Source organism: Loxodonta africana, chromosome 3 (genome assembly GCF_030014295.1).
Source record: "Loxodonta africana isolate mLoxAfr1 chromosome 3, mLoxAfr1.hap2, whole genome shotgun sequence".
Lineage (NCBI taxonomy): Eukaryota > Metazoa > Chordata > Mammalia > Proboscidea > Elephantidae > Loxodonta > Loxodonta africana.
In genome coordinates, this window is record NC_087344.1 from 63,413,069 (window position 1) to 63,476,059 (window position 62,991).

At 40.4% G+C, this 62,991-nt stretch overlaps 2 protein-coding genes across 3 annotated transcripts; one reads left to right on the forward strand and one right to left on the reverse strand.

The window, feature by feature from the left end:
- Positions 1–770: 770 nt before the first annotated feature.
- Positions 771–32,841, reverse strand: DNAJC8 (DnaJ heat shock protein family (Hsp40) member C8). Its single transcript, XM_003415432.4, has 9 exons — positions 32,717–32,841; positions 29,527–29,628; positions 19,404–19,460; positions 10,771–10,837; positions 10,080–10,174; positions 8,386–8,457; positions 3,809–3,900; positions 2,831–2,906; positions 771–1,602 (listed from the first exon to the last, which is right to left on the reverse strand). Exons 1-9 carry the CDS (start codon positions 32,792–32,794, stop codon positions 1,480–1,482), a joined length of 762 nt encoding a protein of 253 aa, XP_003415480.1. The 5' UTR covers positions 32,795–32,841; the 3' UTR covers positions 771–1,479.
- A 5,380-nt stretch (positions 32,842–38,221) lies between these two features.
- On the forward strand, positions 38,222–54,222 carry ATP5IF1 (ATP synthase inhibitory factor subunit 1). 2 transcript variants are annotated; one of them, XM_064281573.1, is made up of 3 exons: positions 38,222–38,378; positions 38,472–38,563; positions 43,192–54,222. In XM_064281573.1, the coding sequence occupies exons 1-3, from the start codon at positions 38,292–38,294 to the stop codon at positions 43,268–43,270; spliced, it is 258 nt and encodes an 85-aa protein (XP_064137643.1). In that variant the 5' UTR covers positions 38,222–38,291; the 3' UTR covers positions 43,271–54,222. The 2 variants fall into 2 exon arrangements, with proteins under 2 accessions (XP_064137643.1, XP_003415481.1); XM_003415433.4 differs by lacking the exon at positions 43,192–54,222 and adding an exon at positions 40,134–40,394 and having other exon boundaries at positions 38,231–38,378.
- Positions 54,223–62,991: the final 8,769 nt, after the last annotated feature.

Consider the following 62,991-nt stretch of genomic DNA (forward strand, 5'->3'; position numbering starts at 1 on the left):
ATGCTTCTTAGATCAATCAAGTTTATGGAAACAAATGGGCAACACCTGCCCAAAAGCAAAGACGAGAAGAAAAGACAGGAAAACTGGACAAACGGAAACAGGTAACCTGGAGTGGAAAAGGGGAGAGTGCTGACACATTGCAGGGATTGCAACCAATGTCATGAAACAAACTGTGTATGTTTTTGAATGAGAAACTAATTTACTCTCTAAACTTTCACCTAAAGCACAATTTTAAAAAAAAAGGCTATAAGACAACCAAATTTTTGTCCCCTCCCATAGAGAAGCAAATCAAAGTTGAAGTATTTCTTGGTACTACAAGATAGACACTGCAAAAACCAAATGTCTGCTTTCAAGTCACCTGGTTCCTCGTATCTTCATATTTTTGTTGTCATCTATTTCTCACCTTATGCTCCTCTCAAGGGTTTATCTTGTCCCTCAAACAAAGCAGGCCATTTGAGCATATACTGTGAGCTGGGCACTTTACATACATTATTTCATTTAATCCTCACAATGATCACTAACCTCACTTGACACAGAAATAATAGTATATTAGCAACAGCCACTGGGCACTATACCTTATACGCACCATCGCTAATCCTCCCTAAAGGATGTCATCCGAATTTACATTCCAGTTTTGCAGATGAAAAAACTAAGGCTTAGCTAATATGTGGTAGGGAGGCAGGTCTGCCCAAACCCCAAAGCATTCTGGGGTTGGGCCAAGTGAGACAAGAGACCCACCCTTGGAATAAAGCCTGAGGAAGAGTACATCAATGGTTTGGGTGTAAAAATTTATTACACATACAGAATTTTACTACTAACGAATACAGACAGGCTAGGACATGACAGTACTGGAGAGAGTCAGCTAGCTCTTTGGAAAGTGAGTAGGTTTGGGTGGCTTGGAGCCTCATGCCAAGTTGACTGGGCAGTCAGATGAGAAGGGCACATGCCAAACACTATGGGGCAGCAGGGCACTGAGTGACTGCTCTGCCTGCCCGCACTGCCTTCCCTGTCCAATTTGGGGCTTCAAAGGATGCCACACCCAGAAACAAGCTACTGAAGGAAAAGAGCTTCCTAAAATGGTCTAGGCTTGTCTCGGAAGTCACCGCAACACCATTTTAGGCAACATGTTTAATTGGATGATTTCCATAAACTATACACGGAGTTTCTAACCATCACAATTCAGTGAAGTACAAAACATTAAGTTACAGCCTGTGGGAACAGAAGGAGCACCAATGGTGGCACCTTCCAATCCTGGTTGCTCTGGGGGTAGGGAGTGGGGAAGGTCTTTTTTTAAAACCGAGCTCCTCATTTCAATGTACAAAAGAATTACTCTGATTGATATTAAATTGTACTGAAACAAAATGGACTAAAAAGCAAATACTACTCTATGTTCAGGTACGGGTGGAAGGAAAGAATGAGTCCTTCAAAGCAGGAGAGGAGGCAGTTGGAGGAAGGTTCTGTGGCTGTGACCTCAGGTGGTCACTCACGCTGCTCCATTTTTACTTTTGGTGGTCTCAGGAAGGTTCGATTTTTCTTCTCTTTCTTCCCCTTTGTATTTGCTTGGAAATTTCGCCAACTATCCACACGACCATCTCGACTTTCCTAAGCACAAAGGGAATTTGAAGTGAGGAAGCTAGTTAATAAGAGGAAGGGCCTGCTCTGCCATCCCACCTACCCTCCTGCAGACCAGCACCGTCCTCTGGAACGGTCCAAGAGCAGAACCAACCAAAAACCAAACTGTTGCCGTCAAGTCCATTTTGACCGATAGCAACACTGTAGGACACAGAACTGCCCCACAGGGTTTCCAAGGAGCAGTTGGTGGGCTCCAACTAACAACCTTTTAATTAGCAGCTGAACTGTTAACCAGTGTGCCACCAGAGCTCCAAGAGAAGAACACAGCAGAACTTTCTCCCACTTCTACAGACCCAGGGAAGTGTCACATCACCCCTAGAAGGCAGGATGAGCTCCAGGTTGGAAGAAGAGGGGGGTAAATAAGTAACATTCACCGTAACAATCAGATCACCATTCTGGGGAGACCTCTGGACTAGATGTTTAGCATGCTATTTCTAATCCTCACAAAGACCTGACTAAGGTGTATCCTGCCACCCACATTTCACAAATGATGACACTGAGGCTCAGAGAGGTTAAATTGTCTTCTCAAGGCCATACCACTAAGCACCAGTACAGGCACTTTCCACTACACTTTCCTCCCATCCCGTAAAACCTGGATGGATGCCTAGCCAGCTGTGCTAGGAGTTTCACTACCATCTTCTTCCTCATCAAGGGGTCTGCTCATTGTCTCTTTTTACATATGAAGTGGGATAGAAACAAAGTCATCAACTCTGGTTAGTCAACCACTACCCTGAGTCCTAAAATCTACAGAAGATAAATGCTGCTAGAAGTCAGGGTATCAGCAGAGCACCTGAAGGAATAACCAGGGTCTTAAAGAGGAGTCAAGTTCAAAAGCTGTAAGTCTTTCTGTGAGGTGAACACTGGGATCACAAGAACCTCAGTTTCTACTACCTGGCCTCTAAGGAGGGCCCTACTCTACATTTACTCCTAATGTACAGACCATTTTCCTTGGGCCCAGGTGGCAGCTCTGCCTACCACAATCTCTAAAAAACCATTCAAAGATCCTCAGTGCCCTTGCCCAAGGCCACAGAGCTTGAGGGTAGCTGATCCAGGACCCAGACTCATTCTCCAAATTTTCCACTCTTCCCCACATATCTCATTTCCCTGTCTGTGGAGATGCCTCCAAGGACTAAGTTTTTCTGCTGGGATGTTTTTTTTAATTCTGGAATAAGAACCCCTGGCCACCTTGAAAACTTACCTCAAAGTTTTTCTGCCATTCCCTTTCTCGCTTGGCTTTTTCTTGAGCTTCAATCTCTTCTTCCCTTTGCCGCTTCCTAGGAGGAAAACCAGACCATAATCTATTTACGATATTTATAGGCTGTGTTAGCCATACAAGTTAAGGATCTTCCTACAGAAGCAAGCAAATAAAGTAATAGACTCCTTATAGGATGCTATACACATGGCTGTCTGGAAAGAGCTCAAAGCACTTTCATGAGTATCTTGTTCTAAAACATGCAGATGAAACTGTGGACAGGGGTCTGAGGCCGGATATAAATATGTTATACAGATAGATAGATATAGTAATCAAAGCCCAGCCAACAATACCTGAGCTTTTGGGCTCAGTGAGTGACAAAGCTATGTCAAAAACCCCAGGCCACCTTACTTCAGTTATCAAGCAGAATGACCATTACAATGACAGAGGTTCTTACTCAAGAAGTTCTCTGGCCAAAACCCTTTCCAAGACAAGGACATTTCACACAATAACCTCAACTAGCAAAATTTAGTTACTACCAAACACCAATTAACAATACAAAATACATAAGCCAAATTAACAAGATTTCTGATGAGAAAGGGTATCACACTTTAGAATAACCAACATTTTTTAAGTAACTATAGTGTATAATATTACCTACTCACTATAGCAGCCATTAGTCACACAAAAGATTCTGGCCTCAATACCAATGGCCTTAATAACTCTGCCTATTTTATTCTAGGAAATCAAGAGGAAAACATACAGCATTCTTAATTATAAACTTCCTAAGGAAAGGTCTAGTCAATATTTCCCAAAAGTTAAAGCAATAATTTCTTACCTTGGTAATTCAAAAGCCTGACTGTTTCAGGTAACAATTTTAGATGGTTTTCTTGATTGATGCACTACACCTCTTTCATTAGGAAAATCCCCTGGAGACCAATCTAGGTGTTTAGATAAGGTTTACATGAATATACTGATACGTACCTTTCATGCATCTCTTTGGCTTCTCTTTCTTTCCTTTTAATTTCCAGCTCAGCGAAGAGTTTCATGGTCTGTTTGTATACTGCCTGTTTGAACTACAAGAAAATGAAGAACAAAAGAAAAGTAAAAATTTTACCAGCAACTTGAATCAAGTACTTTTAAATACAGCCAGAGTCAAAAGCAGATTAGAACCCAGCAAAGAACAAAGATTCTTCAGAAAGACCCACTTTATGAGTTGACTTTCTCTTGGGAGATAAATAACACATCCATCTATGAGATCTTTCTACTTTTACCATGCAGATAATACACAGAATTTTGTTCTGACAAAAAGCATCCAATAAGAAAGAAGTTCTATATCCTTATTACCACCTGAGTTTTAGAAGGTCCTTTCCTCAAAAGAGCTTTTAAAAAATAAATTTCATTGGTTCTTTTTACTCAGCTAGGTACTAGAGATACAAAGTTGCTATCAAACAGTCCAGTCTTGGGAGTCTACTAACTGTGTGGACCTACCACTTGCTCCCCTCCCGCCATTATCAGTTCTCCCTTATTTTAAGGCACATGGACACCCACCATAAAGCCTATTTTTCTCACGTTTTCTTGTAGTTAGGTGTGGCCATGTAACTTAAGTTTTAGCCAATGGAACGTAAGGAAAAATGATGTATACAACTTTCTGGAATGTTCTCAGAGGGAGCTGGTTTATCCCTTCTACCCTCCTTCCTCTGATCTGCAGTTTGGCACATGGTGAGGTGATAAGATATCCTGGACTACAAGGATGGAGGCAACATCCTCTTGGCAGAGCCACAGAAAAGAGGAGACTGAGTCTTTGGATGAGACATGGTACGGCACCACCATATCAGCCCAGGGCCACCTTCTCAAAGACTGTTATACGGGACAGAAAACAAATGTCTGATTCAAACCACCACCATTTTGGATCTCAGTTTTATGAAGCTGAACTTATACTCTAACTGATAGAAACAGATAGTAAAACATTAGGTTGAAAAGAGAAAGGCAAAGAGCCTTTTAAAAATTATGTAATAGTCTTAGAAAGGTAGGAACAGAGGTAATTATTAAGAATTTATTTGGATTACAGAAAAAGTAAAGAAGTAAACATAAGTGACCCAACCCCAACACACAAAGTTAATAAAACCACAGCCCCCTCCCCCATCAGTTTTAACCACTTACTAAGAAGAGATCTTAAGAACGGAGCTTATGTTCTTACCCCAGCTTTAAAACTTTTCCCCCTCAAATATAAAGTACAAACAAATGCAGAAAATAATCCACCATGCAGATATAACTGGGCCTGTCTCCTAAAATCAGGGACACTGGAGTAAAGAGTGATGTATGGAGAAAAGGGAAATAAAGGAGTCTCAAAGGTTCTGTCACTGGCAATACTCAATATGGGTGAAGTCTGCACAACGTTACCAAGGCAAATGAAGACACTAAGAAGTACACAAGAATAAGGGAGAGTTTTGGTAAATGCTGTAACATATACAATTTTGCAACAACAGTAATAACAACCAAAAAATATGAGTGTGGTTACACAGGCAGGTATGTATACACGGATGCACGTATATATACATATGTATATACGTGGACAGGAAGGCATATCTGAGTACATGCACGCGCATGTATAGGTCTATCTGTAGGCATGTGTATATGTATATGCATGTTTGAGTGTACTGCATATATATTCATATATAGGATAAAGCACATAGGGAGCACAGTTATGGAGTCTTCCTAGACATATCAAAACACTTCACGGGACTGGTTTACCGGATTAAAAGGCTGAGGACCATAGTCTCATGGGACGATTCAGCCAACTGGCATAACATAGTTCATAAAGACAATGTTCTACAACCTAGTCTGGTGAGTAGCATTTGGGGTCTTAAAAGCTTCCAAGCAGCCATCTAAGATGTAACTGTTGGTCACTACTCAGCTGAAGCAAAAGAGAAAGGACACCAAAGACTCAAAGAAGATGGCTACCACCAATGACTGCCCTGACAGGGAACACAATGGAGAGCCCCTGATGGAGCAGGAAAAAAGTGGGTTGCAGAACTCAAATTCTGGTAAAAAGACCAGACTCAATGGTCTGACTGAGACTGCAGGGACCCCAGAGAACATGGCCCCCAGACTCTCTGTTAGCTCATAACTAAAACCATTCCCTAAGCCAACTCTTCAAAGATTAGACTGGACTATAAGACATAAAATGATACTGGTAAAGAGTGTGCCTCTTAGCTCAAGTAGACACATAAGACTATGTGGGCAGCTCCTGTCGGGAGGCAAGATGAGAGGCAGAAGGGTACAGGAGCTGGATGAACAGACACAGGAAATATAGGGTGGAGAGGAGGAATGTGCTGTCACATTGTGGGGAGAGCAACTAAGGGCACATACAATGTATGTATAAGTTTTTGTATGAGAAACTGACTTGAACTGTAAACTTTCAATTAAAGCACAATTAAAAAAAAAAGAAAAAAGACATAAAGAAGAAACTAGTCCACAGGACTAACAGCCCACCTGAACCATGGCCTCTTCTAGCCTGAGACCAGAAGAACTAGATAGTGCCCAGCTACCACTACTAACCATTCTGACCAGGGGCACAATAGAAGGTCCCAGATAGAATGGGAGAAAAATATAGAACAAAATTCAAATTCCTAAAAAGGCCAGACTTACTGGACCAACAGAGGCTAGAGCAACCCCCAAGACTATTGCTCTAAGATACCCTCTGAACTTGGAACTGAAGACACTCCCAGAGGTCACCTTTCAGCCAAATAACAGACTGGCTTATAAACCAAACAATATCACCCATGAGTAACATGCTCCCTTAAACAATCAATTATATAAGACTAAACGGTCAACATTTACCCAAAAGCAGAGATGAGAAGGCAAGGATGGAAAGGGAAGCTAGATCAATGGAAACAAAACAAACAGAATGGAAATAATGAGAATGCTAACACATTGTGAAAATTGTAACCAATGTCACAAAACAATACCTATAAAAATTGTTAAATAGGAACCTAATTTGCTGTGTAAACTTTCACTAAAACACAAACACACACATACACACACAAAACGTTTCTGTCACTTCTCTTCAATGCAGTTCCCTTTCAGGCACTGCTCAGTGAAAGCAATGCTGACAAACCCCAGTCCCTAATAAGGACAAACACCAAAGGGGTGAAGGTATCTGTAAAGAATATTTGACTATCTCTACAAGCTTCAGGCTCTCCTGAATGGATGGTTACAAGAGATCTTTAATTTTTATGCTTTTTCAAAATTTTTTATCATTAACATGTGTTCCTGTATAATCAGGAAAAAAAAAAAAAAAAGAGCCAAAAAAAGTAGGATAATTATCAACTTGGGAGAACCAAGGAGTATTTGTGAGAGTCTTCAGAAAAGACTAAAGAGGGCAATTAAATGGAAGGGAAATAGGACTGAGGAAATACTAAAACATTACAACAGAGTAAATCTCAAAAGAAGTGGCTAGGGAGGAAGACCCAAGCATTTTCAAACAGTGTGACCACATAAAAGATGGGACCACTCAGTGTTCACAAAATCACTGAACCAAGAAGTTGCAAGAAGGAAGTTTCCCTAGAAGACAGCCTGTCCTGTATAAATCCTAAAAAACAGGATAAGTACCTGGGATAAGTTACATATGATCTAGACTGTGACATGGTTAAGATGACTTTAAATTTTTCAGGTGAGGCAATTAAATATTTATATTTAAGTAGAGGAAACCTGGTGGTGTAGTGGTTAAGTACTATGGCTGCTAACTAAGAGCTCGGCAGTTCGAATCCACCAGGTGCTCCTTGGAAACTCTATGGGGCAGTTCTACTCTGTCCTATAGGGTCGCTAGGAGTCAGAATCAACTCAATGGCAGTGGGTTTGGTTTTTGGTATTTAAGTAGAATCTCACTTAACCAATCTCCATAAATAACTCACTAGATTAACCAATCCTCTCCCCTTCTCTGGAAAACATTAACTGGAGCACAAAGAATGTTGTGGCTAATTGACAGCTGTCTGTTTACCAAGAGTCAGTTGTGGTTGTTCCCAAAGCTGTTTATGCCATTTCTAATTATTATTGTAGTTTGTAATTTAAATATCACAGAAACTAATAAATGTGGTTACAAAAACTTGTTTATTTGAAAACTAAGTTGAATGCTTTTGCAAGATTCAAGAAACATGAGCCCCTAAAAATTGTTGGATTAGGTACAAGCGAAATACCTGGAAAAGACTGGAAAAAGAAACATAACTATCTATAATTTTGTCCTTAGTCTGCTTTACAAGCACCTAAATTTTCAATATACTTGAAAAGAAATTAAAAATAGAAATTATAGATAACGCTTTGTATGTGTGATTTACAGAATAAAATCAACAGGGAACTCCCATCAGTAGACCTGCACTCAAAGAAAAGGCCACAGCCTACAGCAAAAAAAGGATAAATAATTATACATTAAAAAATGTTTTATATTAAAATAAAATGTTGGGGGCACATACCTATCATGCCTTAGGCGTCTCTCTGTTTAACCCACCCATCAGGAAACTCAATCACACCAGATCAGGGGGCTTTTCTCATATTGAACTCACCAGCTCAGGGTCATCCTCCTCCACATTTGTAGATTTCCCTTCCTTCTTTAATTGCTTTTTTCGCTCTTTCACCTAAAAAAAAAATTTTTTCATCAAAACATCAGCACTCACACTTTGAGAATATACATCCAGCTCTACACATACAATATATACACTTCTCTGAAGACATATTAGACATTTAACAAAAAGTTGACATTAAAAAAAAAACATGAGCCCCTCATCTCCCACCCTAAAAACACCAATGTAATCAAGAAAAACTAGGAACCATGGGTCCTTTCTCTAACCTCATCTAAAAGCCAATCTACCAAGAAGGTGAAAGGAGATCAGCTAGGGTTTATCCCCAACTCCTCAGATCCTATGCCAGATCCAAAGAGCCTTTGGTACACTGAATGCATTAACCATTTACCTTCTGCAACTTGGGGTTATGAGTTTATAGCAAAGTCAATATATTCTGTCAAGTTTTAGAAGAAGCTACAGAAAATCTGTGGCATTAAGTTTAAGTTGTATTTTTTTGTTTGCTTTTAGCATTTCTACAACTGTATTCTTGACAATTTTAACTGTGAAACCCCCTTAAACTAATAATTTTCGTATCACATTACTAATGTTTCTACCACTTTGGCCACCACTGAGATTGAAAAAAAAAAAGATTAAATATACCTATTCACACAAGAATGACACTACTCCATTAAAGAGCCATTCATTCTATCACACCAGCAAAAAGCCAACAGGTGCCTTCCAACCTCAGAAAGGCCCTACTGCCACCTTGTGGTCAGGATGTCTAAAGATGGCTCTGTTACAGGCAAAATACAAAAGGGTATTTGTATCACAATGATCTGAAGAGAAACTGTCAGGACTTTTCTGATTTCTATGGGAAATGAACCTACAGGTGCCATCATTTCCAACGCACAACCAGCAAGACATTATTGTGGCCCTTGTCTCCTCTTTTTTACCCATTTTCCTCATCTAAACTAGACTCATCATTATTGGTTATAAAACTGTTTCAGATTCTAAAGCTCTTCAAAGGTCACATCCATACTCACTTCCAACAGGTTTATTTATAGCATTGACTCTGAAATAGCTCTTACGAATGGCCTCAAGATTCTCGCCCCAATAAGTTAAAAATTAAAGGCCTTTCTTACCTCCAGCAAGCCACCTTAACATTTCCCATCACACAGGAGACTTAGGTAATGCCTCCAAGAGCAAAAAGTAGTATCAGGTAACTGAATTTCTTTTGCAATTTCTAATGTCCTTCCCAGCCCTGATAATTAACATTTTTTTAAATATTACTCATATCCCCTTGCCAGCCTTCCTCAAGCCCATATTCCAACCTCTTCATGGCGACAAGGATAAAAATCAAGGGTCAAATGGCACAGTGCTGCTCCACTCTTCCACTCTCAGAATAGGGTAACACGGCAACATGTAACAAGAGGGCAAGAAAAGCCCTCTCTCCAAATCACAGGGCCCGGAGGGAAAGAAGTGGGAGCAATGTCCTACCCGTTCCTCTCCCTGAGCTCTCAGAGTGAATTATGCTGTAGGCATACACTAATCTTGACCACCATAGCAAAGTGGTGGAGACCACGTAAGTGGCCACCAGTTAAGCCAGTAGGCACTGCTATGCTAACATTTACCCTCCTACAAGTTGCCCAAAAATTGCTGGTACGTCCTGTAAACACAGCAGCACTATAAATACTTACAGTGTGTTCCACGTATTCTTTTCCTGCCTGAATTACATCCAGGGCCCTCTTCTTTTGTTCCTGATCCAGTAGCAACTTGTAAGCTTTGTCCACAGCTAATGCAAAACATTGAAATTAACTGTTTCTGCAAATACCCTCTGAAAGTCTAAACTATACTCAAAAAAACCCAAAACCAAACCCACTGCTGTTGAGTCGATTCCGACTCACAGCAACCCTAAAGGACAGAGTAGAACTGAACTATACTCAGATAGTGCAAATGGGCTTGAGCCGTCTAAAAGCATTCCCTACTTGGTTATTTACTGTTGTTTAACGAATTTAAAAACATACGACTATAGCAATGAATTCCTTAAGAGCCTTGGAGAAAATTAAATCTACACACAAGACTAAACATACCACCCCTGGATTTAACTCAGTGATAAAATATTTCCAGTATGTTTTATGTTAAAAAGAAAAAAACGATCCAATGCAATAACAGTCTTTGTTGACATACAGAAGTTTTACAGAGCAAAGTTAACATCTACTTCTTAAACAACAACATTCTGCTTTGGAATGACAACTGTTCTACTGAAAACCACAGCTTCTTTATGTCCAGAAGTCAAAACTAGAACATTCCTTTCTTGATCCAGCCAAGGGACAGTCAGCCTCTAGCATGAAGAACACATTACTCAGAAGCAGGTAAATGTACAAATACCTTCAAAAGCCTTTTGTGCTCTGTCAGCATCATCTTGATTTTTATCAGGATGCACCAATATCGATAACTACAATAAGAAAGAAGTTAGGTTTGTCAGTAAGAGGAACATTTAGTAACACTTGACTTACATTGTGTCTATTTACGACCAAGTACTCTGGGCAAAAAAGACTGTCTTAACTAGAAGAATTTTTTTTAAAAATTAGTAAATCTTATGCACAAAAATACTGGATTTTAACAAAATTCAAGCTCCAAAAGGTAAATGTAAAATTGGACAACATTGAGGGTTTCAATCACAAAGCTAAGAACAAACAGAAGCCTAACATTAAGAAGATGTTCTGACAATTTGGCAGAGGAAGGGTTGAGAAGCACTGCTTTCCTACTGGTCTTTATTCTAAGCACTAAAGGGTATAAAGCAGGTGTGAGACATCATTTCTTTCCTAGAAGAACTTCTAAAATAAAGCAGTGGTTCTGGCTGTTCTCCAACCCCGTAAAGCTTTTCAAAAACACAGAGGTCACGCAATGATAAAGAGGAATGATGAATCCACAGAACATCTAACAACGTGGACGAACCTGAAGGATATTATGTTGAGTGAAATAAGTCAATCACAAAAGGACAAATATTGTAGAAGACCACTATTATAAAAAGTCAAGAAAAGGTTGAGACCCAGAAAGAAACAATCTTTGATGATTATCAGGGAGGGGAAGGCTGGGAAGGGAAAATCACTGACTAGATGGTAAACAAGTGTTAACTCTGGTGAAGATAAAGGCAATACACCATATGGGGGAAGTCAGCATAACTTGACCAAGAAAGACACTTAGAGGAAGAGGAGGAGGAAAAAAAAAAAAAAAAAAGCAATCACAGTAAATACTATATAACACAACAACAGTAAAAAAAAAAAAACAATAACTTAGAATCAGATACATAGGCAGATACATATGCTGAACAGGGGACGCAGGGCATATGGGGTATACCCATATACATACACGGGTTAGACTGTGGATGTTTTCACATACATATTTGTATGTACAGCATGTATATTCATATATATGTAAGAACACACAGGGGGCGCAGTCATAGAAACTTCCTAGACACATCCAAACGCCTTGAGGGACTGAGTTACTGAGGCTGAGGACTGGGAACCATGGTCTCAGGGGGTATCTAGGTCAGTTGGCATAACACGGTTCAAAAACAAAATTTTCTACATCCTACTTTGATGAGTAGTGCCTGGTGTCCTAAAGCTTGCAAGTGGCCATCTAAGATACATCTATTGGTCTCATTCCATTCGGAGCAAAGGAGAATGAAGAAAACCAAAGACACAGGAAAATATTAGTCTGAAGGACTAACAGGTCACAAGAACCATCACCTCCACCAGTCTGAGCCAGAAGATTTAGATTGTGCCCGGCTACCACCACCAATCGCTATGACTGGGATCACAATAGAGGGTCCTGGACAGAGCAGGAGAAAAATGTAGAACAAAATTCATTTCACAAAAAAGACCAGACTTACTGGTCTGACAGAGACTAGAAGAACCCCTGAGACCAGGGCCCCCAGACACTGTTTTAACTCAGAACTGAAGCCACTCCCCAAGTACACCTTTCAGCCAAGGATTAACCAGTTGCCTTTGAGTTGATTCTTACTCATAGCAACCCAAAGATTAGGCAGGCCTATAAAACAAACAGTTAACACATGTGAGGAACGTGCTTCGTAGATCAATCAAGTGTATGAGACCAAATGGGCAACACCTGTCCAAAAGCAAAGGTGAAAAGGGACAGGAAAACTGGAAACAGAGAACCCAGGGTGGAAAAGGGGAGAGTGCTGACACATTGTGGGGATTGCATCCAACATCAAGAAACAATTTGTGTACATATTTCTGAATGAGAACCTCATCTGCTCTGTAAATTTTCACCTAAAGCACAATAAAAAACACAGGTCCACTTTCCACCCTTTGACCAACTGAATCAGCCTCTGGCATCTGTACTTTTTAAAACTCTACTAGACTGGGTATCGGATGATAGTAAGAGATTACTGTTAATTTTTGTTAGGTGATAGAAATCAGTATGCAAGAAAACATCTTTTGAGGGGATACATGCTGAAGCATTGTTGGTGTTATGGGCCACTGAGTCTATTCCAACTCACAGTGACCCTACAGGACAGAACAGAACTGCCACATAGGGTTTCCTAGGCTGTAATTTTTATTTTTTATTGTTGCTTTAAGTGCAAGTTTACAATTCAAGTCAGTTTCTCATACAAAAACTTAAACACATATTCTTATGTGACCCTACTTGCTCCACCTATAATGTGACAGCACACTCAACCTCTCTACTCTGTATTTCCCATGTCCATTCAACCAGCTCCTGTCCCCCTCTGCCTTCTCATCTCGCCTCTGGACAGCAGCCGCCCGCTGAGTCTCATGTGTCTACTTGAGCTAAGAAGCACACTCCTCACAAGTATCATTTTATGTCTTATAATCCAGTCTAATCTTGGTCTGAAGAGTTGGCTTCAAGGATGGTTTTAGTTCTAGGCTAACAGGGAGTCCAGGGACCATTCCTCTGCAGTCCCTCCAGTCTCAGTCAGACCATTAAGTCTGGTTTGTTTACTAGAATTTGAGTTCTGCACCCCACTTTTCTCCTGTTCCATTAGGGACTCTCTACTGCGTTCCCTGTCAGGGTGGTCATTGGTGGTAGCTGGACACCATCTAGTTCTTTTGGTCTCAGGCTAATAGAGTCTCTGGTTTATGTGGCCCTTTATGTCTGTTGGACTCATATTTTCTTTGTGTCTTTGGTGTTCTTCACTCTTCTTTGCTCCAGGTGGGTTGGGACCAATTGATGCATCTTAGATGGCTGCTTGCTAGCTTTTAAAACCCCAGACACCACTCACCAAAAGTGGGATGCAGAACATTTTTTCAACACGCTTTCTTATGCTAACTGACATAGATGTCCCCTGAAACCATGGCCCTGACTCCCACCCCTGCTACTCTGTCCCTCAAAGTGTCTGGTTGTATTCAGGAAGCTTCTTAGCTTTTGGTTTAGTCCAGTTGTGCTGACTTTCCCTGTATTCTGTGCTGTCTTTCTCTTCACCTAAAATTATTCTTGTCTACTATCTAGCTAGTGAATACCTCTCTCCCTTCCTCCCCACCCTCGTAACCATCAAAGAATGTTTTCTTCTGTGTTTAAACCTTTTCTTGAGTTCTTGTAACAGTGGTCTCATACAATATTTTACCTTTTGCAACTGACTAATTTCATTCAGCATAATGCCTTCCAGATTCATCCATGTTACGTTTCACGGATTCATCATTGTTCTTTATTGTTGCGTAGTATTCCACTGTGTGAATATACCATAATTTATCCTTTCACCCGTCAATGGGCACCTAGGTTGTTTCCAACTTTATGCTATTGTGAACACTGCTGCAATGAACATGGCTGTGCATTTATCTATTCATGTGTGGGCTCTTATTTCTCTAGGATATATTCCAATGAGTGCGACTGCTGAATCCTATGGTACTTCTATTTCTAGCTTTTTAAGGAAGCGCCAAATTGATTTCCAAAGTAGTTGTACCATTTTACATTCCCACCAGCAGTGTATAAGTGTTCCCATTCTCTCCACAACCTCTCCAACATTTACTATTTTGTGTTTTTTGGATTAATGGTGGCCTTGTTGAGGTGAGATGGTATCTCATTTTAGTTTTGATTTGTTATTCTCTAAGGGCTAATGATCATGAGCATTTCCTCACGTATCTTTTAGCAGCCTGAATGTCTTCTTTGGTGAAGTGCCTGTTCATATCCTTTACCCATTTTTTTAATTGGGTTGTCTTTTTGTTGTTGGAGTTTTGCAGTATCTTGTAGATTTAGAGATTAGATGTTGATCGGATCTGTCATAGTCAAAATTTTTTTTCCCATCTACAGGTTGTCTTTTTATTCTTTTGGTGAAGTCTTTTTTTTTAATTGTACTTTAGATGAAGGTTTACAGGGCAAACTAGCTTCTTATTAAACAATTAATACACATATCGTTTTGTGACACTGGTTGCCAACCCCATAACATGTCAACACTCTTCCCTTCTGGACCTTGGGTTCCCCATTACCTGCTTTCCTGTCCCCTTCTGCCTTCTTGTCCTTGTCCCTGAGCTGGTGTGCCCAATTAATCTTTTTTTAAAATATATGTATATTTTTAATTTTTATTACACTTTAAGCGAAAGTGTACAAATCAAGTCAGACGCTCACACAAAAATTTATAAACACCTTGCTATATATTCCTAATTGCTCTCCCCCTAATGAGACAGCATACTCCTTCCCTCCACTATCTTCGTGTCCATCCGGCCAGCTTCTGACCCTCTCTACCCTCTCACCTCCCCTTCAGACAGGAGATGCCAACATAGTCTCATGCGTCTACTTGATCCAAGAGGCTCATTCTGGTGAAGTCTTTTGATGAGTCTAAGTGTTTAATTTTTAGGAGCTCCCAGTTATCTAGTTTCTCTTCTGGTGTTTGTGCATTGTTAGCAATGTTTTGTATAGTGTTTATGCCATGTATTAGGGCTCCTGGAGTTGTCCCTATTTTTTCTTCCATGATCTTTATCATTTTATATATTTAGGTCTTTGATCCATTTTGAGTTAGTTTTTGTGCATGGTGTGATGTATGGGTCTTGTTTCATTTTTTTTTTCAGATGGATATCCTGTTACGCCAGCACCATTTATTAAGGAGACTGTCTTTTCTCCAATTAATGGACTTTGGGCCTTTGTCAAATATCAGCTGCTCATAAGTCGATGAATTTAAGTCTGGATTCTCAATTCTGTTCCACTGGTCTGTGTATCTGTTGTTGTACAGTACCAGACTGTCTTGACTACTGTGGCGGTATGATAGGTTCTAAAATCAGGTAGTATGAGGCCTCTCACTTTGTTCTTCCTCTTCAGTAATGCTTTACTTATTCGGGGCCTCTTCCCTTTCTATGTGAAGTTGGTGATTTGTTTCTCCATCTTATTAAAAAATGCCATTGGAATTTGGATTGGGATGGCATTGTATCTATAGATCACTTTGGGTAGAATTGACATTTTCACAATGCTGAGTCTTCCTAATCATGAGTAAGGTGTGTTTTTCCACTTATGTAGGTTTCTTTTGGTTTCTTGCAACAGTGTCTTGTAGTTTTCTTTGTACAGGTCCTTTACATCTCTGGTTAGATTTATTCCTAAGTATTTTATTTTCTTGGGGGTTACTGTAAATGGTACTGATTTGGTGATTTCCTCTTGGATGTTCTCTCTGTTGGTTTAGAGAAATCCAACTGATTTTTTTTATGTTTATCTTGTATCGTGATACTCTGCTGAACTTCTACTATTTCCAGTAGTTTTCTTGTGGATTCTTTAGGGTTTTCTATAAATATAGAGATACTTTTACCTTCTTCCTTACCAATCTGGACCCCTTTGTTTCTTTTTCTAGCCTAATTGCTCTGGCTAGGACCTCTAGCACAATGTTGAATAAGGTGGTGATAAAGGGCATCCCCTTTCTGATTCCCATTCTCAAGAGGAACGCCTTCAGACTCTCTCCATTTAGGATGATGTTGGCTGTTGGCTTTGTATAAATACCCTTTATTATGTTGAGGAATTTCCCCTCTATTTCTATTTTGCTGAGTTTTCATCATGAATGGGTGTTGGACTTTGTCAAATGCTTTTTCTGCATGAATTGATAACATAGTGTGGTTCCTGCCTTTTATTTGTGATGGATTACATTGATTGTTGTCCTAATGTTGAACCATCCCTACATACCTGGTATGAATCCCTCTTGGTCGTGAATTATTTTTTGATATGTTGTTGAATTCTATTGGCTAGAATTTCTTGAGAATTTTTGTGTCTAACTTCATGAGAGATATCTGCCTGCAATTTTCTTTTTTTGTGGTATCTTTACCTGGTTTTGGTATCAGGGTTATGCTGGCTTCATAGAATGAGTTTGGGAGTATTCCATCCTTTTTCTATGCTCTGAAATACCTTTAGTAGCAGTGGTGTTAACTCTTCTTTGAAAGTTTGGTAGAATTCTCCAGTGAAGCTGTCAGGGCCAGGGCTTTTTTTTTTGTTAGAAGTTTTAAAATTACCCTTCAATCTCTTCTTTTGTTATAGGTTTATTTAGTTGTTCTACCTCTGTTTGTGTTAGTTTAGGTATGTAGTGTGTTTCTAAAAGCTTGTCTGTTTCCTTTAGGTTTTAAAATTTGTTAAGAGTAGAACTTTTAACAGTGTTCTGCTATGATTCTTTTAATTTCATTTGGGTCTGTTGTAATATCACCCATCTCATTTCTTATTCAGCTGATTTGCTTCTTCTCTTGTTTTTGTCTGTTTGGCCAATGGTTTACTGATTTTGTTCTTCTTTTTTAAGTAGCAGCTTTTGGTCTTGTTAACTCTTTCAATTGTTTTTCTATTCTCTATTTCATTTAATTCTGCTCTAATTTTTATTTTTTGCTTTCTTCTAGTGCCCAAGGCTTTCTTTTGCTGTTCTCTATTTGAGTTGTAAGCTTAATTCTTTGATTTTGGCCCTTCCTTCTTTTTCGATGTGTGCATTTACTGTTATACATTGACCTCTGAGCATTGCTTTTGCTATGTCCCAAAAGTTCTGGTAGGATGTGTTTTCATTTTCATTCGATTCTCTGAATTTCTTCATTCCTTCTTTAACTACTTCTATAACCCAGTATTTTTTGAGCAAGACCTAGGCTGTAATCTTTACAGGATCAGATCACCAGGTCTCTCTCCCACTGAGCTGCTGGGAGGTTCAAACCATCAACCTTTTGGTTAGGAGCTGAGTGCTTAACCACTGCACCACCAGGGCCCCTTCATGCTAAAGCACTTAGGGGCAAAGTATCACAGAGACCATAATTTATAATAATGTAGCCAATAATATATAGTTAATGAAGCAAACCGTTGCATACAGGTAGTGGATAATACAAGTGTTTATTTTTCTATCCTTTCTTTTTTTAAATATAACTAAAATTTTTCATAATAAAAAAGTTAAAAAAAAAAAACCGTTTCACAGGTGATTCTTTCTTCCCCACAGTCAGGGTTAGGAACCACTGATTTACTGTCGTTGGTAGACAGAAAGCAACAAATTGGAACAGAGGGAACAGTGTTAGCATATGACAGCTCAGGTGGGAACCTAATGATAGGGTCAGCATTACTGGAGCCAGAATCCTGGGTTCCAATTCCAACTTCAACTACTTACTAACTGCAAGACCTTGAGCAACTCACTTATCCTATCTCTGCCTCAGTTTTCTTCTCTATAAATGGGACAATAATACATCTCCTTGGGGTGCTATAAGGATTAAATGAGATAATGCAAGGGAAGAACTTAGCCCAGTGTCTGACAATGACAAATAGATAGCATAAATTGAGGATATACTATGTGCCAAGATCTAAGTGCTTTATGCATAGGACCTCATGTAATCCTTTTAACAACCCCATGGAGTAAGCACCGTTATTATGTGTATTTTACAGATGAGGAAACAAGCACAAAAAAGTTGAAGGTAACTTACCCAAGCTCACACTGCTTATAAGTGGTGTAGCCAAGGTTTAGTTCCAAGGCCCACACTCTTAACTATTAGGCTATATTAACGACTCAATAAGAACCCTTACTGAGTTCTTCATGTAGCTACATAAAAAGCTGTTTTGACTACAGACTTGAATCTTGTCTATTAAACTGGGAAAGACTGCTAATGCATTATATAAGGAAAGTTGAAATTCTTAAAAAATGAAAAAAGCTGCACATAAGTGCAGAGCAGAACTCAGGGAGGAAAAAGGCTATAAAGTTATATAATGGGAAATAACTGAGTAGGCAAAGATAAAAAACATGTTAGCTTAATAGTAGGTCAGAAGATGAAAATGAGTCAGCAATGTGGGGGCAATTACTGTATTGAAAAAGCAAGTATAACACTGGATATTAACAAGTATGTCATTCAGGAGCTGAGAATTATATTCAGCACTGGTCAGGCCCTATTAAAATACGAAGTACAAAAGAGATACACAGAAATTGGGGAGGGTGAAAAAAATGCAATTTGCAAAAACAGACTACAGGGAGTTTGACTATTCAACTCACAGAAGAAAAGGCTAGTGGTTAGTTAGGTATCAAAACTGGAAGGATTTTTAAAACTTGTGATTCAAGTCATTAAACATTAGAATACATAAGAATCAAAGTTTGTGGATCTCCTTTCCTGGAAAACTTTCAAAAAGACACTCTGTATTAAACCAGATATCTCATGGATAATCATTTAAGTTAGCAAAAGATAAAATTATTGAGGGATGGGGTGATAAAGGTAAAAAACTGTCATGAATCCTTTGACATGTTCTCTCCTGGAAGCCAGGGGATTTGATAAGTATGACTCCTGCAAGCTCTACTATTCTACCCTGTACTTTTCCCTCTTACTTGAGGGGCTGGAGAGATTCTATGCGGATATAAAATTCATTCTGTTCACAAGTAAGCTACGGTCATTAAGTTATTTAAGATCTTAAATCACTGTGAGTTTTTATTAAAGAACAGTTATCTAAGCTTTAAGTTACCAAAAAAAAAAAAAAAAGTTAAATTTTGGCCCAAAAGTATCAAGTCCTAGAAGAATCATGTGCTTAATATATTTCAAAAAACTCAACTCTATTACAGAGAATTAATACTATACCTGCCGAAACCTCTTTTTTATCTCTTCATCTGTCACTTCAGGATCTATCTGAAGAACCTGAAAGAATCAAAATCAAAACTGTAAAAGATATAAAAAGAGCTTATAAATTTAAGAGGTGTCCAATAATTCATACATATTATAATCAGCATCTAGAACAGTACCCAGTGTTCTAGAACACTGACTGGCAAGCAGTTCTAAAAATTACTCAAAAAAAAAAATGAATAAGCAATCCATAACTGGTGAACTGGAAATATTAGCTATATTATTTTAGGGTTTCCAATTAATATAATGCTTATTTTCACTCCAAAAGAAAAATAATCATTTTCTTACACCTTCCAAACCATTTCTCCTTCATTAATTAAGCGAAGTTTCCCCCACTTACCTTTGCAAATATGAAGAAAGCACAGCAACTTAACAGAGGAAAAAAAAATTAGGCTGGCTACCTGATTTTCATCTCAATCCAGAAACGCCCACTAAACTTCACCTCACATCTATAATTTACTTGGTCTAATAGTACTCAACCCAAAGTGAACACCATAATCACCTGGGGAAACCTGAGAACAATTCCTCACTCTAAGAAAGCCTGATTCCAACTCCGTAAAGCTAGGACAGATCACATGGCAGGAACATTTGTATTTTTTTTTTTTTTTTTTTGAGCAATTCTGTTTTAAACAAATAAATTTAATGATTCTCCTTCAACAATGGATATCTTGGTATTGACATTCCTCAGCACAGATTCTATCCCCATCACCACAAATACATTCATTCACTAAACAATTATATAGTAGCTACTACCTGCTGAACACACTGTTACATACTAGAAATGCAAAGTTAAATAAGGGAAACCTATTATTAAAAATTAACGCATGATAAGTGCTTTTTTAGGAAGAGAATTATAAGAAATAACAATTAAGCAGATGATACCATATGCAGTCAAATGATTCAACATACATATCTATTATTTATTTGGTATTCAAGACAGAGTAAAGCACTGAAAGGGTAAAGGGTGAAGGATTTATTGGAATTACAGAAGAGCAGGCCCCACTTCAGTCCCACACAAACAGAATCAACATTCTGAGTTGTATGCACATTAGAGTTTGAGAAGCACTAGTAAGGAATGATGACAGAGATTAAAAATAAGTGCATTCTAAAGGTAGTAGAACTGAGGATCAGTTATTACGGGGAGTAAAGAGAAAAAAAATTAAAGATAAGTCTGGCAATAAAAAGTACATACCAGAAAAATAAAAAATTGATAAGCTTTACCTCCAAGCTTAATCAGATGCTTATAGGGTCCTGGAAAAACCTGGTAAGAAGTACTGTCAAGATTTATAGCAAGATTTCAAAATACTCAAACAGCCCACCTAGAGCAGTAATTGGTAGGCAGTGAAGGAGAACCACTGCTGCATTCCACAGACTTTTAGAGATTATGATGGGAGCAGAATGGGTATTCTCAAATGCTAGACATACAATCAGGAGTGAGGGAGGAGGAGGAACAATCACTTTAAAACAAAGAATTTTCAAGAGTCAGTGTACCTCTTCATACCTCCTCCCAAGGGAGAAAAGAATTGAGAAACAGTCACTCAAGAGCAAGAGGGAAACCATGTAAGATTTACAGATGAGAAACTCTAAGAGGGCAGTAAGTTTATGTTAATGGGGGAAGAACAAATCAGAAAAAGAAGGTGAATGGCTGTACCACTGGAAAAATGTGATCAGTCACTGAATTGCACAGGAAGGAAATGGTTGAATTGGTGTATGTTTTGCTGTTGTATATTCTCAATAATAACAACAAAATTAAAAAAAAAAAAAGATTTACAGGTGAGAGGAGGTAAATATATACATATACAAATATTCATAGAGCAACTGGTTCTGGGGAAAAGGAATCTATTGAACCAAACCAAAGTCCAACAAACTCCAAAACCAAAAAACCCATTGCCATCCAGTCAATTCCAACTCATATCGACCCAACAGGACACTGCAGAACTGCCCCACAAGACTTTCAAGGAGCAGCCATAGCTCTTAACCACTGTGCCTCCAGGGCTCCAACAGACTCCAAAGGTGTCCAACAACAACAACATTCTTCTCTGAAAGAAACCAAGCTCCTTGGTGAAATAGCTGATGACAGCCTGAGTCAGGAAACTGCCTATTATTCAAAGAATGATGAAGACATGTCAGAAAGACACAGGAACTAGCCTGAACGGTTATCTACTGGCCAAATGTGAGACAATGTCTGCATCAAAATAACTAATAATGAAATATAACCTACTGAATAAAATGTTTCCTTTACATGCCATTGAGTCTGCTACAATTCACAGTGACTCAACGAAGAACAGAACAAACCACTTGCCCGGTCATGTGCCATCCTCAAAATCATTGCTATGTATAAGATCACTGTTGCAGCCACTGTGAAATCCATCTCCTTGAGGGTCTTCCTCTGTGTCCCTGACCCACTGCTTTACCAAGCATTATGTCCTCTGCAGGTACTGCTCCCTCCTGATAACATGCCCAAAGTATTTGAGAGGAAGTTTCACCATTCTCCCTTCTAAGTAGCATTCTGGTTGTACTTCTTCCAAGGTAGATTTGTTCGTTCTTCTGGGAGTCCATGTTATGTTCAATATTCTTTGCCAAAACCATAATTCAAAGGCATCAATTCTTCTTCGGTCTTCCTTATTCATTGTCCAGCTTTCACATGCATATGAGGCGATGGAAAAGACCATGACTTGGATCAGGCACATCTTAGCCCTTAAGTGACATCTTTGCTTTTTAACACTTTAAACAGGTCTTTTGCAATAGATTTGCCCAATGCACTATATCCTTTGATTTCCTGACTACTGCTTCCATGGGTGTTGATTGTGGATCTAAGTAAAATTAAATCCTTAACAACTTCAATCTTTTATCCCTTTATCATGATGTTGTTTGTCCAGTTGTGAGGATTTTTCTTTATCTTATGTTCAGGTGTAGTCTCTGATCTTCATCAGTAAGTGCTTCAAGTTCTCCTCACTTTCAGCAAGTAAAGTTGTGTCATCTGCATACTGCAGGTGGTTAATGAATCTTCCTCCAATCCTGATGCTGCACTCTTCTTCATATAGTCTGGCTTCTTGGATTATTTCCTCAGCACAAAGACTGAATAAGTATAGTGAAAGGATACAACCCCAACACACACATTTCCTGATTTTAAACCACACAGTATCCCCTTGTTCTGTTCAAATGACTGCCTCTTGGTCTATGTACAAGTTCCTCATGAGTTCGATTAAGTGTTTTGAAATTCCCATTCTTCAAACTGTTATCCATAATTTATTATGATCCACACAGTGTAATGCCTTTGCATAGTGAATAAAACACAGGTGAACATCTTTCTGGTATTCTCTGCTTTCAGACAAGACCCATCTGATGTCAGCAATGATATCCCTCATTCCATGTCCTCTTCTGAATCTGGCTTAAATTTCAGGCAGTTACCAGAAGATGCACTGCTGCAACCACTTTTGAATTATCTTCAGCAAAATTTTACCTGTGTGTGATACTAATGTTTGTTGTTGCATAATTTCCACATTGTTATATCAGCTTTCGTTGCAATGGGTACAAATATGGATCTCCTCCTGTTGGTTGGCAAGGTAGCTGTCTTCCAAATTTCTTGGCACAGACAAGTGAGCACTTCCAGCACTGCATCCAGTTGCTGAAACATCTCAACTGGTACTCCATCAATTCCTGGAACCTTGTTTTTCACCAACATCTTCAGTGCAGCTTGGGCTTCTTGCTTCAGTACCACCGGTTCTTGATCATATGCTAACCCCTGAAATTGTCAACCTTTTCTTTTCTGTACAGTGACTCTGTATTTCTTCCATCTTCTTTTGATGCTTCCTGGGTCACTCAGTATTTTGCCCACAAAATCCTTCAAAATTGCAACTCGAGGCTTGAATTTTTTTCTTCAGTTCTTTCAGTTTGAGAAACGCCGAGCATGTTCTTCCCTTTTCATTTTCTAACTCTAAGTCTTTCACATTTCATTATAATACCTTACTTTGTCTTCTTAAGCCACCCTTTGAAATCGTCTGCTCAGCTTTTATTTCATCATTTCTTCCATTTGCTTTACCTGCTCTATGTTCAAGAGCAAGTAACAGAGTCTCTTCTGACATTCATTTTGGTCTTTTCTTTCTTTCCTGTCTTTTTAATGACCTTTTGCTTTCTTCAAGGAGCCCTCTGGTGCAGTGGATAAAGCCCTTGGCTGCTAACCGCAAGATCAGCTGTTTGAATCCACCAGTGGCTCCACGGGAGAAAGATGTAGCAGGCTTCTTCCATAAAGATTTACAGCCTTAGAAACTCCATGGGGCAGTTCTACTGTATCCTATATGGCTGCTATGAGTCGGAATTAACTCAACGGGGCAATGGGCTTGGGGGGTGGGCTTGCTTCCTTCATGCATGATGTCCTTGATGCCATCTCACAACTTGTCTGGTCTTTGGTTATTAGTGTTCAATGTGTCAAATGTATTCTTGAGACTGTCTCTAAATTCAGGCGAGATATACTCAAGGTTCTATTTTTGCTCTCATGGATTTGTTTTTTTTTTTCAGCTTCAACTTGAACTTGCATATGAGCAACTGATGGTCTGTTTCACAGACAGCCCCTGGCCTTGTTCCGACTGATGACGGTGAGCTTCTCCATCATCTCTTTCCGCAGATGTCGTCAATTTGATTTCTGAGTATTCCATCCGGCAAGGTCCACGTGTATAATCACCAATTATGTTGATGAAAAAGGTATCTGCAATGAGTAAGTCGTTGGACTTCCAAAATTCTACCATGCAATCTCCAACATCGTTTCTATCACCAAGGCTCTATCTTCCAACTACCGATACTTCGTTTCCAACTTTTACATTCCAATCTTTAATAATTATCAATGCATCTTCGCTGCATGTTTGATCAATTTCAGACTGCACAAGTTGGTAAAAATCTTCAATTTCTTCATCTTTGTCCTTAGTGGTTGGTGCATAAATTTGAATAATAATTGTATTAACTGGTCTTCTTATTGTTGCTGTTGTTGTTGTAGGGTACTGTCGAGTCAGCTCTGACTTATAGTGACACTATGTACAACAGAACATAACGCTGCCTGGTCCTGTCCCATCCTCATGATGGTTGTTATGCTTGAGCCCACTATCGCAGGCACTTGTGTCAATGTATCTTGAGGATCTTCCTTTTTCATGACCCTCTACACTACCAAGCACGTTGTCCTTCTCCAGGGACTGATCCCTCCTGATAACATGTCCAAAGTATGTGAGACAAAGACTCCCCATTCTCACTTCTAAGGAGTACTCTGGCTGCACTTCTTTCAAGACACATCTGTTCATTCTTTCGGCAGTCCATGGTATATTCAATATTGTTTGCCAACACCATAACTCAAAGGCGTCAACTGTTCTTCAGTCTTTCCTATTAAACGTCCAGCTTTTGCATCCATATGAGGTGACTGGAAACACCAAAGCTTGGGTCAAGGGTACCTTTGTCTTTAAAGTGACACCTTTGCTTTTTAACACTTTAAAGGTGTCTTTTACAACGGATTGGCCCAATCTACTGTTGTTTGATTTCCCAATTGCTGCTTCCATGGGCATCCATTGTTGATCCAAAACCATGAAATCCTTGACAACTTCAATCATTTCTCCATTTATAATGGTGCTTTTTAGTCCAGTAGTGAATATTTTTGTTTTCTTTATGTTGAGGTGTAATTTCTACCGAATGTGGTCTTCAAGTCCTCTTTACTTTCAGCAAGCGAGGTTGTATCATCTCCATATCGCGGGTTAATGAGTCTTTCTCCAATCCTTTCTCCAATCTCCAATCCAACCCTAATGCCATATTCTTCTTCATGTAGTCCAGGTTCTCAGATTATTTGCTCAAGATACAGATTGAATAGGTGTGGTGAAAGGATACAACCCTGACGCACACCTTTCCTGACTTTAAACCATGCAATATCCCCTTGTTCTGTTCAAATGACTGCCTCCTGGTCTAAGTACAGGTTCCTCATGAGCACAATTAAATGTTCTGGAATTCCTACTCTTCACAATGTTATCCATAATTTGGTATGACCCATGAAGTCAAAGCCTTTGCACAGTCAGTAAAACACAGGTCAACATCCTCCTGTTATTCTCCGCCTTCAGTCAAGATCCATCTGACATCAGCAATGTCCTCTTCTGAACCTGGCTTGAATTTCTGGCAGTTCTCTGTCGATGTACTGCTGCAACTGTTTTTGAATAAATTTCAGCAAAATTTTACTTGTATGTGTGATATTAATGATATTGTTGATAATTTCCACATTCAGTTGGATCACCTTTCTTTGGAAAAGGCAAAAATATGGATCTCTTCCAGTCAGTTGGCCAGGTAGCTAATTCCAAACTTCTTGGCATAGACGAATGAGTATTTCCAGCACTGCATTCATTTGTCAAAACATCTTAATTGTATTTCATCAATTCCTGGAGCCTTGTTTTTCACCAGCGTCTCAGTGCAGCTTAGACTTCTTCCTTCAGTACCACTGATTCTTGATCATATGTTACTTCCTGAAATGACTGAACACTGACCAATTCTTTTTGGTACAGTGACTCTGTATTCCCTCCATCTTCTTTCAATGTTTCCTGCATTATTTTGCCTACAGAATCCTTCAAAATTGCAACTCAGGCCTTGAATTTTTTCTTCAGTACTTTCAGCTTGAGAAATACTGAGCATATTCTTCCCTTCTGGTGTTCTAACTCCAGCTCTTCACACGTCATTGTAATACTTTACTCTGTCTTCTTGAACTGCCCTTTGAAATCTGCTGTTCAGCTCCTTTACTTCATGATTTCTCCCGTTTCACTTCAGCTACCGGACACTGAAGAGCAAGTTTCAGATTCTCTTTTGACATCAATTTTGGTGTTATCTTGCTTTCTTCATGTACATTGTCCTTGATATTACTCCACAACTCGTCTGGTCTTCAGGGATTAGTGTTCAATGCATCAAATCTATTCTTGTGATGGTCTTTAAATTCAGATGGGATATACTTACGGTCGTACTTTGGCTCCCATGGACTTGTTCTAATTTTCTCCAGCTTCAGCTTGAACTTGCATACGAGCAAAGTTGGTGTGTCCCACAGTCTGCCCCGGCCTTGTTCTGACTGATGATATTGAGCTTTTCCATTGTCTGTTTCCACAGACATAGTCTATTTGATTCCTACGTATTCCATCCAGCAAAGACCACATGTAGAGTCACTGTTTATGTTGTTGAAAAGAAGCATTTGCAATGAAGAAGTCATTCACCTTGAAAATTCAATCACGCAATCTCTGGCATCGTTTCTATGACCAAGGCCGTATTTTCCAACTACTGTTCCTTCTTGTTTCCAACTTTTGCATTACAATTACTAATAATTACCAATGCATCCTGATTGCACGTTCAATTTCAGACTGCAGAAGCTGGTAAAAATCTCCAATTTCTTCATTTTTGGCCTTAGTGGTCAGTGTATAAATTTGAATAATGTTCATATTAACTGGTCTTCTTTGTAGGCACATGGATATAACCCTATCACGGACAGTGTTGTGCTTCAGGATAGATCTTGAAATGTTCTTTTTGATGATGAATGCAATACCATTCCTCTTCAATTTGTCATTCCTGGCATAGTAGACCCCACACACCTGTCAGTTTGTCATACTGTAGGGGTTTACATGTTGCTGTGATGCTTAAAGCTATGTCACCGGTATTCAAATACCAGCAGGGTCACCCACGGTGTAGAGTTTTCAGCGGAGCTTCCACGCTAAGACAGACTAGGAAGAATGACCCAGGGGTCTACTTCTTAAAAGAACTAGCCAGTGAAAACCTTATGAATAGCAGCAAAACATTGTCTGATATAGTACCAGAAGATGAGCCCCTCAGGCTGGAAGGCACTCAAGTACGACTGAGGAAAAGATGCCTCCTGAAAGTAGAGTCGACCTTAATAATGTAGACGGAGTCAAGTTTTCAAGACCTTCATTTGCTGATGGGGCACAACTCAAAAAGAGAAGAAACAGCTGCAAATACCCATTAATAATTGGAACATGGGATGTACGAAGTATGAATCTAGGAAAATTGGAAATCATCAAAAATGAAATGGAACACAAAGATTGACATCCTAGGCATTAGTGAGCTGAAATGGACTGGTACTGACCATTTTGAATTATATGGTCTTCCTTGTAGGAATATGGATATTATCCTATCACTGACAGCATTGTACTTCAGGATAAATCTTGAAATGTTCTTTTTGACGATAACTGCAACACCGTTTCTCTTCAATTTGTCATTCCTGGCATGGCAGACCATTTGACTATCTGATTCACAATGGCCAATACCAGTCCATTTCAGCTCAGTAATGCCTAGGATGTCGATCTTTATGTGTTCCATTTCCTTTTTGATGACCTTCAATATTCCTAGACTCATACTTCGTACTTCCCATGTTCTGATTACTAATGGGTGTTTGCGGCTGTTTCTTCTCATTTTGAGTTGTGCCCCACTGGCGAATAAAGGTTCTGAAAGTTTTAGTTCATCCACATCATTAGGGTCGGCTCTACGTTGAGGAGGCATCTCTTCCCCAGTCGTATTTTGAGCGCCTTTCAACTTGAGGGGCTCATCTTCCGGCACGACATCAGACAATGTTCTGCTGCTATTCATAAGGTTTTCACTGGCCAATTTTTTTCAGAAGTATATTGTCAGGTCCTTCTTCCTAGTCTGTCTTAGTGTGGAAGTTCTGCTGAAACCTGTCTACCATGGGTGATCCCGCTGGCATTTGAAATACTCGTGGCATAGCTTCCAGCAACACAGCAATGTGCAAGCCACCACAGTACAAAAAAGTGACAGGTGAGTGGTGGATTAAATAAAACAGGAAATCACATATTAATACCGACAAATAATTGAGGAATTTGAAAGTCTAATTAGGAACTTATGAATTATAAAAGGGGAGAGGTAGCTTTATAGAGAAATCTAGCAGACATCTCTATGTGATCAACATCATCAGTAATAATATAAATCAAAATCATGTACTACCTTATACACTGCAAAAAGAAGAATGCAGCATCACTTCTGTGATCTTCCTGCCAACAATGCATAAACTGAATCTAATATCAGGAAGCATTCAGACAAAGCCAGAATGTTGAGACATGTACTGAAAATAACTAATTTGTAATCTTCAGAGTGTTAAGGTCATGAAAGTCAAGAAAAGATCAAGAAACTGTTCCAAACTGAAGGAGACTAAAGACACGTAACTAAATGCAACAGGAGATTCTGGACTGGATGCTTTTGGTAGAAAGACATCATGGTGACAATCAGCAAACTTTGAATGGGTTCTCTGAATTACACAGTAACAATGTATCAAGGTTTGGTTCCTGGTTTTGATGGTTATATTGTGGTTCTGTAGGTGAATGTTGTTTGTAGTAAAAACATACTGAAGTATTTCAGGGTGATGGGTCATCATGTTCACAACTTACTCCCAAAGAGTTCAGGAGAAAAGAAGTCTTCATATTGCACTTGCAACTTTTCTATAAATCTAAGTTGTTTCAAAATGAAAAAATTATTGAAAAATTAGCCTTCAAAAAACAGAAACAAAAGTAAAAGCTTTTACAAGTGGTTTAAACCAAACACCCTAAATTTATCAGGGGCTAGCCACATCTTCAAGGAGCCCTGGTGGGGCAGTGGTTAAGTGCTTGGCTGCTAACTGAAAGGTTAGCAGTTCAAACCCACCAGCAGCTCTGAGGGAGAAGGATGTGGCTGACCTCTTCCGTAAAGATTACCGCCTTAGAAACACTATGGCGCAGTTCTACTCTGTCCTATATCAACTCGGTGGCAACAGGTTTGGTTTTGGTTTAGCTAACTTTTCACATGAAAATAAATCCATGTATATTTGGGTTGCTAAAAGACAGAGAACACATGACAGAGCAAAAGCTATCTCATCTTTTTAGCATACTGTCTCTCTCAAGTTCTGCTCACAATAAAACCACCCACATTCAAAGCCAACCTCCATACTCTATAGATTCCATCGCTTTACTCTACCACTTTCCTCAGTTTCAACTATGATACAAATTAGATGTCTGATGTAAGTCTGCCTGCAGACATTCAGAGCTCCCCATTACAGAGGCCACAGCAACATCAGTCGACTAACCTCAAATGGGTTCAAATTGAAGTAGGAGGAGCCAGGACGGGTCAATCTCTCAATCTGATTTTTGGATGTTAGAACCGAATCTCTCTTCTCTATTTGTTTCACCTAAAATAAAGGGAATAAAAATTTCATTAGTAAAATCTGAATTATCTATTTTAACACATTATTCATTCACATGTTCAGCAAACGTTTATTTCTGTGTTTACAATGTGCAAGATATTTTGCTAACCACTTTGGAGAATAATTACGACAGCTACTATTTATTAAATTTCAGTGATGTAAAAACTGTACATGTACCTATTCTTCTCAATAATCCTCTAAGGTAGCTGTTACTATTATTCCCATTTTGCAGATAAGAAAACAGGGTTAAAGAGGTTGAGCGACTTGCTCCCAATTACCCAACTTGTGAGCCAGAATTTTAACCTAAGCAGTCTGATTCCCGAGCAGGCATCAAAAGGATTCAAATATAAATAACTCACAGCCCTCCAGTTTCCAATCTAATGATGGAAGATGTACTTGTATGTGGTTATACTTAATTTACAACATTTTGTTTTAAGGAAAATATAATTACACTAAACTATGTTCTAAAGAGCAACATATAAAAAATGCCATGGGAGGGAGCAATGAACTCTGCCTACCTAATAACTTTACGAGAATTGGAAAAATCCCTGACCTGAAGACAATGCTAAGGAGAACAAACACCAGGTAGTTCCAAGAAAACATCCTTGGTGCCACTGTCAGAGTTGAATGCTACTTGAAACGAATCTCTGGTATACATACCATCTTTATTCCTATGGCCAAAACGAGGTTGGAAAGAAATTTAGTAACATAAAAAGTAAGCCATTCCTTCTCAGCATCTTCATTCTTTCTAAAATAGCAGAACCACTCCCCCTGGGTTTATTTTTCCTCATAGCACTTATCACTACCTTACACTATATTGTATATCTGGACAGAGAGCTCCAAGGGAATTTGGAAGCAACTATGACATAAAAGGACAGAGAGCTCCAAGGGAATTTGGAAGCAACTATGACATAAAAAAGAGAGAAAAAGGTGCCTCAGCCAAGCATTACTATTGCTTTACTATTTATCCTCCTCTACAGAATACAAGCTCTGTGAAGCCAAGCATTTTTCTCTGTTGTTTACTACCATATCCCCGGCACCCAAACAGGACCTAGTATATGCCAGGTATGCAATAAACATTGGTTGAATGATAATCAAAGTGTCCTCCCTTAGGTACTTTCTTCCATCCAATTTACAAAAAAAACCCCAAAACCAAACGCAGTGCCAGATTCGATTCCAACTCATAGTGGCCCTACAGGACAGAGGAGAACTGCCCCATAGGAACCAAAGCTATAATCTTTACAGAAGCAGACTGCTACATCTTTATCCCAAGGAGCAGCTGATGGGTTCAAACTGGAGACATTTCAGTTAGCGGCAGAGCATTTAACTGATGCATCATCAGGGTTCCCTTCACACAAACCAGGGTTGCAATTTTTTATTTTATTTTATTTGGCTTAACTAAGATGGTAAGTGAAACAAGTGCCCTATAATTGCCGAGTAGTCACTGTAGTCGTCGTCTAGTCACTGTCGTTCTTGTCGTTAAGCGTTAAGCGCTGTGAGTAGGTTTGACCTCATGGTGACCCACACACAACAAAAGGAAAACACTGCCTAGACCTGTGCCATCCTCGCAATGGTTGCTATGTTTGAGCCCATTGTTACAACCATGTGCCAATCCATCTCGATGAGGGTCTTCCTCTTTTTCCCTGATCCTCTGCTTTCTTAAGCATGATGTCCTTCGACTGGTCCCTCCTGATAATATGTCCAAAATACATGAGACAAAGTCTCATCATCCTCCCTTCTAGGACCATTCTGGCTGTACTTCTTGCACGACAGATTTGTTCACTCTTCTGGCAATCCGTGACATTCTCTGCCAACATCGTAATTCAAAGGCATCGACTCTTCTTTGGTCTTTCTTATTCACTGGGCAGCTTTCACATGCATATAAGGCAACTGAAAATACCACGGCTTAGGTCAGGAGCACCTTAGTCCTCAAAGTTACAGCTTTGCTTTTTTAACATTTAAAGAAGTCTTTTGGGTCACTTGAGACTAATAAACTTTGATACCAAAGCATTAACACTTTCAGGTGAATTAAATATTTTAAAAAAGACTGTAGAGAATGTGTTACTTCTCATTTTAAAATCTAGTAAACCTTTGAAGAACCCACTAAAAGCTAGAAATAAAGATGAATGTGACGTGGTTGTAACTTTCAGTAGCTCACAGCTGATGGCAAGCAACTCCATTACTAAAATTCATTCCAACTTAAAACAGGTCTCATCTTCAGGCCTGTTTCAACTCTGAGAAAGGTGTTTACACTTCATATTTTATGAAGCTTTTTTTTTTTATCATTAACTCCATCAATCATCGCAAAAGCTCCTGTTTTAATATGAATTCTCTCGTTTTACAGATGTGGGAACTGGGGACCTGAAAATTAATGCCTTGAAAGAACTAAATCTTAGTCAAGTTAACTGCCTAGGGTCTTCTGACTCCAAATGGCATGGTTTTCTTTTATTCATTCATTCACTCAACAAATACTTACTGTGCATCTACTATGTACTAGGAGCCGGGGATGCGATAATAAACGTGACTAAGACCAAACTTACTCCTGTCTTCACATGATACCAAGCTGTTATCTGTTTTAAGACCCCAAACTAAAAACTTCGCCACCCTAAACCTCAGGTTCGTCATCTGAAAAAGGGAGATAAAGCCTACCTGGCACGATGCACAGTGCCCGGCATTCGTGAACGGTAGGAATAACCACTAATACAATTCATGCCAGAAGACTGAGAGAAAAAATCACTTGTGTTTAGAATAAAAATGGGGCCAAGACAGCTAAGTCACCCCCAGGAAGGCCCAGGCTCTGCCGCCCCCGACTTCGCGTACTTGGGGTGCTCGGAGCGCGCCCAGGTGCTTCGCCGGCCCCTCCTCACGTCAGCCCCCGGCCCCTCTTCCGTTGCTCCGGGATCCCCTAGCAGCGAAGAGGGGAAAAATACACCTCGGTCGCCTGCCGCCGCGAAGGCCGGGCAGGAGGAGCCGCCCAACGGTCCAGGCCAGGCGGCCCACTGCTTTCGCCCGCGGCGAGAGTAAGCCCGGGCGAAGTCGACGCGATGCCACTATTCCTCTGCCCGGAACTCACCTCACTATAGAAGGTCATAAACGCTTCCTCCGTGCCGCCTCCGCCGCCCGAAGTCCCGCTCTCGCCTGAAGCCGCCATTTTCCCTGCCCAGCCGCTGCCTCACGTGGTTCCCACAGGTCTGACCCTCTAGCTCCGCCCCGCTCTGAAGCGACCCTTAAAGGGCTCGCACCCCAGCCGAGCGCCGCTAACCTCGTTTTGGGGTTTTTTTGTTTGTTCGTTTGTTTTTGTTTTTGAGGTGAAATTAAAAAAATAAAATAACCATTTTAAATTAAAGAATTCGGTGGACTTTAGTACATGCAACCCTCACTCCCAAAGGAGACAGTGTAACCGTTTCTCTGCCTTCTCTCCAGCCCCTGGCCACTGCCAATATGTTTTCTGTCTCTATGGATTTGCCTATTCTGGTTATTTGTTTTTTGTTTTGTCTTTTATTTACTTTCTCTCTTCACATTTTTTTTTTATAACTTATTGTGATAAAATTTGCCATTTTAACTACTTTTAAGTGTACAGTTCCGAATTCAGTGGCATTAGTGACATTCACAATATTGTGTAATCGTCACCACTCTCTACTTTCAAAACTTTTTTCTTTTCAGTTTTTTTGACATTGATTACATTAATCATAGCATTGGTGGCTCAGTGGTACAATTCTCACCTTCCGTAAAGGTGTTGTTCCTGGCCAACGCACCTCATGTGTGTGCAGCCACCACCTGTCCCTTCCTGGAGCCTTGTGTGTTGCTATGATGACGAACAAGTTTCGGCGGAGCTTCCAGACTAAGAGGGACTAGGAGGAAAGGCCTGGTGATCTACTCCTGAAAATCAGTCGATGAAAACCCTATGGATCACAATGGTCTAATCTGCAACCAATCAAGGGAATGGTGCAGGACAAGGCAGCATTTCCTTCTACTGTGCACAGCATCCCCATGAGTGGGGAGGGAACCACTAGAAAGCAACTAACAGCAGCAAGAACACATTCAACATGATGTGCAGCTATCACCATAACACTGCCAAATTTTCCATCGCTATTAACAGCCACCCAATGCTTCCTAAATAATGATTCTTCATTCACCCACCTCCCGCTCCTGGTAACCACCAATGAACTTTAGCCTCTATACATTTGCCTTTCCTTTTCTGGATATTTCATTTAAATGGATCATGTATTATGTGACCTTTTGTGTCTGGCTGCTTTCACTTAGCATAGTGTTTTCGAGATTCATCCAAGTTATAGAATGTATTAGTACTTCGTTACTTTTTATTGATGAGTAATATTCCATTATGTGCATATACCCCAATTTGTTTATCCATTCATCCATTCACGGACATATGGGTTGTTTCTAACTTTTGGCTCTTGTGAAATAGTGCTGCGATGAACATGCACGTACATGTGTTTGTTTGAGTCCCTGTTTTCAATTCTTTTGATAATTCCACCTAGGAATGGAATCGCTGAGTCATGTGGTACGTCTATGTTTAACTTTTTGAGGAACACCAAAACTGTTTTCCACAGTGCCCAAATCATTTTACATTTCTACCAACAATGAATGAGTGTTCTGATTTATTCATACCCTCAACAACACATGTTATTTTTCATTGTTGTTGTTATTTAATGTCCTAGAGCCTAGGTGGACTTGTATAGCTCAGCAAGATCCTCCACTGGACACCCAGCCTAGGACATGATCAAGAAACAACAGTATCATGGGAGGGGGAGGAAGGGAAAATTACCAGTTAGATAGAAGACACACGTTAATACTGGTGAAGGGAAAGGCAATACATAATATGGGGGGGGGGGGATGTCAGCACAGCATGACAAAGGCAAGAGAGGACACTGAGAGGAATGCAAGAATAAAGGGCAACTACGGTAACTACTATTGTTGTTATTGTTGGTAGGTGCCGTCGAGTTGGTTCCGACTCATAGCGACCCCACGCACACCAGAACGAAACACTGTCCGGTCCTGCACCATCCTTACAATCGTTGTTATGCCTGAGCTCATTGTTGCAGCCACTGTGTCAATCCACCTCGTTGAGGGTCTTCCTCTTTTCCGCTGACCCTGTACTCTGCCAAGCACGATGTCCTTCTCCAGGGTCTGATCCCTCCTGACAACATGTCCAAAGTATGTAAGATGCAGTCTCGCCATCCTTGCCTCTAAGGAGCATTCTGGCTGGACTTCTTCTAAGACAGATTTGTTCGTTCCTTTGGCAGTCCATGGTATATTCAATATTCTTCGCCAACACCACAATTCAAAGGCGTCAATTCTTCTTCGGTCTCCCTTATTCATTGTCCAGCTTTCACATACATATGAAGCGATTGAAAATACCATGACTTGGGTCAGGTGCACCTTAGTCTTCAAGGTGACATCTTTGCTCTTCAATACTTTAAAGAGGTCCTTTGCAGAAGTTTTACCCAATGCAATGTGTCTTTTGATTTCCTGACTGGTGCTTCCATGGCTGTTGATTGTGGATCCAAGGAAAATGAAATCCTTCACAACTTCAATCTTTTCTCCATTTATCATGATGTTGCTCATTGGTCCAGTTGTGCGGATTTTTGTTTTCTTTATGTTGAGGTGTAATCCATACTGAAGGCTGTGGTCTTTGATCTTCATTAGTAAGTGCTTCAAGTCCTCTTCACTTTCAGCAAGCAAGGTTGTGTCATCTGCATAACGCAGGTTGAGTAACTACTATAGCTTAGACAATCTTGCAACAATAGTACTCCCACTGCTGTCGAGTTGATTCCAAATCACAGCAATGCCATAGGGTTTCCAAGGCTGTAAATCTCTACAGAAGCAGAATGCTACATCTTTCTCCCACAGAGCCACTGGTGGTTTTGAACCACCAACCTTTCAGTTGGCAGTCGATTGCTTTAACCAGTGTGCCACCAAGGCTTCTTAACAATGGTATTAACAAGCAATAATTTATGAATGGATAAATAGGTAGATAGATATGCCAAGAGATGTGGGAGGACAAAAGGGAGCACACCCACTGACAGATATAGGTTTGGTGGTGGATATTTCCACATACGTGACAGTAAGTGTGGCTCATATAGAGCACACAACGGGTATTATATTCAGGGAAACCTCTTAGACATAACCAAACACCTCGCAGGATAAAGTTCCTAGGCTAGAAGACATAGGACCATAGACTCAGGGGACATCTACATTATTCGGCACAGTATAGTTCATAAAGACAATGTTCTGCATCCTACTTGGTGAGTAACGTCTGGGGTCTTAAAAGCTTGCTAGCAGCCATCTAAGATATAGCTATTGGTCTTCTCCCATTTGGAGCAACGGAGAGTGAAGAAATCCAAGCACCCAAGGGAGCAATAAGTCCAAAGGACTATTGGATGACATGAGCCACAGCCCCAAGACCAGAGGAATTAGATAGTGCCCAGCTACAACTACCAACTGCTCTCACTGGGATTACAACCAAGTGTGAGAAAATCGTAGAATAAAAAATCAAATTCACAAAAAGAACCAGGCTTGCTGATCTGATGGACACTGGAGGAATCCCTGAGACTATGTTCCTAAGACACCCTTCCGACCAGGAACTGAAGCCATTCCCAGAGACCACCTCCCAGACAAGCAATAGACAAGCGCATAAAATAAACAATAACATCCCTGAGAGAATGTACTCCCTAAAACAAGCAATTATACAAGATCAAAAGGGCAGTATCTGCCCAAAAGCAAAGATGGGAAGGCAGGAAAAACCAAAACCAAAACCAAACCCACTGCCGTCGAGTCAATTCGGACTCATAGCGACCCTATAGGACAGAGTAGAACTGCCCCATAGAGTTTCCAAGGAGCACCTGGTGGATTCAAACTGCCAACCTTTTGATTAGTAGCTGTAGCACTTAACCACTATGCCACCAGAGTTTCTGAGAAGGCAGGAAGGGGTAGAAAATCAGGATGAAAGGAAATGTGGAATCCAGGGTGGAAATGGGGAGAGTGCTGACACATTGTGGGGAGTGAAACCAAGATCATTAAACACTATGTACAAACTATCGAATGGGAAATCAATTTGTTCTGGAAACTTTCACCTAATGCACAATTTTTAAAAAAAGCAAGGAGAAAGAGAGAAAGAAACAGCAGTATCTAAGAACTAGAAACAGATTCTGAAAATGGAATGGTACTTAAGGATTATCTAGAAACACACCAAACTATTATCACTAGGTAGTGGGCTTACAAGTGGTTACTGTATTACTTCCATTCTTCTGCTTTTATGTTCCTCCATGTTTTCTTAAAGGAGTATTTGAAAATATGCTTCACAGGCATTTCCTCCCATTTAAGTCATACAAACCAGCATTGGTATTTTTCCATGATGATCAATAAAACCAGTTCTGCTATTATTTCACAGAAAGCAAAGACAGTATTTTTATAATCATGACCAAACCCTTTCACCTAAAGGAGAAGAAACTGGGTCCAGAGAGAAAAAATGACTTGGGAAAGGGCTATAAACTTCATGAAAGTAGAGACTACAATTACCTTGTTCACATTTGTTGGTTGGATGAAGGAGGGTCAAGGCGAAACCTTCCTTAGACTCCTATGTACGCTCTTTCCACTTAATGGCACCACATTGTCAAAAGCCCGGTTATCAAGTCCATTCAACAACATATTAATACATTCCACAAATACTAACTCGGTGCCTACTTGAACTAGGCCCTGATAAGTACAGAACGCAAAAAGTGTAAAGAGAGAGATTAACAGTGAGAAAAAAACAGAGATATGATAGAATTACTAGGAATGGTGGTGCAGTGGTTAAGCGCTTAGCTGCTAACCTAAACGTAGTTGTAGCTGGGCACTAGCTGCTCTGCGCAGAAAGATGTGGCAGTCTGCTTCCTGAAAGATTACAGCCTTAGTAACCCCGTGGGGCAATTCTACTCTTCCTATAGACTCGCTATGAGTCGGAATCCACCCAATGGCAAAGGGTTTGGGTTTTTTTTTTTTGGTTACTAGGGATGGGAGCTCCTTCAGGTAAGGTGGACAGGCAAAGCTTTTCTGAGGTGACGTTTAAGCAACAAAATAGCATCAACACTTCTTATGAGATGAACGTGATGTGTGTGTGTCTGTGTGCGCGCGCGCCCGCGCGTGCATGCGTGTGCCCTTTCCAGCCCTAATCATCTAGATCTGGTCATCCTAGGCATCAGCATCCTGGACGTAGCTCTCCAAACCCTATGGATGCTAGTAGGCCAGGAAAGAGAAGGCTTACCCATCTTATTGATGTTAGTAGGCCAGGCAGGTGTCTTTTAAGTTTTTAATAATGATAACTTTAGGAATGGAATCGTGAAGTTCTGATTAATCCAAGAGCCAAAATTGGCTTCTGACCCTCTCCCCGCTTTCCATCCTCCCCCATGTTTATTATTCCGGCCTTCGATCCGCAGAGCCCTTAGTAAGGGTTGGCTAAGAATAGGCCCGCCTCTCGTTCGAGATTCGCTGCTAATTCCAGAAACCCCGCCTCCTCCCTCTCACGATTCGCTATCCTTATGCTTATCCCGCCTCTCCACCGAAAACATTGGCTGCTCGGCCATCTGCGGCGTTAGCGTCTGCAGAGCCGCCGCAGTGCCAGGGTCGAGCGAGGGGCAGCACTAGCAGCGATGGCAACCACTGCGTTGGCGGCGCGGGTGCGGCTCTGCGCGTTGGGAGTGAGGACCGTGCAAGCCCAAGGCTTTAGCTCGGACCAGGTGCGCCGACGGCAGTGTCCGCTGCCCCAGCCCTGAGCGCGGCCCCCGTCTCCCTCTCGGCATCTTCACCATTGCCTCTGTCTCTCCACACAGCCGCACGATCTCGACAGGGGCGCAGGCGCGATCCGGGAGGCCGGTGGGGCCTTTGCAAAGAGAGAGGCGGCTGAAGAGGAGCGATATTTCCGGTGAGGCCCACGGGGTTCCAAGTCCAGCCCTAGACCTCCCAGGGCCTTTCAATTCGTCTTAAACTTTCAGCTGCCTCACCCACCCCTCCCTGGTGCCCTGGGGCGTCCCAGTCCCCAACGGAACTACCGGTCCCCTGAACCCATTACACCCCAGCACCTGAGGTCTCGATCGTTGCCACCTATAGGGCGCCCCCAGCCCCTACTGTACAGTCGCAGGGCCCCCAACCCAAGTCATTTCCACCGGCAGGCCTCCAGAACTCCACCCACGGCAGAACTCCCCCTGTATCCTTTGCCATCTCCAGCCGTGGAGTTCTCACTGAGTTTTATGAAGCGCCCTCCAGATTTATTCGCAGTGTCCAGTTCTGACCGTCCAATACTTGCTGACCCTTTAAGCCTGATTCCCATGTCCCTTGCCCACCTATCACTCTCTCCACTTTCTCCGCACACGCTTTAGCTTTGCAAGCCCCGTGTGGATTCCGGCTCCTTAGACTCTCTCAACCCTCTCTAGACCCCCACGCCTCTCCAACTCGACCAGACACTGTGGGTCATAGGGGCTGCGGGCACCTGCACATAGTTGGACTCCACCCTCTTCTGGAGCTCTTTGTGTAGCCCTGCCCAAACTACACTCTAGGCTGTAGATTTCCCTCTTCCGTTTAGGAGTAGGAAGTGGGCTGGGTCTATCCCTCTCCCAACCCCATGTTATCTTTAACTGACATCCATGCTGGGGAGGAGCACGGAACTAATCATGCTGCTACCTGTCCTTTGGCCTGTCCGCTTCTGCCCTCTCTTGCTCAGTGTTAAGAATTATCACCATGGCGCCTGCCATACCAGCAGGCTAACATACTGCCCTTGTTATTATTAGATGCCCTTGAGTCGACCCCTGGTGTCTTTATAACAGAAGGAAACATTTCCGGACCTGCGCGGTCTCCATGATCTTTTATATGTTTGAGCCCATTGTTGCATACTGCCCTTAGAGATCGTTTACTTGGGCCTCTATATTAATTTTTACACTTAAGGAAAACTAAAGCCTGAAAGTGACCCAACCAACATTGAGACCTAGATTGGACTGTCCAGGACTGCCCATGTAAGAGACCCCTAGGCTTCTTTTTTCTTTCTTTTTGGCCTTTACAATGTGCCATGCATTTCTCAAGACAAAGAGAGCCCTAAATGAAATTGGTATACATGGATAGTTGTCCTTTAACCATATTCCTTTGCCTGCCCACTCCTCCCCTCCCCTCCTTCTCCTTTTTTTTCCAGAAAGGGACTGTTTCACTGATAAGGTATTGGGGACTTACATTACATCTCTCTGGAGTTTTCTACTCTAAAGAAGAATTTGAAAGAAATAGCTTTCTAATGGTGGGATTTCAGGCATTAGCACCAAGAAAGTGGAATCATTTTGGTCATTCCCTTAAGACGGAGTATTCTTCCGCTAGTGGGGAGGGGGAAGAGGAGGATGACCAGACAGATTCCCAGGGACTCATTTTTTTTGCCATAGTTATTTTGGGTTATGCTCAGAGATCTCTTGGGGATAAAGGATTGGGATTAAACCCAGAGGCGCTGTGTTTTATAGAGCACAGGCTAAAGAACAACTGGCAGCCTTGAAGAAATACCATGAAGAAGAGATTACTCATACTAAGAAGGAGATAGAGCGTCTGCAGAACGAAATTGAGCGGCACAAGCAGAAGATAAAGAAACTAAAACATGATGATTAAGTGCACACTGTTTCCCAGAGAACGGCTACATAATCATCATCCACGTCTAGTGGACACAGTTCTGCTTTAATATTGGTCTGTGTGCTGCCAACAAATTATAATAAATTGTCATCAGTGAACTGTGTTTGATGCCTCTGACTATCTGGAGAACTGTAGGAGGACAGTCACTGCTGGGCTGCTAAAATGAGTGGACAGGGTCCCTGCAGCAGGGAGCTCACAGACAATTAAAGGACTGGTAAACAACTGTCAGTACGTATATGGGGGAGGGGGGGCGGTGGTGACACAACCTTGCCCCTGCCCAATCCATCCCGAGGTGTTTAAAGAAAGCTTGAAGGATAAACCCGAATACAAGGCATAGAGGTCAGGAACTGCCTGGAGGATAGAGAGAGACGATTGCTTAAAAAGATGCAATTCAAGGCACCATTTTTACAATTATAAAATTATTTAGAGAACTCTTCATATGATCTTATGAATTATTAGGTGACCATGTTATTATAATTTTGCAGGTTGAAAGAACTGAAATTAGAAATAATGTATTGCCTACGGTCACTCAGTATGTTGAAGCTGAGCCTTGTATCCAAGTTTTCTGACTCCTAATCCAAGTCTGTTAATAACAGGGAATACAAATTATTTTTTATGTACGTCTAGGCTGTTTTTTTTTTTTTTTTTTTTCCAGGAGCAGATTGCCAGGTCTTTTCTCCCACGGAACTACTGGTGGGTTCAGACCGCCAACCTTTGGGTTAGCAGCCTAGTACTTAACCATTGCACCACCAGGGCTCCTAGCTATTTGTTTCAAGACCCTGTATCACAAAGTTCTTTAGGTCTATTGAGTGATAAAAGCTTGGAGAAAACATCCACCCTGCCCATATACTCAAGACAATAAATGGCTGTTTACAAAACACAAGTGTTCCCCTGAAACAAGACACTTTGAATTACAGTGCTGCTGATGGAAGGTTTATATAGCTCCTGAGGTGTTTTTTGAGGTGTATGTGCTAGGATTCAAGTGACCAGGGACAGAATGACCTCAAAGATGAAGGCCAAGAAATGATCCTTTTTTTTTTTTTTTTTAACAACAGTACAAAATTTTTAAAGTTTAAAAATTAGTTTAGGGATAAGTTGTAGCATATCTTCCATTTTGCATTTTTGTAACCCGCCTCCCCTCCAAAAAAAAGACATACAAAATCCCCTAAGTTTAGTGGAGCGTAACAGATGTCACTGAATTGTATATGTAAAAATGGTTGAAAAGACAAATGTTTTATAGATTTCATCATAATGTTTTTTTAATTCCTTAAGTTTGTAGATAATAGTGTTTTTGTGACTTCTTATAATCGACACTTGTCTTATTAGGAGTGATGTTCCTGAGGTAATTCCGCAATAGGGATGTAAAATCTAGTCTTCTACTTTATTTTAAATAAAAATCAGTCTAATGATGATTGAATAAAGCAAGCAAAAAGTTGAAACTATAGTTAAAGTGAAGAGGAAGAATTATAAGCTTGAGTTCTTAAAAGGATTAAATGCATAATTTTTGGACCAGCCTAATTAAACAGTGAAACCCTGGTGGTGTAGTAGTTAGGTGCCACGGCTGCTAACCGGCAGTTCGAATCCACCAGCCCCTCCTTGGAAGCCCTATGGGGCAGTTCTACTCTGTCCTCCTCTAGGTCACTATGAGTCGAAATTGACTGTATGGCAACAGGTTTGGTTTAATTTAAGAATAACTGAGTTTGTGAAAATGGTAGTTCATGGTCTTTTGCTACAACATACCTGTGATTACATTTTCTATCATGCTGCAATAAAAGCAAGATATTGAGTAATATCAAAGTACATGTTAAAATCCTAACATCATTTATGTCATGCGAACCAGTGACCATCAGACCAATAGCCCAAGTCATAAGATTCACCTAGCACCCAGAAGCACCCCAGGTGGTCCTTAGAAATAGGCGAATTTGGAAAATACTACAGCAGTGATTGTCAAAGTCTACAAGCCAGCAGCATCAGCATCACCTGAGAACTTTAACAATGATTAAAAAAAAAAAAATAGTTGCCATAGAGTCAGTTCCAACTCATGGCAACCCCATGTGTGTCAGAGTAGAACTGTGCTCCACAGGGTTTTCAGTGGCTGATTGTTTGGACATAGATCACCAGGCCATTCTTCCAGGGCCTCTCTGGGTGGCTTCGAACCTTCCACCTTTTGGTTAGCAGCTGAGTTTATTAATGGTTGCATTACCCAGGGACTCCAGGAACTTGATAGAAATACAGATTTTCAGGGCCCAGGGCAGACCAGCTGAAACCAGGGTTGGGACCCAGCCATCTGTTTTAACAAGCCCTCCAGGTGAAACTACAGGTAGCTTCTCATAGAATTTGTTGGCATTCTTGGGCATACGAAAAGACAAAATCAGTTCCCATCAAGTCGATTCTGACTCATGGAGACCCGAAGTGAGCAGAGTAGAATTGCACTCCATACAGTTTTCAAGGCTGTGACCTTTTGGAAGCAAATCACCAGGCCTTTCTTCCACGGCACCTCTGAGTGGGTTTAAAGTGTTAACCTTTCAGTTAGAAGTCCAGCACCTAACCATTCACACCACCCAGGGGCTACTTTCTTGGGCATAGAATATTTTTATAAAGGCAGATTATTGAGTATAATCAGAATAACTTTATACATGTTTAATATAGTTCTTAATATGAATCCTATTTTAGGATTTAAAATAAAAATATGTTAAGAAATTGTTGATGTACAAAACACATATTAACATTTTAGAGCATAATACTCCACAGAATACAGTTTAGGACATGCTACACGGGTTTATTGTATTACTTAAAATCCTTTCTGTTTACAAGTAATAGAAACCAGCAATGGCTGGTTTAAGAGGGGGGAGAAAAAGAGTAATTTATTGAAAGAATAAATTTATTGTCTCACAGAAACTCAAGACTTGAACAAACAAAACTCAGGAAAGACTCTGTGAACTGCAGGAGCAGATCTATCAAAGCTGCTTCCTAACCATCTATCTCAGAATCATCAAAACCAAGAAAAACCCAAACCCATTGCCATCGAGTGGATTCCGACTCAAAGCGACCCTATAGGACAGAGTAGACCTGCCCCATGGAGTTTCCAAGGAGCGACTGGTATATTCGAACTGCCAACATTTTGGTTAGCAGCCGTAGTAGCTCTTAACCGCCATGCCACCAGGGTTTCTGAGAATCGTCAGGGTGCTTTATTTATTTAGATTTTTATGGAGTTTTATACAATAAAATTATTTAACAATTTCACAACCATCTACATTTATGGAGCACTTTTTTGTTGTTGTTCATATAATTTCATCATATTTCTGAATCAGGTCCACACCATTAGTTTAATTTTATAGCCAAGTAACTGAAGCCGGGAATTGATAAGTAACTTTCCCAGGGTCATGCAACCAGGTTTGTGCTGAGCAAGGACTTTACTTCGGGACTCCTGCCCCCACATCTTGAGTTGCAGTTCCAGGATAGTGGTTGAGTTGGCCCTTAGTTCCCTCCTCAATGTGGGATAGGTAGGGGGACATGCCTGGACATCTGAGGATGTGTGCTAAAGGAGAAGTCTCCTGGCAGTAAATCTAGAAGTGCCAGTGGTTGGCATTGGTGTTAGCATTTCATCTGTGACATGAATCCCTGTCAGCATGTCAGTGCATGCCTATGTGATGAAAACACACTACTGTAATAGAACCTACTTTAAGATTTCACAACAGTAGGTCTATGGCTGCAGTTGTTAATCCAGGCTGCACATTGAAATACCTGGGGAGCTTTAAAAACAAACCAATACTGCAAGACCAATTAAATCCAAAGCTCTGAGATTGGGGCCTGGACATGAGTATTTTAAAAAAGCTCCCCCAGTTTTTCCAAAATACAGAAAAGAGTTGAGAACCACTGGCATAAAAGATCCTCCCAGGTCTGCTGCATATGGTTGGGCATGTTGTTCGCTGCAGAAGACACCTGACTGAAGGGACCAGTAAGGACTGAAATTCAGACCATACTCTGTTCACCAACACGTGTGCCCTAGTTTGAAAGTAACTTCTGTCCTCAACAAGAGTCACCTTTTGTATAATTCCCACAAAAGGGTCAGTAGACCACTCCCCTATTCTTGGATATGCAGTGCTGCATGTCCTATGTATTCCATTTTCAGCTGGTTTTTTGTGCATTCATTAAAAAGTATACTTTATATCTATCATATGTTGGGCACTTGGTATACACTGGGGATACAACTATAAAACAATCAAAGCTCTTATGGAGCCCATAGTCTATTGGGGAAAAGAAGTGATTAAATAGGGAGTTAAATAATAATGGGGGTAGGAGTAGAATTCTGGAGAAGGATATGGGACAGGCACTCCACTCAGACCTGGGGTTCAGAGGGACCTCGTGGTGGATAATGGCGGCCAGGTAAAAGGAAAGGGGTGGTATTTAAAGCTGAGTGACAATATTTGAAGAAACCTGAAATTAAGAGATGTGAGTTATCAGGGAATCTACCATAGTTCAGTCTGTCCTTCTGGAACATGGAGGGAATGATAGGTGTGTGGCGGGAGGGTTGTTGATACTGTGCAAGTTCTACCAATTTCCAAGGGCTAGGTTAGTCACCTGCAAGCTTAATCACTGTGCCTCACTCCTCAGTCATTCCTTCTTTCCATCCTCTCTTCTTCCTTCCCTGCCCTCTTCTTTTCAGGACAGTCCTTTATTAGAGGAGAAGATACCTAAACAACTTAGGCTTTTAGCTACCCCAACCTGCCCCATCTCCTTCTGTCCTACGTATCCTCTAATCTACTTTCCTTCTGTCATGGATTGAATTGTGTCCCCCCAAAACGTGTCAAATTGGCTAGGTCATGATTCCCAGTATTGTGTGTTTATCTACCATTTTGTTTGTTATCTGAAGTGATTTTCCTATGTGTTGTAAATCCTACCCTTATGATGTTAATGAGGCAGGATTAGAGGCAGTTATGTTAATGAGGCAGGACTCAATCTACAAGATTAGGTTGTATCTAAAATCAATCTCTTTTGAGATATAAAAAAGAAAAGTAAGCAGAGAGACAGGGGACCTCATACCGCCACAAAGCAAGAGCCGGGAGAATAGCACATACTTTGGACCCAGGGTCCCTGTGCTAAAAAGCTCCTTGACCAGGGAAAGATTGATGATAAGGACCTTCCTCCAGAGTCAACAGAGAAAGAAAGCCTTCCCCTGGAGCTAATGCCCCAGATTTGGACTTGTAGCCTACTAGACTGTGAGAGAATAAATTTCTCTTTGTTAAAGCCATCCACTGTGGTATTTTTGTTATAACACCACTAGATGACTAAGACACTGTCTCTATCAATTATTTCCCTACTCTGGGCATTACATATGAATGGAATCGTGTAATATGTGGTCTTCTGTAACTGGCTTCTTACCCTTACCGTAATGTTTTTAAGATTCATCCATGTCGTAGCATCTATCAGTACTTCATTCCTTTTTTTAGTCAAGTAATATTCCTTTGCATGGATATACCACATTTTTTTTTTTTTATCAATATATTATTTACTTGAAAATTGGCTTGTTTCCATCTTTTGGCTATTATATAGAGTGCTGCCATGAATACTTAATGTTCACATATATTTTTGAGTGCCTATTGTTACGGATTAAATGTGTTTCCCCTGAAATATGTGTTGTAAATCCTAACCTCTATGCTTGTGATTATAATTTCACTTGGGAAAAGGTTGTCTTTGTTATGCTAATAAGACAGGATTAGTGTAGTGTGTATCTTGAGTCAATCACTTTTGAGATATAAAAGAAATTAAGCAAGCAGGCAGAAATGGTGTTAAGTTAGATGCCAAAACACATGGAGATCTTCAAGGAACCAGAAAACAGAAGCTGAAGAGACAAGGATCTTATTCCAAATTCAGCAGACAGAGAAAGGCTTCCCATAGAGCCAGTGCTCTGAATTTGAACTTCTAGCTTCCTAAACTGTGAGAAAATAAATCTCTGTTTGTTAAAGCCATCCACCTGTAGTATTTCTGTTACAGCAGCACTAGATAACTAAGACAGAATTTGGTACTGAGAAGTTGGAGTGCTGCTCTAACAAATACCTGCAATGTGAACGTGGTTTTGGAATCGGGTAATGGGTATAGGCTGGAAGAGTTTAAAGGTGTCTACTAGTAAAAGCTTAGATTGCCTTGAAGAGACTGTTGGTAGAATCATGGACATCAAAGGCAATTCTGACAAGGGCTCAGAAGGAAGCAAGGAGAGCTATAGAGAAAGTCTCTATTGTCAAAGAGAATACATATGGTGCCAGTAACAGAATGTTGCTAGAAATGTAAACATTAAATGTGCTTCTGGTGTGGCTTTAAAAGGAAATGATGATCATATGACTGACAATGGAGGAGGGGTGATGCTCTTTATGCCGTGGCAAAGAACGTTTCTGAATTGTGTTCAAATGTGTGGTAGAAGTTAAAACTTGTAAATGATGAACCTGGACATGTGGCTGTTGAAATTTCTAAGCAAGATCTTAAAGGGGCTACATAGTTTCTCCTTGCTGCTTATAGTGAAATGCAAGAGGAAAGAGATGAACTTAAAAACGAACTGTGCAAAATGAAAACAGAACTTAAAGATTTGAAAAATTCTGTTGTACAAACTAAGGACATGTGTCCTAGAATGTTCACCAAGGACATGGCTGCACAGTCTTTTGTTAAAGAAATTAAGCCTGTGACTGATGGATCTAACCAACTACCAGCAGAAAACCCATCAGCTTAGACTGAAGTGGACAGAGAAAGGATGAAAGAAAAGAATGCTGTCTGCCTCTTGGAATTCTACAGGCAGGAAACAGGCCAAAGGAGTTACATCTGTTGTCCTCCAAGAAAAGAAAAGGACCATCCCTGGAGCACCTCAGAGATCAGCAAAACTGTTGGAAGGAGCTCGAGAAGCAGGGTCTTCTTGATTTCAAAGGGTAGGGCCATGATATCCTGGCTCTCAAAGGGTGGGGCCGCAGCCTCCTACGTTTCAAAGAGTCAGATCTTCATCAGCTCAGTTCTGGAGTGTGGGGCTGACATTAAGGTGTGCCAAGGGGATGGGGCCACCACCCAAAGCTAAGGGAGCAGAGATGCCATGCCCAAAGGTTGAAAGAACAGGGCCTGCCAGTGTTGAGGGGGTGGGGATGCCACTCAGATGGACTGCGAGAACAAGGCCACCCAAAACTGAGGGAGCAGAGTTGCCATCCAGAGGGCCTGGAAGGCAGAGCTGAAGCCCAGAGCCAAGCATCCTCCACCCAGAACCCAGAGGGTATGGCCAACACCCATATTCTGGAAGGCAGGGCCATTGCTCAGATGGTTCCAAAGGACAGAGGTTTATTCTCAATCCTTGAGAGCCAATGTAAATTATTCTGCTGGGTTCTGGGCTTGCTGGGTGCCATTATCCCTTCTTTCCCCCCAATTTCCCCTGTTTATAATGGAAATGTCTAATTTGTGCCTGTTCCACCATTGTACTTTGGAAACAGGTAACTTTTGGTCTAGATTTTGCAAGTTCACAGATGAAGAGAAATTTTGCCACAGGATGGACTATGCCTAAAGCCTCACCCATATTTGATTTAGATGATTCAAAAGATGAGATTTGGTACCTGGAATTTATTTCAGGCTTTTGGAATGCTGTGATGGGGTGAATGTATTTTACATGTAGCACGGCAATGAATTTTGGGGGCCAAAAGGTGAAATGTTATGGATTGAATTGTGTCCCCCCAAAATATGCATTGTAAATTCTAACCTCTATGCCTCTGGTTATAATCTCATTTGAGAATGGGTTGTCTTTTTTATGTTAATTAGGCAGGATTAGTATAGCATGTATCTTGAGCCAATCTCTTCTGAGATATAAAAGAGATAAAACAAGGGAAAGAAACGGAGATGGGGTAAGATAGATGTCTTAGTCATCTAGTGCTGCTATAACAGAAATAACACAAGTGGATGGCTTTAACAAAGAGAAATTTATTCTCTCACAGCCTAGGAGGCTAGAAGTTCAAACTCAGGGTGCCAGCTCCAGGAGAAAGCCTTCTCTCTGTGTCAGCTCTCTGGGAAGGTCCTTGTCATCAATCTTCCCCAGTTGAGGAGCTTCTCAGCACAGGGATCCTGGGTCCAAAGGATATGCTATTCTCCTGGCTCTTGTTTCTTGGTGGTATGAGGTTCCCCTGTCTCTCTGTTCACTTCTCTCTTTTGTATCTCAAAAGAAATTGATTCGAGATTCAACCTAATCTTGTAGATTGAGCCCTGCCTCATTAATGTAACTGCCTCTAATTCTGCCTCGATAACATCATAGAGGTAGAATTTACAACACATAGGAAAATCACATCAGATGACAAAATGGTGGGTAATCACACAATACTGGGAACCGTAGCCAAGATAGAAGTTGACACACATTTCGGGGGGACACAATTCAATCCGTAATAATACATACCGAGACACATGGAGATCTCCAAGAAGCCAGGAAGCAGAAACTGGAGAGACAAGGACCTTCCTCCAGAGCCGACAGAGACAGAAAGCCTTCCCCTAGAGCCAGCACTCTGAATTCAGACTTCAGCTTCCTAAACTGTGAGAAAATACGTAAATTTCTGTTATTTCTTTTATGGCAGCACTGGATAATTAAGACAAGCGTAATCAGTTCTTTTGTGTATATACCCACTAGGAGTAGAATTGATAGGTCATATGGCAATTCTTTGGTATTCAGGAATTGACAGAAAACCAATACTGGGGAAATACTCATCGTCCTATACACTTGATTGTTGTTAAAGTCCTCCTCTGCTGAGGTCACCCTTTGGTGAGCATTCACACGAGTCACAAATATTTTCACTTCTTTGGCCCATTCAGAGAGATCTATCCACATACCTCTTCCCCATACTTCCTTGTCACCCATTTTCCAATCATGTTCCTTCAAAATCCCTGACCATCCAGCCAAACCATTGTCCACAGCCCAGCAGTCAGTATACAGCTGCACATCTGGCCATTTCTCCTTCCAAGCAAAGTGAACAACCGGAACACTGCTTGAAGTTCTGCCCATTGAGAGGATTTCCCTTCACCACCATCCTTCAGGGAGATCCCAGGAAGGGGTTGCAGTGTTGCTGCTGTCCACTTTCCAGTGGTGCCTACATATCATGCAGAACCATGTGTAAACTAGGCATGAGTTTTCTCTTCCTCAGTCAACTGATCATAAGGAACTCCTCATGAAGCCGTAGATGCAGACTAGGTGGGGGAAGTTACTGTGACAAGAGTGGAGACCATGAACATTTGAGCCACTTCCTCATGCAACTTACTTGTGCCTAAAAGTCCTGCTCAAGACTGATCTTATATATACCACTTCCATTTAATGATGGAGAACTGTTGTGCACGTCTGACTTTATGACTCTGTGGGTCAGACAACACCCAGTTTATGATAGGCAGCTCAGGCTGCACGGTGACTTAGTGGCCCATGGTTAGATGTTCAGTCTCTACTAAGGCCAAGTAACAAGCCAAAAGCTGCTTCTCAAAAGGAAAGTGGTTATCTTCAGAGGATGGCAGGGCTTTGCTTCAAAATCCTAAGGGTCTGCCCTACAATTCACCGATAGCGGCTTGCCAAAGTCTCCAAACAGCATCTCCCTCTGCTACTGACACTTCAAGTATCATTGAATCAGCCAGATCATATAACCCAAGTGGCAGAGCAGGTTGCATGGCAACCTGAACCTGTTGCACAGCCTTCTCTTCTTCTGGGTCCCACTCAAGGCTAGCAGTATTTTGAGTCACTCGATAAATAGGCTGGAGTAGCACACCGAAATGAGGGATATATTGCCTCCAAAATCCAAAGAGGCTCACCAGGCATTGTGCCTCCTGTTTAGTTGTGGGAGGGGTCAGATGCAATAACTTATCCTTCACTTTAGAAAGACTATCTTGACATACTCCACACCGCTGGACCCCTAGAAATTTCACTGAAGTGGAAACCACCTGAATTTTTGTTGGGTTAGTTTCCCACCCTCTAGCATGCAAATGTGTTATTAATAAAATTTTTACTTAATAAGTCTAGAGTCATTGATATTTCTTCCTTACTAGGTCCAATCTGCATAATGTCATCAATGTAATGGACCAGTGTGACATCTTGTGGAAGGGAAAGGTGATCGAGATCCCTGCAGACTAAATTATGACATAGGCCTGGAAAGTTGATAAACCTCTGAGGTAGGACAGTGAAGGTGATCGTTGGCCTTGGCAGCTGAAGTCAAACTGATTCTGGTGATTCTTCTAAACCGGAATCAAGAAAAAGGCACATGCCAGACCAGTAACTCCATACCAGGTACCAGGAGATGAATTAACTTGCTCAAGCAATGAAGCCACATCTGGAACATCAGTTGAAATTGGAGTCACCACCTGGTTAAGTTTATGATAATCCACTGTCATTCTCCAAGGTCCATCTGTTTTTTGCACAGGCCAGACAGGTAAGTTGAATGAGAATATAGTAGGAATCACCACCCCTGCATCCTTCAAATCTTTGATGGTGTCAGTAATGTCTGCAATTTCTACAAGAGTATGGTATTGCTTTTGGTTTACTATTTTCATAGGCAGAGGCAATTCTAATGGCTTCCATGTGGCCTTTTCTACCATAATAGCCCTTATTTCATAAGTCAGGGATCAAATGTGAGGGATCTGCCAGTTACTCAGTGTGCCTATTCCAGTTATGCATTCTGAAACTGGGAAAATCACTACATGATGGGTTCAGGGACCCACTGGAAGCACCGTGAGACAGACATGAGCCAAGACTCCATTAATAACCTGACCTGCATATGCTCCCACACTTTGAATGGTGGGCCACAGTGATGTTTTGGGTCTCCTGGAATTATTGTCAGTTCAGAGCCAGTGTCCAGTAATCCCAGAAAAGTCTGATTATTTCCTTTTCCCCAATAAATAGCCACTCTTGTAAAAGGCTGTAGTCCCAAATTGAATAGTGTACCACAAAAATGTATGTTAACTTGCTAGGCTTTGATTCCCAGTATTGTGTGATTGTCTACCAGTTTGCTGTCCAATCTCGTTTTCCTATATGTTGTAGATCCTACCTCTATGATGTTAATAAAGTAGGATTAGAGGCAGTTATTTTAATGAGACAGTGCTCAATCTACAAGATTAGGTTGTGTTTTAAGTCAACCTCTTTTGAAATATAAAAGAGAGAAGTGAGCAAAAGAGACAGGGGGACCTCCAACTACCAAGAAAGCAGAGCTTGTAGAGGAGTATGTCCTTTGGACCCAGGGTCCCTGAACTGAGAAGCTCCTAGACAAAGGAAGGTTTGATGATAAGGACTTTCCCCCAGAGCCAACAGAGAGAGAAAGTCTTCCTCCGGAGCTGGTGCCCTGAATTCGAACTTTTAGCTTCCTAAACTGTGAGAGAATAAATTCTCTTTGTTAAAGCCACCTACTTGTGCTATTCCTGTTATAGCAGTGTTAGGTAACTAAGACAATCCCTTCGGGGAAAGCTGGGATATCATTGCTGATGTCAGGTGGATCTTGGCTGAAAGCAGAGACTATCGGAGGGATGTTTACCTGTGTTTTATTGAGTACACAAAGGCATTCAACTGTGTGGCTCATCACAAATTACAGATAACATTGCAAAGAATGGGAATTCTAGAACACTTAATTGTGTTCATGCAGAACCTGTACATAGACCAAGAGGCAGTCATTGGAACAGTACAAGGAGATACAAAGTGATTTAAAATCAGAAAAGTATGTATCCGTGTTATATTCTTACATCATACTTATTCAATCAGTATGCTGAGCAAATAATCCAAGAAGCTGGATTATGTGAAGAAGAACACAGTGTCAGGATTGGAGGAAGACTCATGAACGCTCTGTGATATGCAGATGACACAACCTTGCTTGCTGAAAGTGAAGAGGACTAGAAGCATTTTCTAATAAAGATCAATGACCACAACCTTCAGTATGGATTGCACCTCAATATAAAGAAAACAAAAATTCTCACAAGTGGACCAACAAGCAACATCACAACAAACGGAGAAAATATTGAAGTTGTCAAGGATTTCATTTTACTTGGATCCACAGCCAACACCGATGGAAGTAGCAGTCAAGAAATCAAATGACATATTGCATTGGACAAATCTGCTGCAAAAGACCTCTTTAAAGTGTTAAAAAGCAACGATATTAACTTAAGGACTAACGTGTGCCTGACCCAAACCATAGTATTTTCAATTGCCTCATATGTATGTGAAAGCTGGACAATGAATAAGGAAGACAAAGAAGAATTGATGCCTTTGAATTATGGTGTTGGCCAAGAAGATTGAATATACCATGGACTGCCGGAAGAATGACCAAATCTGTTTTGGAAGAAGTACAGCCCAAATGCTCCTTAGAAGCAAGGCTGGCGAAACTTCATGTCACATAGTTTGGACATGTTATTAGGAGGGACCAGTCCCCAGAGAAGGACATTACGCTTGGTAAAGTAGACCGTCAGGGAAAAGGAGAAAGACACTCAAGGAGATGGATTTACACGGTGGCTGCAACAATGGGCTCAAACATAGCAATGATTGTGATGATGACACAGAACTGGGCAGTGTTTCATTCTGTTGTATATAGTGCCACTATGAGTCAGAACCAACTCGATGTCACTTAACAACAACATGGTAGTTTTTTGTTTAACTTACTGATGAACCACCAAAATGTTTTCTACAGTGGGTGAGCCATTTTATATTCCTTCCAGCAATGGATGAGGGTTGCAGTTTCTCCACACCCACACCAACACTTGTTATGATTTTGTTTTAATTATAGCCATCCTAATGGGTGTGAGGAGCTCTGGTGGTGCAATGGTTAAGAGCTCAGACTGCCAATCAAAAGGTCAGCAGTTCGAATCCACCAGCTGCTTCTTGGAAACTTTATGGGGCAGTTCTACTCTGTCCTGTAGGGTCACTGTGAGTTGGAATTGACTCAACAGCAATGGATAATGGGTGAGAAGTGGTATCTTATTGTGGTTTTGATTTGCATTTCCATGTTGACTAATGATGTTGAACATCTTTTCATGAGCTAATTTACTATTTACATATCTTCCTTTCAGAAATGTCTATTCATATCCTTTGCCCATTTTTCGTTTTTTAAAAAGATTATTTGTCTTTTTATTATTGAATTTTGAGAGTTCTTTATATTTTCTGGATACTAAACTCTTACCAGATATACGAATTGCAAGTATTTTCTCCCATTATGTGTGCTGTCTTTTCACTTTTTTGATAAATGTCCTTTGATGCCCCCCACTTTTTTAATGAATGCACCTCATTTTTTCTATTCTTTTGTTTTTTGGCAAATCCGAGGTCATGAAGATTTACCCCTGTGTTTTCTTCTAAGAGTAATTTTTCTTCTTTTTTTCTTCTTGTACTTTAGATGAAGGTTTACAGAACAAACTGACTTCTCATTAAACAGTTAGTACACATATCGTTTTATGACGTTGGTTAACAACCCCAGGACATGTTAACACTCGTCCTTCTCAACCTTCAGTTCCCTATAGCCAGCTTTCCTGTCCCCTCCTGCCTTTTAGTCCTTGCCCCAGGGCTGGTATGCTCCTTTAGCCTCATTTTGTTTTACGGGCTTGTCTAATCCTTGGCTGAAGGGTGAGCCTCAGGAGTAATCTCAGTAGCTGAAAGGGTGTCCAGGGGCCATACTCTCGGGGTTTCTCCAAGCTCTATAAGACCTGCAAGTCTGGTCTTTCCTTTTGAGTTAGAATTTTGTTCTACATTTTTCTCCAGCTCTGTCTGAGACTAAGAGTAATTTTAATTCTTACATTTTAACATCAGAAATAAATAACAAAAAATGGTCTTTGATCCATTTTTAGTTAATATTTGTATAAGGTTTGAAATGAGGGTCCAACTTCATCCTTTTCCATATAGACATCCAGTTGTCCCAGTACCATTTGTTAAAAAGACGATTCTTTCCCCACTGAGTGGTCTTGGCACATTTGTTAAAAATCAGCTGACTGTAGACAAAAGGTTCTATTTCTGGACCCTCAACTCTATTCCACTGAACTATATGCACATCCTTGTGTCAGCACCACTCTAACTTGATTACCTTTGCTTTGTAGTAATTTTTGAAATTGGCAAGTGTGAATCCTCCAACTTTGTTCTCCTTTTTCAAGACCGTTTGGGTATTCTAAGTGCCTTGCTATTCAATATGAATTTTAGAATTAGCTTATAAATTTCCACAAAGCCAGTTGAGATTCTGATAGAAACTGTGTTCAATCTGTAGATCAGTTTGATATTATCATCTTAACAATATTAAGTCTTCCAATCCCTGAACATGGGATGCCTCTCCATTTATCTGTTGTTGTTAATTGCTGTTGACTCAGTTCTGACTCATGACAACTCCATGCACAGCAAACTATTGGTATGTTTGAATACATTGTTGCAGCCATCGTGTATTTCGAGTGACTTCCAACCTAATGCTCATCTTCCGGCAGTATATTAGCCAATATTCAGTTGTGATCCAGAGTTTTTGCTGGCTAATTTTCAGACACGGATCACCAGACCTTTCTTCCTAGACTCTTAACCTGTAAGCTCCACTGAAACCTGTCTACCATGGGTGATGCTGCTGGTATTTGAAATGCTGGTGGCATAGCTTCCAGCACCCTAGCAAAATGCAAGGCACCACAGTATGACAAACTGACAAACAGGTGGTGATCCACTTAGATCTTCTTTCTTTCAACAATAATTTGTCATTTTCAGAGTATAACTTTTGCACTTTTTTTTATTGTGTTAGGTGCAAGTTTATGGTGCAAATTAGTTTCTCATTCAAAAATCTATATATGTATTGTTTTGTGACATTGGTTGCAATCCCTGCAATGGGTCAGCATACTCCCCCTTTCCACCCTGGGTTCTACCTGTCCACTTGCCCAGTTTTCCTGTCCCTTCCTGCCTTCTTGTCTTTGCTTTTGGAAAGGCTTTGCCCATTTGGCTCGTATACTTGATTGAACTAATAAGCACATTCCTCGCTTGTGATATTGTTTTGTAGGCCTGTCTAATCTTTGGCTGAAAGGTGGAATTTGGGAGTGGCTTCAGTTCCAAGTTAGCAAGGTGTCTGGGGATAATAGTCTTAGGGGTTCCTCCAGTCTCTGTCAGGACAGTAAGTCTGTTCTTTTTCTGTGAAATTGAATTTTGTTCTACATTTTCACCTGCCCTGTCCAGGATGCTCTATTGTGATCCCTGTCAGAGCAGAAGGTGGTAGCAGCCAGGCACCATCTAGTTCCTCAGGGCTGAGGCTGGTGGAGGCTGTGGTTCATGTGGCCCATTAGTCTTTTGGAGTAATCTTCTCCTTTGGTTTTCTACATCCTCCTTTGCTGTGGATGGGATAGGACCAATAGATGTATATTAGATGGTCGCTCACAGGCTTTTAAGACCCCAGACGCTACTCACCAAAGTCAGATGTAGAACATCCTCTCTATGAACTATGTTATGCCAATTGATCTAAATGTCCCCCAAGACCATGGTCCCCAGCCCTCAGCCACAGTAACTTGTTCCCTTAAGATATTTGGATGTCTCCAGAAGCTTCTATGACATTGCCTTGGTCAAGTTGTGCCGATTCCCGTGTATTATATGTTGTCATTTCCTTCACCAAGTTAATGCTTACCTACTGTCTAGTTAGTGACTTCCCCCTACCACCCCTCACCTCCTCGTAACTGTCAAAGATTGTCTTTTTCTATGGGTGAACTTTTTCTTGGGTTTTTATAATAGTGGTCTCATACAATATTTGTCCGTTTGTGATTGACTTATTTCACTTAGCATAATGCCCTTCAGATCCATCTATGTTGTGAGATGTTTCACAGATTCTTCCTTGTTCTTTATTGTTTCATAGTATTCCATTGTGTGCGTGTACCATAATTTGTTCGTCCATTCATCTGTTGGTGGGCACTTAGGTTGTTTCCATCTTTTCGCTGTTGTGAACAATGCTGCAATGAATGTAGGTGTGCGTATGTCTATTCATGTGATGGCTCTTATTTCCGTATTGTATATTCTTAGTGGGATTGCTTGATCATATGGTATTTCTATTTCTAGCTTTTGAAGGAGGCTCCATATCGTTTTTCATAGTGGTTGTACCATTTTACATTCTCACCAGCAGCGCACAAGAGTTCCAATCTCCCCACGACTTCTCCAACATTTATTATTTTCTGGTTTTTTGATTAGTGCCAGTAATGTTGGGGTGAGATGGTATGTCATTTTAGTTTTGATTTGCATTTCTCTAATGGCTTGGTGATCTGGAGTGTTTCCTTCTGTGTTTGCTAGCTGGCTGAATGTCTTCTTTGGTGAAATGTCTGTTCATATCCTTTGCCCATTTTTTAATTGGGTTATTTGTTGAAGTGTTGAACTATTCTATATATTTTGGAGATTAGACCTCTGTTGGACATGTTGCAGCCAAAATTTTTCCCCAGTCTTTGGATGAAGTCTTTTGATGAGCAGAAGTGTTTAAATTTCAGGAGCTCCAAGTTATCTAGTTTATCTTCTGGTGTTTGTGCATTGTTACTTATAGTTTGTATTCCATTTATGCCGTGTACTCGGGCCCCAGCATTGTCCCTAATTTTTCTTCCATTATCTTTATCTTTTTAGGTTTTATATTTACATCTTTGATCATTTTGAGTTAGTTTTTGTGTACGGTGTGTAATATGGTCCAGTTTCATCTTTTTGCAGGTGGACATCCAGTTTTGCCAGCACCATTGGTTAAAAAGACTGTCTTTTCCCCATTTATTGGACTTTGGTCCTTTTTCAAAGATGAGCTGACCACAGGTGGATAGATTTACATCTGGGTTCTCGATTCAGTTCTATCGGTTTATGTGTCTGTCATTGTACCAGTACCAAGCTGTTTTGACTACCATAGCTGTAGAGTAAGTTCTGCAATCAGGAAATGTGAGGCCCCCTACTTCGTTCTTTTTTTTAATAATGCTTTGCTTATCCAGGGCCTCTTTCCTTTCCATATAAAGTTGGTAATTAGTTTTTCCATATCATTAAATAATACTGTTGGTATCTGGATCGAAATTGTATTATGTCTGTAGATCGCTTTGGGTAGAATTGACATTTTCACAAAGTTGAATCTTCCTATCCATAAGCACGGTATGTTTTTCCACTTATATAGGTCTCTTTTGGTTTCTTGCAGTAGTATTTTGTAGTTTTCTTTGTATAGGTCTTTTATGTCCTTGGTTAGATTTATTCCTAAGTATTTTATCTCTTTAGGGAGTATTATAAATGGTATTGTTTTCCTGCTTTCTTTTTTGAAGTTCTCTTTGTTGGTGTATAGGAATCCAACTTATTTTTGTGTTCTTGCATCCTGCTACTCTATGAATCTTTCTATTAGTTCCAGTAGTTGTGAGATCTTTAGGGCTCTCTACATATAGTATTATATCATCTGTGAATACGTATAGTTTTACTTCTTTTCCAATTTGGATGCCCCTTATTTCTTTTTCTTGCCTTATTGCTCTAGCTAGATCTTCCAGCACAATGTTAGATAGAAGTGGTGAAAAAAGGCATCCTTGTCTTATTCCTATTCTCAGGGGAAATACTTTCAGCCTCTTTCGGGTGAGAATGATGTCGGCTATTGGTTTTGTATAAATCTCCTTTATCATGTTGAGGAATTTCCATTCTATTCCTATTTTACTGGGAGTTTTTATCAGAAATTGGTGTTGGACTTTATCAAATGCCTTTTCTGCATCAATTGAGATGATCATCTGATTCTTTTCTTTTGTTTTGTTTATGTGGTGGATTACGTTGATTGATTTTCTAAAGTTGAACCATCCTGGTGTACCTAATATGAATCCCACTTGGCTGTGGTGTATTTTTTTTTTTTTTATGTCATGCTGAATTCTATTGGCTAGAATTTTGTTGAGAATTTTTGTATCTATATTCATGAGAGATATTGGTCTGTAATTTCCTTTTTTTGTGATGTCTTTACCTGGCTTTGGTTCGTCTGGCTTCATAGAATGAATTTGCTGGTATTCCTTCCTTTTCTATGCTGTGAAACAGAGCAGTACTGGTGTGAGCTCTTCTCTGAATGTTTAATGGAATTCTTCAGTGAAGCCATCTGGGCCAGGGCTTCTTATTGTTGGGAGTTTTTTTTTTTTTTTTTTTTCTTATTACCTCTTCAATCTCTTCTCTTGTTATGGTTCTGTTCATATTTTCTATCTGTTTGTGTTAGTTTAGATAGGTAATTTGTTTCTAGAAATTTGTCCATTTCTTCTAGGTTCTCAAATTTGTTGTAATACAATTTTTTTCTCTCTTGTACACCTACTGTTTTGTGATACTGCTTACCAACCCTATGACACATCAACACTCTGCCTTCCTGAACTTGGGTTCCCTATTACCAGCTTCCTGTCTCCTCCTGCTTTCTAGTCCTTGCCCCTGGGCTGGTGTGCTCCCTTAGACTTGTTTTGTTTTATGGGCCTGTCTAATCTTTGGCTGAAGGATGAACCTCAGGAATAACTTCACAAGTGAGCTAAAAGGGTGTTATTCAGTTTCCATGTATTTGATTTTTTTTTCTTTTTTTCCCTTGCTCTTCCTGTTATTGATTTCTACTTTCACGGCCTTGCGATCAGGGAGATTGCTTTGTATTACTTCAACATTTTGGATTTTATTGAGGGTTGCTTTGTGGCCTAAAATGTAGCCTATTCTGGAGAATATTCCATGTATATTGGAAAAGAATGTATACTTTGCTGCTGCTGTTGGGTGGAGTAGTCTATATATGTCTATGAGATCAAGTTTGTTGATTTTGGTCTTTAGATCTTTTGTATCTTTGTTAAGTTTCTTTCTAGATATTCTGTGCTTTACCAAGAGTGGTGTGTTGAAGTCACCTCCTATTTATTGTAGAACTGTCTATTTCTCTTTTCAGTGCTGTTAGTGTTTATGTATTTTGGAGCCCTGTCATTTGCTGTGTAGATGTTTATTAAGGTTATGTCTTCTGGGTGGATTGTCCCTTTAATCATTATATAATGTCCTTCCTTGTCTTTTATGGTTGATTTTGCCTTAAAGCCTATTTTCTCTGATATTAGTATTGCCATTCCTGCTCTTTTTTGGTTATTGTTTGCTTGACATATTTTTTCCATCTTTTGATTTTTAATATATTTATATCATTGTGTCTAAGGTATGTCTCTTGTAGACGGCATACTGATAGATCATTTTTTTTTTAATCCATTCTGCCACTCTGTGAACTTATAGGTGCATTTAAGCCATTTACGTTCAGTGTGATTATCGATAGGTATGAGTCATTTTTTTTTTTATGAGTCTATTGCTATCATAGTGTAGTGCTTTTTTTTTGTGATGCTGATATTTTCTTTGTTCCTCTTACTTTCCTGGACTGAGCTCCTTTTGTTTGTGGATTTTCTTTCCTTTTGTTATTATAGACTTTGTGTTTATTGTGTCTTTATATTTTTCTTCTTCTTTATTTTGATGAGTAGGTTTGTTAACTTTCTTTGTGGTTACCTTGAAATTTACCCTTCCTAAGTTATTACTTGATATCACCCTGACTGCCTCTCCATTTAAAAGCTGTATAGCTACACTGTTTATTCCTCCCTTTTATTGTTTTAATGTTGTCATCATTTACAGATTGATGTCTCTGTTTCCCTGTTCTAAGTCTTTTAAAAAATTTTTTTTTATTTTTTATAGCTTTGTTTTATTATTAAGAATTCTTTATGTGATGCTGTCCTGTGTCCTAGACTCAGGTTGTTGTTTGATGTTGTTAGTTCTCTAGCTGAAGGACTCCCTTTAATATGTCTTATAAGTTTGGTTTGGTTTTTACAAATTCCCTTACTTTCTGTTTATCTGGAAATGTCCTAATTTCACCATAATATTTGAGAGAGAGTTTTGCTGGATATGTTATTCTTGGTTGGCAGTTTTTGTTTTTTTTTTTCTTTCAGGTTTTTAAAAAATATGTCATCTCATTGCCTTCTTGCCTGTATAAAAAAAAAACTTTAGTTTCTGCCAAATAATCAGACTTTAGTGTTATTGTTTCCATTTTGTAAGTGACTTTTCATTTTTCTAGAGCTACTTTCAGGATCCTTCCTTTGTTTTTGGTTTTGTCAAGTGTGATTATCATATGTCTTGGTGGCTTTCTTTTGGGGTCTATCCTATAAAGTGTTCATTGAGTTTCTTGGATAATCAGCTTTTCATCTTTCGTGATACTTGGGAAATTTTCTGCTAGCAAATCTTCAACACTCTTCTCTGTGTTTTCCATTTTCTCCCCCTTTCTGAAACTCTGATCGTGGGCAAATTTTTGCTCTTGATTGTGTAACACATAATTCTTAGGTTTTCTTCATTCTTTTCTCTGATTTTTCTTCAAACAAAGTAGCAACCATGGATTTGTCTTCAATCTTGCTGATTCTGTCTTCATTGTTTCAAATTTGCTCCTAAAACCTTCTGTTGAGTTGTCTATTTCTGAACTTTTGTTGTCTTTTAGATTTCTGGTTGCTGTTTTTGTACAATTTCTAATTGTTTATTCATTTTGACATTTTGTTCTTGTACTAGTATTTTCCTAAATTCTTCTATTGCTTTGTCTGTGTTTTCCTTGATTTTGGCTATTTTCGTTGGTTTTGCTGTGTTTTCTATGATTTTGTCTATTTTTTGCCTTCATTTTATCTGTGTTTTCCTTGATCTCTTTCCTAATCCCTTAGAGAGCCCTAAATATTAGTCTTTTGAATTCCACATCAAGTAGTTTCGCTGCCTTTTTCCCTACTGGGAGGTTACCTGACTTTTTATTTTGGTCACTTGCTGGAGCCATCTTGTCCTGCTTTTTTGTATGTTTTGATATTATCTGCTGTCTCCAAGACATTAGAGTATTATTTTCTTTATTGGCTGTATGTTCATTTGTTTCATCCTGCTTTTTTATTTCGTTTTGATATGTCAGGGTGGGTGGACCAGGTGTGTTTTGCTGCTTGCTTCCCTGTGGGCGTGATAGCTCTCACCACTTTGTCTGGATGGGCAGGGCATTAGCTGGCAGGGCAAGTCTGTTTTGCTGTACACTGATTTGGTGAGGTGGCTGAAGGCAGGCTGAGGGAGCAGGGATGTCTGCCTCCTGATGCTTGTCCAGTGGTATGGGAGCATTCACAGCCTCTCGCCAGATGGCCAGGGTGTTGGATGAGGAGCTAAATGTTCCTACCATTCAGCAGCTGAACAGGGGGAGATGGTATACAGGGCTAGATAGGAGTGAGAAAGAAAAAAGAGGGAGGAGTGGCACCACAGTAATCAACCGGTGGGGGCAGGGTGGGCCCAGGGCACAATGGGAAGGGAGGGCATATGGCTTATGGGGATATGTGGGAAAGAGGAAGAAAAGAAAGAAAAAAATAGAGAAAAAAAGGCAGTGCCACGGGAGCCAGTGAGTAGGAATGGGGCAGACCTGGGATGGTAATGGATCGATGGTTCCCTATTTACATTACGGTGGTGGGGGCTGGTGGGAAGTCGGGGTATTGTATGGGGTTAGGTGGGAGGCAGAAATAAAAGGAAGAAAAAGAAAAAAAAAAAGCCACACAGAAGGAGGGGGCAGGGCGAGCTTTTCGGGGGGGCTCATATTTTGGACCCTGACAGTGGAGGCTACTGGGATTGGGGGGTTCTTGCTTCTATTCACCAGAAGAGTAAGAGGTGGGAAAGCGTGTCTCTGGTTACCATGTGCTCTGTCTCCTGTTGGGAACTCTGTGAATTTGCTTCCTGTACTCCCTGTCTGGAAACCCTGGTGGCGTAGTGGTTAAGTGCTGTGGCTGCTAACCAAGAGGTTGGCAGTTCAAATCTGCCAGGCTCTCCTTGGAAACTCTATAGGGCAGTTCTACTCTGTCCTATAGGGTCGCCGTGAGTCAGAACCGACTCCATGGCAGTGGGTTTGGTTTTTGGTTTTGGTTTACTCCCGGTCTGGGGTCATTGCTGGCTGTGCTTCAAGATGGTAACACTGTACTGTGTTAGTTGGCAGGGGACCTTACTGCATATCTCTCCTCATTCACCATTTTTTATCAATACCTTCTTCTACTCAGTGTTTGCTCTAGTTCTTTATCCCCTCATATGATGCTTAGGGTTTCAAGACTGACGTTTGTATGTGTTTTCCTCATTTTTTCGGGCCTTCGCTACACAGGGACAGCATGGTGCATCTATCTAGGGCACCATATTGGCTCTGCCCCCTGCACTTTTTAAATTAAATTTATTCCTAAGTATTTCTTTTATGCTAGTATAAATGGAATTGTTATTGTTCTTTAAATTTCATTTTCAATTAGTTATTGCAAGTATATAGAAATACAGTTGTTTTTGTATGCTGATCTTGTATCCTGCAACCTTGCTGAATTCATTTAGTAATCCTAATAGGTTGTGTGTGTGTGTGTTGATTTCTTAGGATTTTCTATATACAAAGTTATGCCATTTGTGAATAAAGATAGTTTTACTTCTCTCTTTTCAATACAGATGACTTTTATTTCTTTTCCTTGCCTGATTGCCCTGGATACAACCTATAATACAATGTTGAATAGAAATAGTGAGAGTGGACATCCTTGTCTTCTTCCTGATCTTAGAAGAAGGCATCCAGTCTTTCACCTTTAAGTTTGGTATTAGTTGTTTTTTTGTTGATGTCCTTTATCAGGTTAAGGAAATTTCCTTCTATTCCTAGTTTGTTCAGTGTTTTTACTTGAGAGAGAAAAAATTGAGATTATGAAATTTACTGAATTTTTAAAAATACTTTTTCTGTGTCTATCGAGATAATGGGGCCCTGGTGGCATAGTGGTTAAGAGCTC

Excerpts from the sequence above, each read along its gene's own strand:
- DNAJC8 (XM_003415432.4), bottom strand. The coding sequence starts at position 32,794 with ATGGCGGCTTCAGGCGAGAGCGGGACTTCGGGCGGCGGAGGCGGCACG. Across the intron at positions 8,458-10,079 it reads AAGAATACGTGGAACACACT|GTGAAAGAGCGAAAAAAGCA; the intron begins GTAAGTATTTAT and ends TTTTTTTTTTAG. Across the intron at positions 2,907-3,808 it reads GCCAAAGAGATGCATGAAAG|GAAGCGGCAAAGGGAAGAAG; the intron begins GTACGTATCAGT and ends TTTTCCTCCTAG.
- ATP5IF1 (XM_003415433.4), top strand. The coding sequence starts at position 38,292 with ATGGCAACCACTGCGTTGGCGGCGCGGGTGCGGCTCTGCGCGTTGGGA. Across the intron at positions 38,379-38,471 it reads AAGGCTTTAGCTCGGACCAG|CCGCACGATCTCGACAGGGG; the intron begins GTGCGCCGACGG and ends CTCTCCACACAG. Across the intron at positions 38,564-40,133 it reads GAAGAGGAGCGATATTTCCG|AGCACAGGCTAAAGAACAAC; the intron begins GTGAGGCCCACG and ends TGTGTTTTATAG.